Consider the following 72,089-nt stretch of genomic DNA (forward strand, 5'->3'; position numbering starts at 1 on the left):
AGCCCATTAAAGTGCCGCTCAGCGGTAAAATACCGCTCAGCGTTGAGTGCGTGACTTGTTTGCTCCCCTCAGCGGCCATTTTGCCCCTCAGCGGACCTCCCGCAAGCTCCTGAGTGCCGCTCAGCGGTAAACTGCCGCTGAGCGGTGACTTCGGCTTCTCCTTTTGCACTTTTTATTGTCTTTTCTGATTTCATCTCTCTCCTTCTTCACTTCTTTCACCAAATTCACCTTAAAACCTGCACAAAAACACTGAAATCAAGCATAAACCTGTTGAGCTCTCTTATTTCTAAAAATATGAAGAAAAGCATGATTTCAAGCTAGTTTCTAAATATAAAGGTTGCTTTTAGTATCAATTTTAAGCATGAAAATAACAGTTTTTCAACTGTTATCAATGACATAGGGAAATTGCTCCAGATATTCCACCCACTTGGCATGTCTTTTGTTTAGCTTTGCTTGCCCTTTTATGTACTTGAGAGATTCATGGTCAGTGTGGATGATGAATTCTCTAGTAACCAAGTAATGTTCCCAAGTTTTTAAAGCTCTAATGAGGGCATATAACTCTTTGTCATAGGTAGGATAGTTCAAGGTAGGTCCCCTAAGTTTTTCACTAAAGTAAGCTACGAGATGTCCTCCTTGTATTAAAACAGCTCCTATACCTATCCCAGATGCATCACATTCTAATTCAAAGGCTTTGGAAAAATCAGGTAAAATGAGAATGGGTGCATGAGTTAACTTATGTTTCAAAGTCTCAAAAGACAACTCTTGCTTATCACCCCAAAGAAAAGGAACATCTTTCTTGACTAACTCATTTAAAGGAGCAGCTATGGTGGAAAAGTCTTTCACAAATCTCCTATAAAAACTAGCTAGCCCATGAAAGCTTCTTACTTCTCCTATATTTTTAGGGGTTGGCCATTCTTGTATAGCTTTGATCTTCTCTGGATCAACATGCACACCTTCTTTTCCAACTTTGAAACCAAGAAAAATCACACTTTCTTGACAAAAAGTACATTTGTCAAAGTTGGCAAAGAGGTGATGTTCTCTAAGAAGAAGCAAGACTTCCTTGATATGTCTAAGATGGTCTTGAAGATTTTGACTATAGATTAAGATGTCATCAAAGTAGACCACTACAAATCTGCCTATGCATTCCCTAAGCACATGATTCATTAATCTCATGAATGTACTTGGAGCATTGGTCAAGCCAAAGGGCATGACTAACCATTCATACAAACCAAACTTGGTCTTGAAAGCAGTTTTCCATTCATCTCCTTCATGAATTCTTATTTGATGGTATCCACTTTTAAGATCAATTTTGGTGAAGAGATTTGCTCCATGTAATTCATCCAACATGTCACCTAGCATAGGAATGGGATGCCTATATTTGACAGTTATGTTGTTGATGGCCCTACAATCTGTACACATTCTCCAAGACCCATCCTTTTTAGGGACCAACAACACAGGCACAGCACAGGGACTTAAACTCTTTTGGATCCACCCTTTGTTCAACAAGTCATTAACTTGTTTCTCTATTTCTTTTGTTTCCATAGGGTTGGTTCTATAGGCTGGCCTATTGGGTAGGCTTGCCCCAGGTACCAAATCTATTTGATGTTCTATTCCCCTCAAAGGTGGTAATCCACTTGGTACCTCTTTGGGAAATATATCATCAAATTCGTTTAAAAGTTTTTGCAACCCCTTCGGTAGAGAACCAAGTCCATGAGTGATTGAAACAAATGCCTCTTTGCAATAAAGAAGGAAATGAGGTTGTCCAAGAAAAAGATTTTTGGAAATATTCAAGGTTTGAGGTTGGACAACTTCATGGGCTGAGGCATGGGTTACCAAATTCTTTCTTTCTTTCTTATTTTCTTTTTTCTTTTCTCCATCCAACTTCTTCTTAAGAATTATTTGGTCCTCTCTTACTTGTGAAGGTGTAAGAGGACACAAAATAATTTTCTTTCCCTTGTGTTGAATGGTGATTTTATTGGTGACTCCATCATGTAAAGCTTGTTTATCATATTGCCAAGGTCTTCCAAGTAATATGTGCCCAGCTTCCATTGGTACTATATCACAAACAATTTGATCTTCATATTTGCCAATGGAAATGGGTACACTTACTTGTTCTTTAACTACTATTCCATCATCCTCTTTGATCCATTGAAGTTTGTAAGGTTTAGGATGAGGAGTAGTGATTAAGCCAAGCTTCTCTACCATTCTAGAACTACAACAGTTGCAACAAGAGCCACTATCCACTATCATTGAACATGTCTTTTCTAAAACTTTGCATCTTGTGTGGAATAGGTTCTCTCTTTGTGACTGTTCTAATTCTACATGTTTACTTTCCAGGAGTCTCCTTACCATAAGTAAGTCACCATCACAAGGTAAAGCTTCTTCTTCTTTAGAAGTGGATGTTTCAGACTCACTATATGAAGAACCCTCACTTTCACTCTCATGCTCAAGGATGTAAGTTGACTTTCTATTGCGGCACTCAGATGCATAGTGCCCTTTTTCCCCACATCTAAAGCACTTAGTCTCCTTACTCTTATGATCTCTTGACGGTTCTTTGACTTTTTCTTTTCCTCTCTCTCTCTCTGTCTTCATATCTTGGCTTGGTTTGACTACCCTCCCTCTTATACTCTTTCTTATGGTAAGAACTATGAGGGTAATCTTTCTTGGTGGAGCTTTTCCTCTTTAGTTGTTGCTCTATCCTCACACAAAGTTGGACTAACTCATTGAGATCATTGTAGGGTATAAGTTCAACCCTATCTCTTATGTCATAGTTAAGTCCACTTTGAAACCTAGCTATTGTTATCCTAGGTTCTTCTCTTATCCCAGCTCTCAACATGAGTAACTCCATTTTTTGTCTATATTCCTCAACACTCATGTTCCTTTGTTGGAGTTTATGGAGTTTATCCATTATCTCCCTATCATAGTAGGCTGGTACATGCCTCCTCCTCAAGGCAGCTCTCATTTCATTCCAATACTTAATGGGAGGTAAGTGTCTTAGCCTATGGTCCTTGACTAAGGCTGTCCACCAAATTAAGGCATAACCTTGAAAGCTTAGAGAAGCCATGGTGACTCTCCTTTCATCATCTATTTGGTGGCACTCAAACAATTGCTCAACTTTCATTTCCCACTCTAGGTATTCTTCTACATCATCTTTTCCATGGAAGGAAGGAAGATCAATCTTAGGCTCTCTTGGGTAATGCTCTCTAACTCTATGTTGTCTTCTAGGAGGCATTTGGTAGTGGTCAACATTGTGATGACTACTATTTTGCTCAATTTCACTTGGAGAAGATGATGATTCTTCTCTTCTCCTATGGGAAGACCTCTCTTTCTTTTTATCTTGATTAATCAAAAGTTAACTAATCATATCTTTGAGCTCACTAATCTCTTTATCCCTTTGTTCAAATCTTTGCTCAAATTCTTCCCTTAAAGACATTTCACTATTGGGTTTCAAACTTCCTTGCACACTTGATTGACTCATTCTTGTCAAAGGAAAGTTTTTCAAAAGGTTTTCAAAATGTTTGACAAGTAATGAATGAAAAAGATTTTCACAAACTTTCTTTGTTTTTGGTGAAAAATTTCTAAGAGATTCTAGAAGTAAAAGATGTTTCTAAGTAGCTCCCAGGTAGAAGAGGTGAGTCACAAATGGACAAGCTTAGAAACCAAGTTCTTTCTTAGCCAGAGTTTCCTTAGAATGTTCTTTTACTTTAGTTTCTAAGTAGAAATTCTTCAAATTCTTTTTAAATGTTATGAACCTACAAACCAAAGAAAGGTTTACTATATGTTATGCTATCCTAAATACCACGGAGACCTAAAAACAAGAGGATTACTCAAGACATTTAAGGAAAGCAATAAAGATGCAAGAATGTAAATGCTAGACGGCCCTAAGTGAAAGTGCAAGTGACACTTGGAGCCCCTTGACACACTTTCACACTAAGAAAACGAAATTGGACTATTACAATGTTCAATTGTGAGCTTGGAATTGCTTCAAAAGCATTTTCCCAAGTCACTTGGCACAACAACAGAAATATAAAAAAAAACTACAAGGTTCCGTGATATGAGTACTCAAACAAGCTCAATTAAATGTGTAAAAATAGTGTGGACTTCAATCTTCAGCTACTGCCAAGTGTATCTCAAAACAGTATGCAAGTTGTTCAAATTCTGGTGGCAAATTATGCTACTGTAATGTATTCTGCAGCTGCTGGACAGCAGAGTTGCATCTACTCAAGAGCTCCTAATTGCTTTTCATTTCAGCTTTCCCCTCACTTCCTAGTATGCTACCATCATAAGTAAAGGTTTCTGCAACTGGATGCTTCAGAACAGCTATCACAGTACCTTAAATCCACTCAAACAAAGCAAGCTAGATTTACCATTCTGCACCAGTTTTCCACACCAATTTCCAGCAATAATTGACAATTTTGGAAGCCAAAAATGTGGTAAACAAATGAACTAGGTATGGAAAAAACAGCAAGTACACAAAAGGAACCTACCAAAGGTGCTAGAACAGATTAAGAAAGCAATTAAAAACGCAAACACAGTTTAGAATTGATTCCAAATGCAAACTGTTTGATAATTTTCAAAACTGTTTGATAAAATGCCCCAATGACATTCAGATTTTTGAATTTTGATTTTTCAGGGCCTGTAATCTGGATTGCACAGTTCAACAGCTTTTTATCACTTGATATTACTTCTTTGAGTCATCTATTTCATTTTTAATCGTGGAACCAGCTTTTTCACAATCCAGTAATGAATTTTTTGCATCAAAATTACCAAACAGCAACTGGAAAACAGAACTGCACCAGAAAAAATTAAACTGAATTTTGGTGGTTTGAGATCCAAAACTATATGGAAATGTTTCAATCTTTGTTTGGACAGTTTCAACAATTTTTAATGATGATTTTGAACATGTTCAGACCTTAAGACAAAATTATTGTTTCACTTCCATTTTCACTCAAAAATTGATGGTTTCAAATGCAAATTTGCATATAAATCATGTTTTGACCAAATGAACAGTACTAGCAACTTTGAACCATCAATTGAAACTTGCTCAAGCTATAAAACAACAAGGAAACAGCAAATTTTCAAAATTCCCTACTGTTGTACCACTTATGCAGTAAATGGCACCAAAATAACCAACCAAACTCAGTTTTATGGAATCAAAGTTTGAATCAGCAAGGAAAAGACTCTAGGAAATGTGAATACACAGATCTAAGCTGGAATTAAAGATGCTTAGCATGACCAAACTCAGATTAAACTATGCAATGAAAATTGGCACGGTGATAAACCAGATTTAAATCTGAAATAGCAAATGACTAGTGTCTATGCACAACCAAGCTATGCAAATTGCATTTCATTGCTTGTTATGGTTGGCTACACTCTTAGCATCATTCAACAACACTGAACAATGTTGTATCAAGCTTTAGAATCAACCAAAACCAGTTGAAAACAGATTTGATGATTTAGAACAGCAAACAAAATTCTGCATCAGATTTAAACAGAATTTTAAAACCAGTTTGGCTTATTGAATGCTTCAGCCTATATTACCAAGGCTAGATCAACTCATCACTGCCTCTAATGGTAACAAACAGCTTGTATAGCATTGGTAAGCACAGAACTCAACAGAAACAATTTCAAAACAGTGACAACTATAAAACAGCAACAGTAGTTTGCACAAGACTTTAGACAAAACAGAATTTAAAGTTCAAAGCTGGAATTGACTCAAACAAGAAATGATTCACCGTTTAAAATGAAAAATGGACATAAAACACTATAAGAACACAAAATTAAAGGCTGGAACAAAATTACAGAAGCAGAATTAAAAGAACAAAAACTGACACATAACTAAAACTGAAACAGAAACAGAAAATAGAAACAGAGATGGAATTCAGCAGAATTAAATTGCAGAATAAGAAGAAATGCTTAGCTCCTTGATGCGTGGAGAACCTGGCTCTGATACCACTGGATGGAGCCAAATTCCAGAGGAAACCAGTGGCCTAAAGCTCCCAGATCAGAGGTGGGGTAGATGTGTTGGTGTGCAGCGGAATTGATGAAGTAAATGGTGATGGAGATGTTTGAATGAAGCAAGGTAAAAGGAGTGAAGCCTCTCAGCTTAGAAAGCCTTCATATAATGGAAGGAAGCTTGAGAGAAAATGAAGAATTAGCAAGCAATTTTGACTCAAGAGCAGAATGCAAGACTGGAATATATTTCTCAGCATTTGGGCATAGCTCTAAAGTACCATACAAGGAAGAAACCATCCTATTTATAAGTGAAGATGGTTCTCTTTTCTGAATTGAACTCCCGCCTAATTTCAAATGGGAAGCCTAACAGCAACACCAAACCCTTCCAGCAAATCCCATGCCTTGCTCCAGGTCAGTTCCTCACGTGTTTGAAACACCTTCTCATCCAACGTTGGGCTATTTTGGGGTTTTGGCTGGGTGCATATGACTTTGGCAGCAAGCTTCTCCAACCAGGCCTTCCTTTCACGTGCCAAATGCCATGTTGGCAGCTGCTCCCTCCAATTTATTTAATCCTACAAAACAAAGTAAACATGCTTAATTAAGAGAAGAAGGTTTAAGATAATTCACCTTCCATAGAAGCAAAATATTAAGTGATCCTTCTTCCTCTTGAACTCTCTTAGCCATGGCTCTAGTAAGAGGTCCAATGTATGTCTTAGATGGTCTTTCATCAGGGAGAGAATCTGGAGACGGAGGGAGAGGGAGAGAAGCCGGAGACAGAGGGAGAGGGAGAGAAGCCGAAAAGATTCACTCTGTCAGAAAAAGAAAAATAATGTGGTATACACCATTAGCCACATCAGCTTTGTTTTTAACGCTATTAGTTTGGGATGATCAAAAATTAAGGTTTCCTTAAGGATAAGGACTAAAATGTACCTTACTTTGAAAGAGGGACTAAAACAAATTCGCTTGATAGTTTATGGACTAAAATCATATTTAACCTTTTAAAATATTACAATATATAAATACATAATAGAACTTAAAAACTAAAAAAATTAAAATTAAAATCAATATTAAAATAACAAGAAAAGAAAAAGATAAACACATGCACATCTCCTAATATGGTAAGGGTTTATGCGATTTTCGAATTTCAGTGACGTCTCAACCAATGTTTGAATGTCGACGAGACTTTAATTGTAATTTGAATTTCGATTAAGGCTTCTGAGTCTCGATTCACGCCATTAAAATATCAAACACATTCTTAGTCAAAGATTCTCTTAAGTGTGCACAAGTTTTGTAGATTTTCATAAAGTTATTAAAGTAATTTTGGTGTGTAAGATAACAACATGAAGACGTAGGAGGAAGAACTCTTAATGGAATAATGATATGATGACATATGTATTGATATTTATTTAACATAAATTGGAAAAGTAAAATAATAAATATTTTTATATTTTTAAAATAAAAATAAAAAATAGTATTAAATGAATGTAAAAAACTTGTATGTAAAAGATATAATTATTCTAATTAATGATTACATTATTGATATTTAAAAGAAACTCTATAAATAGCATGTTCCTTCTTCTCTTCATCAATCAATATTTTTTGAGTGTTTTCTACTTGTTTAGTTGTTTGTTTGTCTCTCCTTCTCTCTTCCCTCCCTTTCATGTCTCTCCTTCTCTCTCCCCTCCATCTTTTTCTCTCTCCATGTCTCCTTCTTAATTTTATTCTTATTATTTAGTTTCTATACTTTTTCATTTTTTATGTTTTTATTATTTTGTTTACTTTCATTCATTTTATTCTTTATGTTATTATTTGATTGTTTAAAAATAATATATTATTATTTTAATTCCTTAATTAATTTATTTGTTATTTAATTTGCCTCATTAGTCGATTTCTTTCACGTTTTTTCTATTTAAAACTATTTTTATGATATATTAGTCCACATCCAATTTAGTCATTTAAAGTTCTTGTTTTAATTCTTCTTTTATTTTTTATTTTGTATTATTTAAAATATTTAAAATATTATTCTGTATAATTCAATTTTTTTTGTGTAAAATGAAGATAAGAAGTAAATCATTTTTTAATTCAATAAGTTTAGAATAAAAGAAGTTATCTATATACTCTAAAACTATCTATACATATAATTTACATCTTTACATATAAACTTCGTATAAAGTATGAAAATAAAATTCATAAATAACTTCTATATATCCAAGTTTATTAAATTAAAACTTAATTGTTTTAATGTTCTCTCTTTTATATAAATTACTTGGATTATAACAAGTATTTATAAAAAAATTATAATTTATAGATAGTTAAGTCATAATAGAAAGAATTTAGATATCACAATTCAATTTACATCTATATACTCTAAACTATCGTATCAAGTAATAAAACTTGGTAAGACCAAGTATCGTTCTCCCAAAGGACTCACGGCCTAGTTAGCCATATGATTTGCTGATTATTTAAGACTTGTTAACAATTGATTGTAGGTTTAAATGCAAAAGACAGTAATTAAACATGTATGAATGAATTTGACCAATGGAAAAGATGAACACCTGTGTGCTGGAGGTGTATCATACATTCCAACGATCATCTCAGTAGTGGCCACCTGCCCTCTATGGATAGACTGTAACTGTGCACCTATAAGAGACATGTACATGTCCTTCATTTGGAAAGGTTCTGCTTCATGTGTTTCAGCAAATGCCTGACTCTGTGCTTGCCCTCTTTCTCCGTGAGTACGGCGTGGTGGAACTGGCTGAGCTGCCTCCTTACCTCCACAGTATTGTCTATAATAGGCCTCATCAATTGCTTTCCTTGGCCTTTCAAATGGTCGAGCAAAAGTATCCACCCCAGCTATCTTGCAAAGGTGTGTAATTAAAGAAGTATGTCCTAAGGGTGCTTTGCTGTTTGTTGTGTTAGCACTCATCCTTATCTCATCAGCTATTACCTGTCCAATATTGACATTCAAGTTCCTGATTGCACAGTAAAGGAGGAGTGCCCTGCTAAGAGTGATGTCTGACACATAAGAACATGGTTGAATGTTGGCATGAGAAAACGCCATCCAATACTTTGCAAGAGGAGTCAAGTCAGTCCTCCTAATGTTCACCATAGAGCTAGTTCTATTCCTCTGAAAATGTCCTCCAGGTACACATAAAACTCTCTCCACATCATCAAAATCAGCTCCTTCTTCCATACAGAGAGCAAACTGGCACTGCTCACCAGCCCACACAGTATCCAAGAAGTTGTTGATGGAATCAGGATCATACCTAATAGCATGGCCTCTGACATAGCCTAGGTAATTCTCAGCCGGATAATCACCAATCTTCCTTGCATTGGTGTAGAATTCTTTCACCACGGCTATATTGGCAGGTGTAGGGTACGTAGCTAGCTTCCCTCAACCATTCCCTAACAATTGCTCTCCAAATTGAGGAGCAAAGTTAGGTATCATTCCAACCTTTCTCTTCATAAGGAGTCTCCTATCTTGGACCACCTTAAAGTGCTTCTCATGTTTGCGAGATAGGAACCTACTAGAATGGGGTTGTTCTGGTTCCTTTTCTTTTCTTTTGGATGCCATGGTCTTCATTCTTTTGCCTGAAGAGGATGTCATTCCTACATCAAACACAGATACAAAACCACAATACATGTTGTTAAGCATTAGTAAAACACAGACAACACCTTATTTCGAAGCTAAACCACTACTAAGGGTCAAAATCACCCCTCAGCGCCACCAGTGCAGTAATCCAGAACGCAACTCAGCAAAAACAACATGTCTGTCAGAGTGTCGCTTAGCGGCAATTTACCCCTGAGCGGTGACTCTGCAGATTTTTGAAAAATTCATTTTTAACCTGTCCTAACTCCACCCACATGCAATTTTCAGTTTTCCAGATCAAAATCATCTAGTTCAATCGGTTCAAACATCAATTAAATCATCAAATCATGCATAAAAATCAAAACCCCTGAAAATTCATGCTTTAACAATCAAATTCAAACTCAAGAACCCTAGAATGAAAAATGATTAACTTACTTGGGTGGAGATGCTAGATGAATGGAGAATGTTTTCAAGCTATGATGCTCTCTTCCAACCCCAAACTTAGATGGAAAACTAGCGAGAAAGTGAGTGGAGAAGAGATTTTCTTAAAATGGATGAGGGAAAAATTGTAGAAAACCTTTGAAAAGGTAAGTAGGAGTGTATGTGCAGAGAAGAATCTGAAAAGAGAAGCCAAAGCGCAGCTTAGGGTATAAAAATACCCTAATGGGCTCGGGTTCTGCTAAGGGGCAACCTAAGCCCAGTTTGCGATACTACCACGCAACGGCACTTTCGGGAAGTGCTCTTCTTCTCCTTAACTTAACCGAAGTGCCTTCTACTCATGCCCCTCACTTGCTCCCTGCAATTAAATTCTCAGATCACTTATGCAAATCCCTATCATGCAACTAAAGCAGAACAAACAAAAATATAATCAATCAACTGAGTTGCCTCCCAAGTAGCGCTTGTTTAACGTCATGAGCCTGACCTAAAATCCTCCAACACCCTTCATTAGATGGGCAAATCTTTCTTACCAACACCCATCAGTAGCTAAATACAAACATAGTATCCTTCAGTAGATACTCTTCCGCCTAGCATCCTTCAATAGATGTTATACCCAAAAATTTTACAGAAATAATGTCCAACTGATTAAACAAAAATAAAATCAAAAGAAAAATTGTCCTCAAATCACTGAAATGCCTTCCAGCAAGCGCTCTTTTAACGTCATTAGCTTCACCCAATAAAGTTCAAGTTCCTTCTTCATGGTTGATGTTCATATCCCACCAACTCTTCAACTGCTTCTGGTACACTTTTTTGACTCTTCTAGAATATGGAGATTCTATCTCTATCATCTCATTTTCTTTGTAGCCTTTCACAACCCACAACTTGTTTTTGAATCTCACAAGTGTACCAAGTTGGAGTGGTTCTTTCATCCAGTCATCATGAACTTTTCTTCCTCTTCCAATCTTTTCTTCTTCTTGTACCTAAAACAACAAACAGTGTTTACCTTTAACCTTGGGCTTTTCATCTTCAAGGCTAGTCATGAGTACATCTTGAAATGCAGCTTTGTGACTAGCTTCTTCCTCTTGCATCTGCCTTTCTTCTTTGAAGACATCTACAACAACTCTTTCTTCTTGGTCTTGGAGCACCACTATACCTTCCTTCACATCAATGATGGCTTTGGCCGTTTTCATAAACGGTCTTCATGGAATAATGGGTATCTTTTCAGTCTCCATCTCCATCACCACAAAGTCTGCCAAGAACTGTAGTTTGCCTACACAAACTATAATATCCTCTGCTATTCCATAGGGTTTCTTCGAGGATCCATCTGCCATTACTAAATTAACCCTTATAGGCTTCACATCAACATCACAAATCTGCTCAAGTAAAGAATAAGGTATCAAGTTAAAACTTGATCCTAAATCAAGTAAAGCCTTTTTTATCCTTTTCTTCCCTATTGTGCATGGAATGGAAAAATCTCCTGGATCTTTTGCTTTTGGAGGGAATGACTCCTTTTTGATAGCTTTATACTTCTTTGTATCATCATCTCTACGTCTTTTCTTTATAGAGACTTCTTCCTCAGGTTTAGTATAAATTGCAATTTATTGTAATATCTCCTTCCAAGGTACATCATTGTCCACCATCTTGAATAATTCTGTAAAATCAAATTGTTTCTCTTGATTTAGTGGAAAAGGAAAACAATCTTTACTCTTTATCTCTCTTCTCTCTCCTTTCTCTTTTCTCTCTTCTTTTTCTTTTTCTCTCTTTTCTCTCTCTTCTTTTTCTGTCTCTCCTTTTTCTAACTCAACTTTCTCATCATTTGTACTCTCCAACACTTTACATTCTTCCCTGGGGTTAACCTCAGTAGTAGCCCCAAAATTTTTGTCAGGCCTTTTGTTCCAACTGCTTGGTAATCTGACCCATTTGAATCTCCAAATTCTTAATAGCAACTTCAGTGCTCGTTTGAGTAGATTCAGTTTTCTGTATGAACTGATGAAGATTTTCTTCCATCCTTATTGATCTTTCATTAAGTATAGAAATTTGTTGCCATAAGGTTGGTTGTTGTTGTTGCTTGTTAAATTGCCCAGTCTGTCCAGCTTGCCCACTTTGTCCTTGACCAATGCTTGGGTGTGGTTTCCACCCTTGATTGAAATTCCCCTGCCGGTATGATAATTGATTGGCCATGAAGTTAACATCCTCTAAGGCTTCTTCTGGAAAGGCGCATTGACCATTGATATGGTCACCCCCACATAATTCACACAATTGTGGTTGAAGCTGTGCAACAGTCTTTAACTCTTTTGGCAATTGTGCAAGCGTTTTTGTGAGAGTCTCCAATTGTTGAGTTAGTATCTTGTTCTGTGCTAGCAAGGCATCATTGGTTTGTAACTGTAGAACTCCTTTTTGTTGAATAGGTGATCCTCTTTCACTGTTTAGTTCATTGTCACTTGTAGCCATATTTTCAATGATTTCTGTCGCTTCCTCTGGAGTTTTCCATTTGATATTTCCTCCTGCTGAGGCGTCAAGCATCATCTTGGTTTGTGAACCAAGACCTCCAAGGAAGATCAGGACTACCTCCACTTCGTCAAATCTATGCGTGGGAGTCTTTCTTAATAAGCTTTTATATTTGTCCCGTGCATGACTGATAACAGTTGAAAAACTGTTATTTTCATGCTTAAAATTGACACAAAAAGCAACCTTTACACTTAGAAACTAGCTTGAAATCATGCTTTTATCCATATTTTCATAAATAAGAGAGCTGGACAGGTTTATGCTTGATTTCAGTGTTTTTGTGCAGGTTTTAAGGTGAATTTAGTGAAAGAAGTGAAGAAGGAGAGAGATGGAATCAGAAAAGTCAACCAGAAAGCAGAAAAGTCAACCAGAAAAGTCAACCAGTCAACCAAAAAGTCAACCAGTCAACCAGAATACAGAAAAAGTCAACCATACGAGTTTTGGGCCAGTTTTCTGCGATTTTATGATCTGTTTGGGCTTGGACCCGTTTTCTATTATTTTTATGTCCTATTTAAAAACCTAGATGTCTTAGGGTTTGGTATCTTTGGCAGAAACGAAGAAAACACTCTCTTTTTCACCCCTTGGGGGTAGATTGGGAGATGGTGACAGCTCTCCTCTTCTCTCTCTCGGGTTTTTCTATCTCTTTCATTCTTTCATTATTATTCATCTAGTTTCACCATGAATATGGTGAACTAAACCTTGTATGTTTGTTGGGGAATCAATGTAATCTTTTGAAGCTCTCATATATGGAATTTGTGCTTGCATCTTAATCTAAGATTTATGCTTTCTTTCATCATTAGTTAGGGTTTTTCCTCTTTGCTTAATGCTTGCTTTGTTTAACTCATTCAATGCGTGATTATTGATTTTGTCGATATGGGAACGTACGGGGAAGTCTAGATCCGGGGAATCTCTCCCAATATTATATTGGTTGTCGTTAAGCTCCTGCACTTGATGAACTAATGATTAGGAATGCTAGGAATTGTATGAACTCGTAATTAGGGAGAAGCCTTCTTGAAAGATACTTTAGAGAGTGGCATTAACAATGATGATTTGAATGTTGAATTCCTAAAATATATGAGAGTGGATAAGATGAAATTGACCCCCAACAACATATTCATATATGTATTTCATTGAAAGTGCTTGTCTTTTGCTTTTGCCATTGATCAAAACCTCATGCATACATGTTTATTTTCATCTTTTGCATATAAAAATCCAAATATTTCGTCCTTAAGTCTTAGCTAATCAACAAACCACACAACTAAACTAGGCCGTGAGTCCTTTGGGAAGAACGATACTTGGTCTTACCAAGTTTATTACTTGAACGATTCGGTCATACTTGCCGATTGTAAAACAAGTTTGTGACATCATATTTTGGTGATCATAAATTTGTCCATCAAGTTTTTGGCGCCGTTGCCGGGGACTCTGGTTTAACTGGTTAATTTGTGTGATTATTGATTATCTTTGACTTTAATTTTGAATTTCTGTTTTTATTTTCTGTTTTTATTTTCTGTTTTTATTTTTTCGGTTTTTATTTGATTTGGTTTTATTTTATTTGATTTTATTTGATTTTATTTTATTTGATTTTATTTTATTTGATTTGATTTTATTTTATTTTATCTTATTTGATTTGATTTGATTTTATTTTATTTGATTAGATTAGATTTTATTTCATTTGATTAGATTAGATTTTATTTGATTTGATTTTATTTGATTTGATTTGATTTGATTTGATTTGATTTTTTTTTATTTTTTTTATTTTATTTTATTTTCTGTTTTTATTTTATTTTATTTTATTTTATTTTATTTTATTTTCTGTTTTTATTTTTATCTTCTATCTTTCTATCGTTTATCCTCTTATCTCTTATTTTATATCTTCTCTATCTTTTTGTGCTAACAATTCTTTTTATTTTTATCTTCTATCTTTCTATCTTTTATCTTCTTATCTCTTATTTTATATCTTCTCTATCTTTTTGTGCTAACAATTATTTTTAGGGTTTTGTGCCTAATGCCTGCAGGATGCAATTCGGTCAAGAATTTAACTATATGGGCACTCAATTCTTCAAGGTTAACAAAGGAAAGCAAGATATCTCATCTTTCAGGCAAGGAATGGAGGAATCACTAGGTCATGCATGGGACAGATACAAAAGCCTATTAAGAAAGACTCCCACACATGGATTTGACGAGGTAGAAGTAGTCCTAATCTTCCTTGGAGGTCTTGGTTCACAAACCAAGATGATGCTTAACGCCTCAGCTGGAGGTAATATCAAATGGAAGACTCGAGAGGAAGCTACGAAAATAATTGAAAACATGGCTACTAATGATAATGAGCTGAACAGTGAAACAGGAGCTCCTATTCAACAAAAAGGAGTTCTACAGTTGCAATCCAATGATGCCTTGCTTGCACAGAACAAGATACTAACTCAACAATTGGAGAATCTCACAAAGATACTTGCACAACTGCCAAAAGAGTTAAAGATTGTTGCACAGGTTCAACCATAAATGTGTGAATTATGTGGTGGTTACCATTTAAATGGTCAATGCGCCTTTCCAGTGGAAGCGTTAGAGGATGTTAACTTCATGGCCAATCAATTTCCATACTGTCAGGGGAACTTCAATCAAGGGTGGAAACCACACCCAAGTATTGGTCAAGGACAAAGTGGGCAAGCTGGAGAATCAGGACCATTTCACAAGCAACAACAGCAACAACCAACCTTATGGCAACAAATGTCTACACTTAATGAAAGATCAACAAGGTTGGAAGAAACTCTTCAACAATTCATACAGAAAACTGAATCTTCTCAAAAGAGCACTCAAGCCGCTATTAAGAACTTGGAGATTCAAATGGGTCAGATTACCAAGCAATTGGAAGAAAGGCCTGACAAAAATTTTGGGGCTAATACTGAGGTTAACCCCAGGGAAGAGTGTGAAGTGCTAGTGAGTGTAAATGTTGAAAAAGTTGAGTTGGAAAAAGAAGAGAGAGAAGAGAGAAAAGAGAGAGAACAGAAAGAAGAAGAGAAAATTTGTGTGAAGATTGAGAAAGTGAGTAGAAAGAGAAAAGAAAAAAAGAAAGTGAGAGAAAAGAAAAAGAGGACGAGAGAAAAAAAGAAAGAATCATATGAAAAACTTTTTCCTCATCCAAAGAAGTATCATAGGAAGGAAAAGAAATTTAAGTGCTTTATGGAAATCTTCAAGAAATTGGAGATTAAAGTTCCTATGATTGAGACACTGCAACAGGTTCCTGGTTTGATCAAATTTCTGAAGAAGTTCAGTAGAAAGAAGAAAAAGAAGATGGAACATGAGCTTTATTGGGTCAAGCTAGTGACGTTAAAAGAGCGCTTGCTGGGAGGCAACCCAGTGATTTAAGAACTTTTAATTTTTGGTTTGGTGATGTAATTTTGAACCTTTGGATATTTTTGTTTTGGTTATAAGTTTGTTACAGGGTTTACATCTACTGATGGATGTTAGGCGGAAGAGTATCTACTGAAGGATACTATGTTTGTATACACCTACTGATGGGTGTTGGTAAGAAAGATTTGCATCTACTGAAGGGTGCTGGAGGATTTTGGGTCAGGCTCGTGACGTTAAACAAGCGCTACCTGGGAGGCAACCCAGTTGATTGATTTTATCTGTATTGTTTGTTTTGATTCTGCTTTAGTTGCATGATAGGGATTGAATGTTTGAGTGATTTGAGAAATTAATTGTAGGGAGCAAGTGAGGGGCATGAGTAGAAGGCACCTAGGGTAAGCTAGGAAGAAGAAAAGCACAACACGAAAGTGCCGCTGAGCGGCAAATTGCCGTTGAGCGGTGGTATCGTAAAAGGGGCTTAGGTTGCTGATGGCCAAATTTATGAACACCAAAATATGATGTCACAAACTTGGTTTTCAATCGGCAAGTATGACCGAATCGTTCAAGTAATAAACTTGGTAAGACCAAGTATCGTTCTTCTCAAAGGACTCACGGCCTAGTTTAGTTGTGTGGTTTAGTGATTAGCTAAGACTTAAAGACAAAATATTTGGATTTTTATATATGCAAAAGACGAAAATTAAATATGTATGCATGAAGTTTTTGATCAATGGCAAAAAGCAAAAGATAAACACTTTCAATGAAATATATGTATGAATATGTTGTTGGGGTCAATTTCATCTTATGTACTCTCATATATTTTAGGAATTCAACATTCAAATCATCATTGTTAATGCCATTCTCTAATGTACCTTCCAAGAAGGCTTCTCCCTAATCACGAGTTCATACAATTCCTAGCATTCCTAATGATCAGTTCATAAGTGCAGGAGCTTAACGACAACCAATATAAAATTGGGAGAAATTCCCCGGATCTAGACTTCCCCGTACGCGCCCGTATCGACAAAACCAATAATCATGCATCGAATGAGTTAAACAATGCAAGCATTAAGCAAAGAGGAAAAACCCTAACTAATGATGAAAGAAAGCATAAGTCTTAATTAAAAGATGTAAAAACAGATTCCATATATGAGAGCTTCAAAAGATTACATTGATTCCCCAACAAACATACCGAGTTTAGTTCACCATATTCATGGTGAACCTATATGAATTACAATGAAAGAATGAAAGATAAAACCCTAGAAAGGTGAAGAGGAAGCCTGAGCATCCAAGATCCTCCTTCAAAGGGGTGGAAGAGAGAGTGTTTGCCTCGTTTCTGCCAAAGATACCTAACCCTAGGAAACCCTAAAGCTTATATATCATTCGTAAATTACAAAAAATTTGGTTCAAGCCCATTAAAGTGCCGCTCAGCGATAAAATACCGCTCAGCGGTAAGTGCATGTCTTGATTTCTCCCCTCAGCGGCCATTTTGCCCCTCAGCGGATCTCCCGTAAGCTCCTTGAGTGCCGCTCAGCGGGAAACTGCCGCTGAGCGGTGACTTCGGCTTCTCCTTTTGCACTTTTTGATGTCTTTTCTGATTTCATCTCTCTCCTTCTTCACTTCTTTCACCAAATTCACCTTAAAACCTGCACAAAAACACTGAAATCAAGCATAAACCTGTCCAGCTCTCTTATTTCTGAAAATATGAAGAAAAGCATGATTTTAAGCTAGTTTCTAAGTATAAAGGTTGCTTTTAGTATCAATTTTAAGTATAAAAATAACAATTTTTCAACTGTTATCACAACCCCAAACTTAGAACTTTGCTTGTCCTCAAGCAAACAAGATGTAACTCCATCTCCAACCAATTCATATGATGGTTCACTCATTCCAAAAATCGTCTTTTCAAGATAAGTAAAAACATCAATCAAACTTATGATCAAGATTTCAATCAAGATGTGCACATGCTTTAGTGTTTCACAAAATCAGTTAATACCCAACAAATGCTCTTTTTCATGAATGACCAATCAATTAAGCATGGATGTTCATGTGCTAATGGAATATTTCCTCACTAGGTAAAGTATTTCACTCAACACACAAGTGTATAAAAGGTAATCACTCATTCACTCTACTATCACAATGTCACCTGAATCAACCTTGCCTTTCATTTTACCACAATCAAAAACATTCACAAGCATGCATCATCACAAGGACTTTTCAATGGCTTATAATGTGGCTGGGCTAACAAGGAAATTGGTTTTTCTGGATCACAAAATCCTTGAGTTAAGAGAATCATAACTACACAATCATCTTATTCATTCCCAACTTTCTTTTGCCTTTGCATTGAGCTTTGCTTCTTTTTTCTTTTCTTTTCTTTTTCTTTGCATATTCTTACTTTTTAGCTCTTAGCTCAATGCTTTTCATGTTTTCCCAACAACCCCAAACTTGAACATTTAACAATACCACACAAAATCTTCTACTTAACTCAAGGTACAGATTTTCAATCAAGGGTTTTCAGTGTATATTCAAGACTAAGGGTTCAAAGGATAAAACACAAAGTGTTCCCTTTTAGTGGGCTACTTTTACGAATTTGGCCAATAAAAAGGTTTCCAACAAATGGCCTTGATCATGTGATGCAAAACAAGCAATTGATTCAATCATAGAAAACCTGGGCAAAATCATTCATGCTTTCAAAGTAATAGCATTTAACAATAACAACTCTGGAGCTCAGAACCTCACATATAAGCTCATTCACATTTGACATACACATCCTGCTTAATCTCACAATCACAATCATGATACCCTGCATTTGTTCACAACGATTGTGAATCACCTGTATAAGCATTTTAATGTGCACATCATCTCAACATCAATCAATCATAAGCATCATTCAGCATTACTTATCACACAATCACAGTTAATAGCAAACCATCATAACAAACCAGGTATTCAATAGAGTACATCAAATCCTAATCTAAAAACAAAAACAAATAAGTTCAGAAAACTTAAACCACAAAAGCATAATCATATGATAGCATTCATCAGTAAATGCTATCTCAGCTCCTCATCAATCTGAGCTGTCCTCTGTATCTTCTTCCTCCTCATCTTCATCATCTTCAAATGCATCATCCTCATCAGCTTCATCTTCTTCCATATCTCTAGCTGAAGCTTCAGCTGCTCCAGCTCCTCCTCCATGCACTGGTTCCTCTGGCCAAGCTACCACATTATGGAATTCATCCATAGTCCACCTGTGGGCTGGAGGTGTATCATACATCCCCACAATCATCTCAGCAGTGGCCACCTGCCCTCTATGAAGGGACTGCAACTGAGCACCTATAAGAGACATATACATGTCCCTCATCTGGAATGGCTCTGCTTCATGTGTCTCAGCAGATGTCTGGCTCTGTGCTGGCCCTCTCTCTCTACGAGCACGGCGTGGTGGAACTGGCTGAGCTGCATCCTCACCTCCACAGTACTGTCTGTAATAGGCCTCATCAATAACTTTTCTTGGCCTCTCAAATGGTGGAACTGAAGTATCCACCCCAGCTAGCTTGCAAAGGTGAGTAATCAAAGAGGGATGTCCTAATGGTGCTTTGTTGTTTGAGGTGTTGGCGCACACACTAATTTCATCAGCTATCACCTGCCCAATATTAACATTTAAGCTTCTGATAGCACAGTAGATGAATAGTGCCCTGCTGAGAGTAGTATCTGACACATGTGAACATGGCTGAATGTTGGCATGAGAAAACGACATCCAATACTTTGCAAGAGGTGTCAAATCTGTCCTCCTAATGTTAACCACTGAGCTAGATCTATTCCTTTGGAAGTGTCCTCCAGGTATACACAATACTCTCTCCACATCCTCATAATCAGTACCTTCTTCCATGCAAAGAGCAAACTGGCACTGCTCACCAGCCCATACAGTGTCCAGGAAGTTATTAATAGAATCACGATCATACCTGATAGCATCGCCTCTGACATAGCCCAAATAATTCTCAGCTGGATAATCACTAATCTTCTTTGCATTGGCGTAAAATTCCTTTACCACAGCTATATTGGTAGGTGCAGGATAGGTGGCTAGCTTTCCCAGTCATTCCCTAACACTTGCTCTCAAAGTTGAGGAGCAAAGTTAGGTATCATTCCAACCTTTCTCTCCATCAAAAGTCTTCTGTCCTGAACCACCCTAAAGTGCTTCTCATGTTTCCTAGAGAGGAACCTGCTAGAATGGGGTTGCTCTGGTTCCTTGTCCTTTCTCTTGGTTGCCATGGTTTTCAATCTCTTTCCTGAAGAGGATGCCATTCCTACATTCAAAACATAAATACAACCACAGAACATGATGTTAAACATTAATAAAACACAGAACACAACTCCTTTCGAAGCTAAACCACCGCTGAGGGCCAGAATTCCCCCTCAGCGCCACCAGTGCCACATTCCAACACGCAAAAATTCAGAAAAACCCAATCTAGCAGAGTGCCGCTCAGCGGTAAACTGCCGCTCAGCGGTAACTCTGCAGATTTTTGAAAAACTCATTTTAAAACTCTCCTAACTCCACCCAAATGCAATTTTCAGTTTTCCAGTTCATAATCATGCAATTTAATCGGTTCAAACACCAAATATATTATCAAATCATGCAAAGAAATCAAAACCCCTAAATATTCATGCTTTGACAATCATATTCAAAATCAAAAACCCTAGAATGAACAAAATGCATTTTACTTACTTGGGTGGAGATACTAGATGCAATGAGAATGCTTCCAAGCTAGAATGCTCTCTTCCAACCCCAAACTTTGATGGCACACTAGTGAAAAAGTGAGTGAAGAGAAATTTTCTTAAGAGGGAAGAGTGAAAAGATGTGGAAAACCTTGGAGAAGGTATGTGGGAGTGTTTGTGCAGAGAAAAGTCTAAAAGTGTGAAAGAATGCGCAGCTTAGGGTTTAAAAATACCCTAATGGGCTCGGGTCCCGCTAAGGGGAACTAAAACCCATTCTGCGAGAGTACCGCTCAGCGGTAAATTACCGCTCAGCGGCACTTTCGTGATGTGCTCTTCTCCTTCTTTTCTTAACCTATGTGCCTCCCATATATGCCCCTCACTGGTTCCCTGCAATTCAATGTTTAAAATGCTTATGCAAACCCTAACTAAAATAAACAAATAGAAATATTCAATCAACTGGGTTGCCTCCCAGGTAGCGCTTGTTTAACGTCACGAGCCTGACCCAAAATCCACCAACACCCTTCAGTAGGTGTTAAATTTTCTTACCACCACCCATCAGCAGGTGTTGCAACCATAGTATCCTTCAGTAGATACTTAACCACCTAGCATCCTTTAGTAGATGCTATCTCCAACAAAATAATTACAAAAATAATGTTCACAATTTAAAAATTACAAAACCAATATCAAAAGTTTTTAAATTCACTGGGTTGCCTCCCAGCAAGCGCTCTTTTAACGTCATTAGCTTGACCCAGTAAAGCTCAAGTTCCTTCTTCTTTATAGTTGATGTTGTCATTCCACCAAATCCTCAGCTGTTTCCTTTGAACTGTTTTGGTCCTTCTAGAATATGGAGACTCTATCTCTATCATCTCCTTCTCTTTAAAGCCCTTCACAACCCACAACTTGTTCTTGATTCTTACAGGTGTGCCAAGTTGGAGTCTTCTTTTCTCCCAGTCACTAGGAATTTCTTCTCCTCTTCCAATCTCTTCTTCCTTGGGTACCTGAAACAACAAACAATGGTTACCTGAAACCTTAAGATTTTCATCTTTACGGCTAGTCATGGGTGCATCTCGAAATGCAGCTTTATAACTAGCTTCTTCCTCCTTTGCTTGCGTCTCATCTTTGAAGACATCTACCATCACTCTCTCCTCTCTGTCCTGGAGCACCCCTATACCTTCATTTACATCTATGATAGCCCTGGCCGTTTTCATAAACGGTCTTCCAAGTATGATAGGTATCATCTCGGTCTCCATCTTCATCACCACAAAGTCTGCCAAGAACTGAAGTTTGCCAACACAAACTATAATGTCCTCTACAATCCCACATGGCTCCTTTGAAGATCCATCGGCCATTACTATTTTAACCTTTGCAGGTTTCACTTTAACATTGCCAATTTGCTCCAGTAAAGAATAAGGTATCAAGTTAACACTTGAACCTAAATCAAGGAGAGCTTTCTTTACCGTTTTCTTCCCTATGGTACAAGGGATAGAAAAACTGTTTGGATCTAATGCTTTAGGAGGGAATGGCTCTTTTTTAACAGTTATACACTTCTTTGCTTCATCACTTCTACGTCTTTTCTTTGTAGAGATGTTCTCATCAGATTTTGTGTAAACTGTCATTTTCTGTAGAATATGCTCCCAAGGTGCATCATTATCCAACATATTGAATAATTCTGTGAAATCCATTTGTTTCTCTTGATTTATTGGAAAAGGAAAAGTATTTTCGCTCTCTATTTCTCTTCTTTCTTCTGTTTCTCCTTCTTCTAACTCAATTATCTCTTCATTCACACTCTTTACCACCTTGCACTCTTCTCTGGGGTTAACCTCAGTATTAGCCCCAAAATTTCTATTTGGTCTTTCTTCCAATTGCTTGGTAATCTGACCCATTTAAATCTCCAAATTCTTTATAGCAGCTTCAGTGCTCTTTTGAGAAGATTCAGTTTTCTGTATGAATTGCTGAAGAGTTTCTTCCAACCTTGTTGATCTTTCATTAAGCATAGATAACTGTTGCCAAAAGTTGGGTTGCTGCTGCTGCTTATTATATTGATTAGCTTGCCCAGTTTGTCCTTGGCCAATACTTGGGTGTGGTTTCCACCCTTGATTGTAATTCCCTTGACGATATGGAAATTGATTAGCCATGAAATTAACATCCTCCACGGCTTCCACTGGAAAAGCACATTGACCATTGATATGGTCACCTCCACATACTTCGCACAACTGGGTTTGTACCTGTGCAGCAATTTTCAACTCTTTAGGTAATTGTGCAAGAGTTTTAGTCAGAGTCTCCAACTGTTGAGTTAGAATTTTATTTTGAGCTAGCAAGGCATCATGCGTTTGTAATTGGAGAACCCCTTTTTGTTGCATAGGAGCTCCTCTCTCACTGTGCAGCTCATTATCACTAGTAGCCATGTTGTCAATGATTTCTATTGCTTCCTCTGGAGTTTTCCATTTAATATTGCCTCCTGCTGAGGCGTCCAACATCATCTTGGTTTGTGAACCAAGCCCTCCAAGGAAAGTTAAGACTACTTCCTGTTCTTCAAAGCCATGCGTGGGTGTTTTTCTTAGCAGACTTTTGTATCTATCCCATGCATGCCCCAGTGATTCTTCCATGCCCTGCTTAAATGAAGATATCTCTTGCTTTCCTTTTGTCACCTTTGATTGTGGAAAGTACTTGTTCAAAAACTTTGTTACCACTGCTTCCCACTCTGTGAAACTTCCTTCTGGGAAAGAATTCAACCAAAGCTTAGCATTGCCTCCCAATGAGAAAGGAAACAAACTAAGTTTGATCGCTTCATCTGGCACCCCATTAATCTTGACTGTATTCCAAATTTCATTGAATGTAGTAAGGTGCTCATATGGGCTTTCATGAGATAACCCATTAAATTGATTACTTTTCACCAGTTGGATCAGTGCTGGTTTGACCTCCATGTTAGCTGCATTGACTCTTGGTCTAGCTATGCTGTTAAAGTGCTGAGGTCCAGCTATATTAGTGTAATCAGCAAGAGTTCTTCTAACATTGTTATTCTCCATATTTTATGTGCTATTGTCAGAACCTTGTGGTGATGGTTGCAACAGAGTTTCCGGAGGAGGAAAAAGTTCTCTAGATGTTCTGATTCTTCTCCTCCGTCTACTGTCTTCTAATCCTTCAAGCAGAGGTTCTGTTGTTTTCTTGCTCCTAGTTCGAATTGCCTCCTGCATACACAAGAACACAAAACCCTAGAAAAGATTTGGTTAGCACAAAAAGATATAAGAGAAGATATAAGATTCAGAAAGTAAAAATAGAAAACAGAATAAAAACAGAAAACAGAAAAACAGAAAACAGAAAAATAAAATAAAATCAAATCAAATAAAATACAACATAAAAAATATAAACAGAAAAATAAAATAAAATAAAAAAAATTCGAAATTTAAAAATAAAATAAAAAAAATAAGTCAAAGATAATCAATAATCACACAAATTAACCAGTTAAACCAGAGTCCCCGGCAACGGCGCCAAAAACTTGATGGCCAAATTTATGAACACCAAAATATGATGTCACAAACTTGGTTTTCAATCGGCAAGTATGACCGAATCGTTCAAGTAATAAACTTGGTAAGACCAAGTATCGTTCTTCCCAAAGGACTCACGGCCTAGTTTAGTTGTGTGGTTTAGTGATTAGCTAAGACTTAAAGACAAAATATTTGGATTTTTATATATGCAAAAGACGAAAATTAAATATGTATGCATGAAGTTTTTGATCAATGGCAAAAAGCAAAAGATAAACACTTTCAATGAAATATATGTATGAATATGTTGTTGGGGGTCAATTTCATCTTATGCACTCTCATATATTTTAGGAATTCAACATTCAAATCATCATTGTTAATGCCACTCTCTAATGTACCTTTCAAGAAGGCTTCTCCCTAATCACGAGTTCATACAATTCCTAGCATTCCTAATGATCAGTTCATAAGTGCAGGAGCTTAACGACAACCAATATAAAATTGGGAGAAATTCCCCGGATCTAGACTTCCCCGTACGCGCCCGTATCGACAAAACCAATAATCATGCATCGAATGAGTTAAACAATGCAAGCATTAAGCAAAGAGGAAAAACCCTAACTAATGATGAAAGAAAGCATAAGTCTTAATTAAAAGATGTAAAAACAGATTCCATATATGAGAGCTTCAAAAGATTACATTGATTCCCCAACAAACATACCGAGTTTAGTTCACCATATTCATGGTGAACCTATATGAATTACAATGAAAGAATGAAAGATAAAACCCTAGAAAGGTGAAGAGGAAGCCTGAGCATCCAAGATCCTCCTTCAAAGGGGTGGAAGAGAGAGTGTTTGCGTCGTTTCTACCAAAGATACCTAACCCTAGGAAACCCTAAAGCTTATATATCATTCGTAAATTACAAAAAATTAGGTCCAAGCCCATTAAAGTGCCGCTCAGCGATAAAATACCGCTCAGCGGTAAGTGCGTGTCTTGTTTTCTCCCCTCAGCGGCCATTTTGCCCCTCAGCGGATCTCCCGTAAGCTCCTTGAGTGCCGCTCAGCGGTAAACTGCCGCTGAGCGGTGACTTCGGCTTCTCCTTTTGCACTTTTTGATGTCTTTTCTGATTTCATCTCTCTCCTTCTTCACTTCTTTCACCAAATTCACCTTAAAACCTGTACAAAAACACTGAAATCAAGCATAAACCTGTCCAGCTCTCTTATTTCTGAAAATATGAAGAAAAGCATGATTTCAAGCTAGTTTCTAAGTATAAAGGTTGCTTTTAGTATCAATTTTAAGTATAAAAATAACAATTTTTCAACTGTTATCAGTTGCCCCTTAGCGGAACCCGAGCCCATTAGGGTATTTTTATACCCTAAGTCACGCTTTGGCCTCTATTTTTGGATTCTTCACTTGCTCACTAGTTTTCCATCTAAGTTTGGGGTTGGGAGAGAGCATCATTGAAGGGGCTGATTTCTTCATTGTGGTTTACTAATGCTTAACAATGTATCTTTTGGTTTTGTGAATTATGTTTGATGCAGGGATGGCCTCCTCATCGGGCAAAAAGAATCAAGACTAGAAGATCCAAGAAGAGGAAGATACAGAGGACAACTCAGATTGATGAGGAGCTCAGATAGCATTTACGGATGAATGCTATCATATGCTTATGCTTTTGTTGGTTTAAGTTTTCTAAACTTATTTATTTTTTGTTTTAGATTAGGGTTTGATGTACTCTATTGGAAACATGGTTTGTTATGATGGTTTGCTATTAATTGTGATTGTTTGATAAGTAATGCTTGAATGATGCTTATTGATTGATTGATGTTGAGATGATGTGCACATTAAAATGCTTATACAGGTGATTTACAAGCTTTGTGAACAAATGCAGGATATCATGATTGTGATTGTGAAATTAAGCAGGATGTGTATGTCAAATGTGAATGAGCTTATATGTGAGGTTTTGAGCTCTAGAGTTTTTGGTATGATTGAATGCTATTACTTTGAAAGCATGAATGACTTTGCCCAGGTTTTCTATGATTGAATCAATTGCTTGTTTTGCATCATGTGATCAAGGCCGTTTGTTGGAACCCTTTTTTATTGGCCAAATTCATAAAGTTAGCCCACTAAAAGAGAACACTTTGTGTTCTATCCTTTGAACCCTTAGCCTTGAACATACACTGAAACCCTTGATTGAAAATATTTACCTTGAGTTAAGTAGAAGATCTTGTGTGGTATTGTTAAATGTTCAAGTTTGGGGTTGTTGGGAAAACATGAAAAAGGAAAAGCATTGAGCTAAGAACTAAAAAGTAAGAATATGCAAAGAAAAAAAAGAAAAAGAAAAGAAAAGAAAAAGAAGCAAAGCTCAATGCAAATGCAAACGCAAGTTGGGAAGAATAAGAAAAATTGTGTTGTTATGATTCTCTTAACTCAAGGATTTTGTGATCCAGAAAAACCAATTTTCTTGTTAGCCCAGCCACATTATAAGCCATTGAAAAGTCCTTGTGATGATGCATGCTTGTGAATGTTTTTTATTGTGGTAAAATGAAAGGCAAAGTTGATTCATGTGACATTGTGATAGTAGAGTGAATGAGTGATTACCTCTTATACACTTGTGTGTGAGTGAAACACTTTACCTAGTGAGGAAATATTCCATGAGCACATGAACATCCATGCTTAATTGATTGATCATTCATGAAATATAGCATTTGTTGGAATTTAAATGACTTTGTGAACACTAAAGCATGTGCACATCTTGATTGAACTCTTGGTCATAAGTTTGAGTGAAGTTGTTACTTATCTTGAAAAAGAGGATTTTTGAATGAGTGAACCATCATATGAATTGGTTGAAGATTGAGTTACATCTTGTTTGCTTAAGGACAAGCAAAGTTCTAAGTTTGGGGTTGTGATAACAGTTGAAAAACTGTTATTTTCATGCTTAAAATTGACACAAAAAGCAACCTTTACGCTTAGAAACTAGCTTGAAATCATGCTTTTATCCATATTTTCAGAAATAAGAGAGCTGGACAGGTTTATGCTTGATTTCAGTGTTTTTGTGCAGGTTTTAAGGTGAATTTAGTGAAAGAAGTGAAGAAGGAGAGAGATGGAATCAGAAAAGTCAACCAGAAACCAGAAAAGTCAACAGTCAACCAGTCAACCAGAATACAGAAAAAGTCAACCATACGAGTTTTGGGCCAGTTTTCTGCGATTTTATGATCTGTTTGCGCTTGGACCCGATTTCTATTATTTTTATGTCCTATTTAAAGACCTAGATGTCTTAGGGTTTGGTATCTTTGGCAGAAACGAAGAAAACACTCTCTTTTTCACCCCTTGGGGGTAGATTGGGAGATGGTGACAGCTCTCCTCTTCTCTCTCTCGGGTTTTTCTATCTCTTTCATTCTTTCATTATTATTCATCTAGTTTCACCATGAATATGGTGAACTAAACCTTGTATGTTTGTTGGGGAATCAATGTAATCTTTTGAAGCTCTCATATATGGAATTTGTGCTTGCATCTTAATCTAAGATTTATGCTTTCTTTCATCATTAGTTAGGGTTTTTCCTCTTTGCTTAATGCTTGCTTTGTTTAACTCATTCAATGCATGATTATTGATTTTGTCGATACGGGAACGTACGGGGAAGTCTAGATCCGGGGAATCCCTCCCAATATTATATTGGTTGTCGTTAAGCTCCTGCACTTGATGAACTAATTATTAGGAATGCTAGGAATTGTATGAACTCGTAATTAGGGAGAAGCCTTCTTGAAAGGTACTTTAGAGAGTGGCATTAACAATGATGATTTGAATGTTGAATTCCTAAAATATATGAGAGTGGATAAGATGAAATTGACACCCAACAACATATTCATATATATATTTCATTGAAAGTGCTTGTCTTTTGCTTTTGCCATTGATCAAAACCTCATGCATACATGTTTATTTTCTGTTTTGCATATTAAACTTCAATTATTTCGTTCTTAAGTCTTAGCTAATCAACAAACCACATAACTAAACTAGGCCGTGAGTCCTTTGGGAGAACGATACTTGGTCTTACCAAGTTTATTACTTGAACGATTCGGTCATACTTGCCGATTGTAAAACAAGTTTGTGACATCATATTTTGGTGATCATAAATTTGTCCATCAATGACCTAGTGATTCCTCCATACCTTGCCTGAATGATGAAATCTCTTGCCTTCCTTTATTTACCTTTGATTGTGGGAAGTATTTATTTAGGAACTTGGTCACCACTGCTTCCCACTTTGTAAAGCTTCCCTCTGGAAAAGAATTCAACCAAAGCTTAGCGTTGCCTCCTAATGAGAATGGAAACAGGCTAAGTTTGATTGCTTCGTCCGGCACCCCATTTATCTTTACTGTGTTGCAAATCTTGTTAAATGTTGTAAGGTGCTCATATGGGCTTTCGTGAGACAACCCATTAAATTGATTACTCTTCACCAATTGGATTAATGCTGGTTTCACCTCCATATTAGCTGCATTGACTCTTGGTCTTGCTATGCTATTTAAATGCTGAGGTCTAGCTATATTAGTATAATCTGCAAGAGTTCTTCTGGCATTATTATTCTCCATATTCTCCATATTTTGCAATAATCACACAAATAAACTAGTTAAACCACGAGTCCCCAGCAACGGCGCCAAAAACTTGATGACAAATTTATGAACACCGAAAAACGGCACCAAAAACTTGTTTAACAATCGGCAATTGTGACCAAATCGTATCAAGTAGTAAAACTCGGTAAGACCAAGTATCGTTCTCCCAAAGGACTCGCGGCCTAGTTAGCTATTTGATTTGTTGATTATTTAAGATTTGTTAACAATTGATTGTAGGTTTAAATGCAAAAGACACTAATTAAACATGTATGCATGAATTTGATCAATGGAAAAGAGGAATACAAACACTTTAATGAATTAGATGGATGAGTATGTTGTTGGGGTTATCAATTTCATCTTATCCACTCTCATATACTTTAGGAATTCATCATTCTTTTCATCAATTGCTAATGACACTCTCTAAATCACCTTGCAAGAAGGCCTATCCTTAATTACGAGTTCATACAATTCCTAGAATCCCTAATAATTAATTCTGAAGTGTAGAAGCTTAACGGTAACCAATCCTCATATTCCTATGTCTAGGCAATATGCTATTGGGAGAAATTCCCCGGATCTAGATTTCCCCGTACGTTCCCATATCGACAAAATCAATAATCATGGCATTGAATGAGTTAAACAAAGCAAGCTTTAAGCAAAGAGGAAAAACCCTAACTAATGATGAAAGAAAGCATGTATCTTAAAATAAGCATATATGAGAGTTTCACAAGACTACATTGATTCCCCAACAACAATACAAGGTTTAGTTTACCATATTCATGGTGAAACTAGATGAACAATAATGAAAGAATGAAAGATAGAACCCTAGAAAGATGAGGAGGTAGCCTGAGCATCCAAGATCTTCCTTCAAGGGGTGGAAAAGTGAGTATTTGCTTCGTCTCAGCCAAAGATACAAACCCTAGGACGTCCTAAAGCTTATATACTATTCTAAAATATACAGAAAATTAGGCCCAAGCCCAAAATAGTGTCGCTCAGCGGTAAACTACCGCTCAGCAGTAAGTGCGTGAAGTTGATTCTTCCCCTTAGCGTCATTTTCACCCCTCAGCGGAGCCAACGTGGGTTTCTGAGTGCCGCTCAGCGTAAACTGCCGCTGAGCGGTAGTTGTGACTTCTCCTTTTGCACTTTTTTATGTCTTTTCTGATTCCCTCTCTATCCTTCTTCACTTCTTTCACCAAATTCACCTTAAAACAGGCATAAAACACTGAAATCAAGCATAAACTTGTCCAGCTCTCTTATTTCACAAAATATGAACAAAAGTATGATTCCAAGCTAGTTTCTAAGTGTTAAAGGTTGCTTTTAGTATCAATTTTAAGCATGAAAATAACAGTTTTTCAGCTGTTATCACAACTGCAATCTTTATCTATTCCCTTGGAGCCGTGGGTTGACCTATCCTTGGATTTCATGACAGGTTTACCTCTCTTTCAAGGTAATACAATCATTTTAGTGGTGGTTGATCGCTTTTCCAAGGATACTCACTTCGGATTGTTACCCACTCAGTTCATGTCATTCAAGGTTGCACAACTCTTCTTAGACATGGTTTGTAAACAACATGGTTTTCCCCACAGTTTGGTTTCAGATCGCGATCTAATTTTCATTAGCAAATTCCGGAGAGAACTATTCTTGTTGTGCATCATTAAACTTCGGATGAGCACTTCCTTTCACCCGGAAACCGACGGACAGACGAAAGTTCTCAATAGGTCTTTAGAGCGGTACCTACGCTCCATGGTGCACAATAAACCAACTGATTGGGAAAAGTACTTGGGCGTCACAGAGTGGTGTTATAATACCACTGTTCATTCCGCTACTAGGATTTGTCCCTTTCAGATCACATATGGGAAGGAGCCTCCCTCCATTCTAAATTACTTGGCAGGTACTTCATCTGTTGAAGCAGTTGATTCTTTATTGACAACTCGCCAAGAAATGCTAGTTGCTCTTCGAAAGAAGCTTCAAAAGGTACAGGACTAGATGAAGACAATTGAAGATAGAAAGCGTCGTTTAGTGGAATACCAGGTTGATGATTGGGTGTATGTTCGCTTGCAACCCTATCGGCAAAATTCTGTGAGGGGTGTTGCTTATCAAAAACTAGGTAAGCGCTTCTATGGCCCTTTTCGCATTCTGGAGCGAATTGGACCTGTCGCATATCGACTAGAGCTGCCTTCATCTTCCAAAATTCATCTGATTTTTCATTGCTCTGTGCTCAAGGTTGATCATGGTCCCTTCCCTACTTAACAGGGTGAGTTGTCTGCAACCACGCAGGGTAATATTCCTATGATCACCCCTATGGTTATATTGGATTCCAAATAGGATAATTCCACATCCCCTCCTAATCAATTAGTTTTAGTGCAATGGTTGGGGTTGACTCCAGAGGACACCACTTGGGAAGATTGGAATGAGCTGCGCACAACCTATCACCTTGAGGACAAGGTGATTTTCCCAAGAAGCAATAATAATAGTATTTTAGGCCCAAATGAAGAATCCAGCATTCCCAACCAGGTTATTCCCAAACGATGATGACACAATTAACAGACATGAGTAATTCAAATGTTACATGAGTTTGGTCCGTTGGAGATTGTTGCATGGTTGAAGATTGGAGACACGGATATAGCTTGCCATATCTTCTTTCTTGGTTGTGGTAAGTGGTTATAGTAAATGAATTAAATTATTTTAGTTAGGTTGAATAGTCATTTGTGTTTGTTTTCCAGCAGTTTATGCGTCATTGAAATTATAAATTTTTTACTTCTCCTTTTCCTAACTAAAAGGTAACCATGAATATGAGAGCTTCATGTTTTATTTATTTGGTTTATTTGTTATTCATGACCTATAAACATCTAAGGGTGGAATTGTTACAACATACAAAAAATGGAGACAAAATTGTTATTAATGAACTACTTATTAATTAGATTTACTCGAATCATAAAAAACATACTGTGCGTTATTTTATTTATTGAGTCTTAAAGTTTTTAATAACTTTTAATAATGTATTTCTTATACTTTAAAAAATTGAAATCTAAGACTATTCCTGCAAAAATATTATTTTTTATTTCAGAAAATCTCATTGTTAACATAGAATACTCGTTCCCATTATTTGATACATATAAGATGGCGTAAAACGAAGTTATAGTTCTCTCACTTTCTGCTTTTAATTAATGTTGAGAAGAATAGAAAAGACAGAGAAAAAGATGTAAGGAAGAACATATGAGAGAGAAAAAAAATGTAGCCATGTCAGTGCGGAGTTAACGCTGTTGCTACCAACTTCACGGATAAGACTTTATTCATACAATTTTTACAACTTTGGAACTCAATGTATGCACTTTTAAAACCGGGAACTAAACTTAGAAAAACAACTTAACATAGGGACCAAGTAAGCTATTAAGCCTAAAATATTCAAGTCTCACTATTTTTAACTCACTACTACTTCTAAAATATCATTTTCTAAGTCTTCACATCTATAATAATTTAGATTAAATTAAATATTAAAAAAATCTTATTAAAACTAAAATTATACTCAACACATATATTTATTTTCAACAACATAAGTATATTTAGAGTAAAATGATAACACCATTTTATCTTCTAAAATACACTATTATCACTCTAGATCAACTAAAATCCAATGAAAAAAAGATACTTACAATAATCATTTAGTCAATTTTCTTTTTTGCAAGGAAAATTTATTAGGTTGTTAGACGATAAATTATAAATACACTGATATTAAAATAAAATAAAATACAAAAGTCGTTCTTTTTATTCACAACTATTATTACTCTACTTATTATTAATTTAAGGTAAATCTCTTTCGTAGTCTCTATATGCGTGGATTTTTCTCAAGTAGGTATCGGTTTCCCCACTTTAGTCCTTAAAAGTGAAAAATTGACTCAATTGGGTCCTTGTCGTTAAATTGACTTAATGAGGTCAAGTTTTTTATGACATGGAACGTTGACGTGGACAGTTTTTTAAACGTGACATTCACAAAGCTTTATATGTGGAATTTGATAACATTTAATATTTTAAAAATAGGGATTTCTGAAATGGAGACTGCGGGAGTGGTTTAACCTGCTTTTAATTATAACGGATTAGGATTAATACTTTCCTTTTTAATTACTTTTACTTATAAATCCTAGGTAATTTTAAAATTCCAATCGATTCAATTGAAGTGAACCCTAAATTAGTTTTCTAATACACTATTCACGCAACTCAGATTTTATTTTCCCCCAAATCTTTGATGGTTACGAGATGAAAATTTTGGGGTTCCGAGTTACGATTTAGGGTTTCCTTTTGCCTATGCTATTCACCATTGAGATTCTTGATGGTTACGAAATGAAAATTTTGGGGTTTATGGTTTCTAGAATTGCGAATTGGGAATTTAGGTTTTTTTGTTATCTTAAAATTGAGATTTTTGGTTTGGGAATTCTTTTTAGGAGCTCTGTTCTTGTTTCTCAAATTATGTTTGAGGGTTCAAATTCTGGTTTGGGAAATCTTGTTTCTTGATCTGGTTGCGTTTTCGTTTGGTATTTAGGATTGTTTGTGGTGGTTTCCACCTTTAAAGTGGCCTGCAATGGCGGATACTGATTCAGACTCGTTTTAGACTTGATGGTAGTGGCTTTGGGCTCCTTGCTTAGCTATGGAGAGGAGTCACGCTGGCCCAACGATATCACGGTTGGTTCAGATTGAATTTAGTTGGGCTTACATGTCTAGAGTTTGGTTTTTGTTTGAACTTTGTTGCAGAGGGAAAAATATTATTAAAAATAAGATAAATAGAATTTAAAAATAATATTTTAAGTGCAAATCAAATAATGATAATACAAGAAAATGTTAAATGTTGTCAAATTCCACGTATAAAGCTATGTGAATGTCACGTTTAAAAACTGCCCACATTAACGTCTCATGTCATAAAAAAACTTAATCTTATTAAGCCAATTTAACGGGACCTAATTAAGTCAATTTTTCATTTTCAAGAACTATAAAGTGAGAAAACCGATAATAAAGATTTAACTAGGAAAAAAACACATAATTAAATACTGCAGAAGTGATTTAACCTAACTTAATGTCGAGAGTCTTTTTTAAAGTTGGATCCTACCACAAAAAAAGTTCACAAACTGAAAACAAGAAGCAAAATATTTAACCTCTTCATACTTTACTTTCTGCACCCCATAACTTCTTTACATACCCCAATACTTTTAAAATGATAATTTTATGTTTTAAAAAAGTGACTTTACATGTTCCGAAAATATTTCGGAACAAGTGTTCCAAAATTTTCATTATAAGATTTCCCAAATGAAGTCTGAAATAGGATTTCCAAAATGCATGAGAAACATTTCAGAGAAAAATTTCTGCAATAGAATTTCTAGAACAATCTTTCTAATATATATATATATATATATATATATATATATATTTTTTTTTTTTCAAAATAATTTTTTCAGAACACTGTATATAAAATGCATTCCGAAGAGCTTTGAAGAACACATAAAATACGTTTCAATTAGATAGTTTTTTTTTTCTATTAGTGTGAGATACAATTAGTAATTGTAGGGTGCAGGAAGCAATAGTCACAACTTTTTTACTTGTCCAATTAGGTTTCATCTTTTGCTAATAGCACAGTAAATTCAATATATATTTACTTAATCATTCATTCCCCACTTGGATTGAAGCTAAAATATTTTTTTTTTATATTGAACTAGTCTCAAACTCACGTTATAATAAGATATCAAAGTATTAACTGGAATTACAAAAACAAAATGGAATGATTACTTGTATGTGATACAATATGAGGAAAATCTAAATTTTTTATTAATCCATATTAGCAATGCAAAGACAAAATGATAAGTCTATAATTATGGATTTCGAGTCAGTTTGAATGAAAGTACTACTTATAAAAGAAGTAAAATAAACAAATATTTTTAATATGTGGAAATTTAGTTAGTTTTAGAAAAATTAGATGAGAAAGACTTTTAGAAAAGTTAAAATGTATAAATTAATTTTAGTTCAGAGAAGTATAAGTTATTTTTACTTACTTTTCTACCTATAAAGTCTTGTTAAAAGTTTATATAAATTGTTGGGCCATTTTCTTCCTCCACACTTATTATTATTAAGTTATGTATATTAATAGAAAGAGACTAAAATAGCATTCTTCATTACATCATATCACCATTGTTATAATCGCTATCATCATCACCACTTTATTTAATTGCAGATGAAGAAGAGGAAATAACTCCTTCCAAAAAAAAAAAAAATTCAATCTAGAAAGAATATTTTGAAAGACTCATCCAGAATGTTTTATACCTATATTTCCGAAAACATGCCTGAAATTCTATAATGAAAATTTTGTTCCGAAAATTCTTTCAGAAGTCACTTTTAGAAAGGGTAAAATAGTTATTTTAAAAAGTGTGGAGTGTAGTTAGAAAATTGTTGGTAATAAACAATTGTTGGATATAAATAATCTAGCCCATTTGATATTGGACCACCAAATTACTAAATAAATTTCAACGAAACTGAAAAGGGTGTTGCTCCCTCCACCTCCATAGCTTTCTCCCTCCACCTCCCCAATTATCTTTAATTCCAATTATATCCTTAAAGTTAAAATTTTTTATTTTTATTATTTTATTATTTTAATATTTTAATATTTAAATATAAACTAATATAAATATACATTATTAAAATACATTAAAAAGATATTCAAAAATAATAAATCAAAATATTAAAATATCTAATAAAATAATAACAGAAACATAAAATTAAAACAAAGCTTAAACGGATGACATCCTTCAACGGATGTCAACATCCGTTTAAGGCGAAACGGATGTCGACATCCGTTTTGCCTTAAACGGATGTTGACATCCGTTGAAGGATGTCATCCGTTTAGGCTTCGTTTTCATTTTACGTTTTAGGGTTAAAGGATTATTGGAAAGATTATTGGAAGGATTATTGGAAGGGTTTAGGGTTTAGAGTTTAGGGTTTAGGATTATTGGAAGGATTATGACTACGTACCTGGAGAGGAACCACGACAAGCACATTACACCACAAACGCATTGCACCACGTACTGCACCGAAAGCAAGAGGAAGATTGCTTGATAATTCTTTTCACGATCACTAAGCTTTGCAGAAAAATATTTACTCATACAAGGAACTACGTAGGTTATCAGTGAAATATGTTATAAATGAGTAAAATTAAAAAACAATAATTCTAAAAATAAAATTTTACTGAGGGGCAAAATAGTAAAGGGGAGGTGGAGGGAGAAAGCTGTGGTGGTGGAGGGAGCAACACCCAACTGAAAAAACAAGACATGCTAGGTTAGACTGAAGTTACTTTGGGATGATATCTAAGCAATTAGACTTAGACTTTGAAGACAAAACTCTAAAAATGAATTTGGATGATATAAAAACACGATTAGTTACTTAATAAAGATATTTAATGATGAGGAGATGTTCTTACAAGTTTTAGTTTTGAATTCTTCAAAATTGAAGTTGTGTTCATTATGTAACAATTTTAAAAGACGGGAAACACATCCAATATAGGTCTAATAAAGTGTGCAAAACAAGTTTTAAAAATTTTCTCACCCATATTAACATTCAGATGAAACAATTGAAAACAAAATTATTACCTCTTCTCCCATGCACCTGAAACAATAATCAAGGTTTTATCCTTCATTCTTTCATTATTGTTCATCTAGGTTCACCATGAATATGGTGAACTAAACCTTGTATGTTTGTTGGGGAATCAATGTAATCTTTTGAAGCTCTCATATATGGAATTTGTGCTTGCATCTTAATCTAAGATTTATGCTTTCTTTCATCATTAGTTAGGGTTTTTCCTCTTTGCTTAATGCTTGCTTTGTTTAACTCATTCAATGCATGATTATTGATTTTGTCGATACGGGAACGTACGGGGAAGTCTAGATCCGGGGAATTTCTCCCAATAGTATATTGGTTGCCTTAAGCTCCTGTGCTAAAAAAAACTACTTATTAGGAATGCTAGGAATTGTATGAACTCGTAATTAGGGAGAAGCCTTCTTGAAAGGTAATTTAGAGAGTGGCATTAACAATGATGACTTGAATGTTGAATTCCTAAAATATATGAGAGTGGATAAGATGAAATTGACCCCCAACAACATATTCATCAATATATTTCATTGAAAGTGCTTGTCTTTTGTTTTAGCCATTGATCAACCTCATGCATACATGTTTATTTTCGTCTTTTGCATATTAAACTCCACTTATTTTGTTCTTAAGTCTTAGCTAATCAACAAATCACATAACTAAACTAGGCTGTGAGTCCTTTGGGAGAACGATACTTGGTCTTACCGAGTTTATTACTTGAAACGATTCGGTCATACTTGCCGATTGTTAAACAAGTTTGTGACATCATATTTTGGTGATCATAAATTTGTTCATCAAGTTTTTGGCGCCGTTGCCGGGGACTCGTGGTTTAACTAGTTAATTTGTGTGATTATTGATTATCTTTGACTTTAATTTTGAATTTCTGTTTTTATTTTTCTATTTTTATTTTTTCTGTTTTTATTTTATTTTATTTTATTTTATTTTATTTTATTTTATTTTATTAGATTTTATTTTATTTTATTTTATTTTATTTGATTAGATTTTATTTTATTTTATTTTATTTTGTTTTGTTTTCTGTTTTTATTTTTTTTCGTTTTCTGTTTTTATTTTTTTTTCTATTTTCTGTTTTCATTTTTCTATTGTATGTTTTTATCTTCTATCTTGCTATCTTTTATCTTCTTATCATTTATCCTTTGTATCTTCTCTATCTTTTTGTGCTAACAAATATTTTCTAGAGTTTTGTGCCTAATGCTTGCAGGATGCAATTCGGTCAAGAATTTGACTATATGGGCACTCAATTCTTCCAAGGTCAACAAAGAAAGCAAGAGATCTCATCTTTCAGGCAAGGCATGGAGGAATCACTAGGTCATGCATGGGACAGATATAAAAGCCTATTAAGAAAGACTCTCACGCATGGATTTGACGAAGTGGAAGTAGTCCTAATCTTCCTTGGAGGTCTTGGTTCACAAACCAAGATGATGCTTGACGCCTCAGCTGGAGGAAATATCAAATGGAAAACTTTAGAGGAAGCTACAAAAATCATTGAAAATATGGCTACAAGTGATAATGAACTAAACAGTGAAAGAGGAGCTCCTATTCAACAAAAAGGAGTTCTACAGTTACAAACCAATGATGCCTTGCTTGCACAGAACAAGATACTAACTCAACAATTGGAGAATCTCACAAAGATACTTACACAACTGCCAAACGAGTTAAAGACTGTTGCACAGGTTTAATTAACCACAGATGTGTGAATTATGTGGTGGTGACCATATAAATGGTCAATGCGCCTTTCCAGTGGAAGCGTTAGAGGATGTTAACTTCATGGCCAATCAATTTCCATACTGTCAGGGGAACTTCAATCAAGGGTGGAAACCACACCCAAGTATTGGTCAAGGACAAAGTGGGCAAGCTGGACAATCAGGGCCATTTCACAAACAACAACAGCAACAACCAACCTTATGGCAACAAATGTCTACACTTAATGAAAGATCAACAAGGTTGGAAGAAACTCTTCAGCAATTCATACAGAAAACTGAATCTTCTCAAAAGAGCACTGAAGCCGCTATTAAGAACTTGGAGATTCAAATGGGTCAGATTACCAAGCAATTGGAAGAAAGGCCTGACAAAAATTTTGGGGCTAATACTGAGGTTAACCCTAGGGAAGAGTGTGAAGTGCTAGTGAGTGTAAATGTTGAAAAAGTTGAGTTGGAAAAAGAAGAGAGAGAAAAGAGAAAAGAGAGAGAAGAGAAAGAAGAAGAGAAAATTTGTGTGAAGATTGAGAAAGTGAGTAGAAAAAGAAAAGAAAAAAAGAAAGTGAGAGAAAAGAAAAAGAGGACGAGAGAAAAAAAGAAAGAATCATATGAAAAACCTCTTCCTCATCCAAAGAAGTATCATAGGAAGGAAAAGAAATTTAAGTGCCTCATGGAAATCTTCAAGAAATTGGAGATTAAAGTTCCTATGATTAAGACATTGCAACAGGTTCCTGGTTTGATCAAATTTCTGAAGAAGTTCAGTAGAAAGAAGAAAAAGAAGATGGAACATGAGCTTTATTGGGTCAAGCTAGTGACGTTAAAAGAGCTCTTGCTGGGAGGCAACCCAGTGATTTAAGAACTTTTAATTTTTGGTTTGGTGATGTAATTTTGAACTTTTGGGTATTTTTGTTTTTGTTATAAGTTTGTTACAGGGTTTACATCTACTGATGGATGTTAGGCGGAAGAGTATCTACTGAAGGATACTATGTTTGTATACACCTACTGATGGGTGTTGGTAAGAAAGATTTGCATCTACTAAAGGGTGCTGGAGGATTTTGGGTCAGGCTCGTGACGTTAAACAAGCGCTACCTGGGAGGCAACCCAGTTGATTGATTTTATCTGTATTGTTTGTTTTGATTCTGCTTTAGTTGCATGATAGGGATTGAATGTTTGAGTGATTTGAGAAATTAATTGCAGGGAGCAAGTGAGAGGCATGAGTAGAAGGCACCTAGGGTAAGCTAGGAAGAAGAAAAGCACAACACGAAAGTGCCGCTGAGCGGTGGTATCGTAAAAGGGGCTTAGGTTGCCCCTTAGTGGAACCCGAGCCCATTAGGGTATTTTTATACCCTAAGTCACGCTTTGGCCTCTATTTTTAGATTCTTCTCTGCACACACACTCCTAAACATTTTTCCAAAGGTTCTGTACATTTTTCCTTTCATTCCTCTTTAGAAAATCTCCCTTCCACTTACTTTCTCACTAGTTTTCCATCTAAGTTTGGGGTTGGGAGAGAGCATCATTGATGGGGCTGAGTTTTTCAAAGCACTAGAGTAGGATTTGTTTTATCAATCACTTATGTTTTTAGAATAGGATTTGATGTACTCAATTGGAAATTTTGTTTGTTATGATGGCTTGCTTATGATTGTTGTTTGATAAGTAATGCCTGATGATGCTTTGATATTGATTGATGTTGAGAATGTGCATATTATATGCTTATACAGGTGGTTCACAAGCATTGTGAACAAATGCAAGATGTTGTGATTGTGATTATGATTCTAAGCAGGATGTTATATGTGGAATGTGAATGAGCTTATATGTGAGGTTTTGAGCTCCAGAGTTGTTATTGTTGAATACTATTATTGCGAAAGCATGAATGACTTTGCCCAGGTTTTCTATGATTGAATTACTTGCTTGTTTGCATCATATGATCAAGGCCATTTGTTGATAACCCTTCTATTAGCCAAATTCATAAATTGAGCCCACTAAAAGAGAACACTATGTGTTATATCCTTTGAACCTCTAGCCTTGAACATGATTTGAAAACCCTTGTTGAAAAGCTTTACCTTGAGTTAAGTAGAAAATATTTTGTGGTATTGACAAATGTTCAAGTTTGGGGTTGTTGGAAAATAGAAAGGGAAATTGAAAGCATTGAGCTAAGAGCTAATAATTAAGTATGTGAAAAGAAAAAGAAAAAGAGAAAGAAAAGAAAAGAAAAAGCAAAGCTCAATGCAAAAGAAAGTTGGGAATAAATAAGAATGATTGTGTTTATATGTTTCTCTTAACTCAAGGGTTTTGTGATCTAAAAAAACCAATTTTCTTGTTAGCCCAGCCACGTTATAAGCCATAGAAAAGTCCTTGTGATGATGCTTGCTGGTAAGTGTTTTTGATTGTGGTTAAATGAAAGGCAAAGTTGATTCATGTGATATTGTAATAGTAGAGTGAATGAGTGAATATCTCCTATACACTTGTTGATTTGAGTGAAACACTTTATCTAGTGAGGATAGATTCCATGAACACATAAGAACATCTTTGCTTAGTTAATTGATCATTCATGAAAATAGCATTTGTTGGATAGTATGTGTTTGAGTGATCACTAAAAGCATGTGCACATCTTGATTGAAGTCTTGATGATGAGCTAAATTGAGTATTTACTTGTCTTGAAAGAAGGATTTTTGAATGTGGTGAACCATTATATGGATTGATGGAAGATTGAGTTACATCTTGTTTGCTTGAGGACAAGCAAAGTTTTAAGTTTGGGGTTGTGATAACAGTTGAAAAACCGTTATTTTTATGCTTAAATTTGATACCAAAAGCAACCTTTAAGACTTAGAAACTAGCTTGAACTCATATTTTTGCTTTAGTTTTGAGAATAAGAGAGTTGAAAGTGAATTTAATGGTTTTGTGCAAGATTCCCTTGATTTTGTAGGCTAATTGAATGATTTGAAAGAAGAGTTGAAATACCGAATGATTGGAGTGCTGAAAAGTCAACCAGAAACCAGAAAAGTCAACCAGTCAACCAGAATGCTGAAAAACCAACCAGAACGCAGAAAAAGTCTGAACCGAGTGGCGCTGAGCGGAAAAATACCGCTGACCGACACTTTTCGGGTGCTGAAATCATCGTTGAGGGGCAAAACAGCAGCTGGGGGCAAAATGGATCATGCGCTAGTACCGCTCAGCGGTAAAATACCGCTGAGCACCATTCTAAGTGGGCTTGGACCGTTTTCTTTTGTTTTTATGGGCTTGGACTTGTTTTATGTTATTTTTATGCCCTATTTAAGGACTTGCACGTCCTAGGGTTTGTATCTTTGGTAGAAACGAAGCAAACACTCTCTCTTCCACCCTTTTGAAGGAGGATCTTGGATGCTCAGGCTACCTCTTCACCTTTCTAGGGTTTTATCCTTCATTCTTTCATTATTGTTCATCTAGGTTCACCATGAATATGGTGAACTAAACCTTGTATGTTTGTTGGGGAATCAATGTAATCTTTTGAAGCTCTCATATATGGAATTTGTGCTTGCATCTTAATCTAAGATTTATGCTTTCTTTCATCATTAGTTAGGGTTTTTCCTCTTTGCTTAATGCTTGCTTTGTTTAACTCATTCAATGCATGATTATTGATTTTGTCGATACGAGAACGTACGGGGAAGTCTAGATCCGGGGAATTTCTCCCAATAGTATATTGGTTGCCTTAAGCTCCTGTGCTAAAAAAACTAATTATTAGGAATGTTAGGAATTGTATGAACTCGTAATTAGGGAGAAGCCTTCTTGAAAGGTAATTTAGAGAGTGGCATTAACAATGATGACTTGAATGTTGAATTCCTAAAATATATGAGAGTGGATAAGATGAAATTGACCCCCAACAACATATTCATCAATATATTTCATTGAAAGTGCTTGTCTTTTGTTTTAGCCATTGATCAACCTCATGCATACATGTTTATTTTCGTCTTTTGCATATTAAACTCCACTTGTTTTGTTCTTAAGTCTTAGCTAATCAACAAATCACATAACTAAACTAGGCCGTGAGTCCTTTGGGAGAACGATACTTGGTCTTACCGAGTTTATTACTTGAAACGATTCGGTCATACTTGCCAATTGTTAAACAAGTTTGTGACATCATATTTTGGTGATCATAAATTTGTCCATCAGCTACAAAGGTGGAAGTGGTGTGGAAGCTATGGATATGGTGGTGAACCTCACGGTTTTGGAGGTGGTACTCACGGTTTTGGTGAGTATTTGTGGTTGAATGGAGGTGTTTGATGAATCTCTTAAGAGGTTGGGTCAACTTTAGAAAAGGGTGGCTAGAGGGACCTCATGGGATGTTCTAGCCTTGACTTAAGACAAGATATGGATGCACAATGGTTTTGGTAGCATAACATTATGATTTATCAAGTGATTTTATAAAGGGAGAGACACATCTATTTATAAAGGAAGGTGTATCCAAAGTAGACCAAAATCCTAAGAACTTTCCACGTTTAGAGTGTCATGTAGTAATCCATTTTAGAAAAAGTTTCTCTACTTAAAGAATAACACATGGTCACTACCTCTGTAAGAAAACTCTTCACTAAGAACTTGTCACATGGCCACCATGTCTCACAGTGGGACATTCTCCACCAAGATATGGTTACAATCCCTACACTACTTGCCCTTAATACAAGACCTTAAAGATATCGTATACTATTAGATCCTTAATACAGGGTCTATAAATACTTCATGATTGCCTAGAGAAAGAGCTTTGTTTCACCTTCCATAGATAACTCTAGCTCTTCTTGAATGTACTTCGGTCATGGCTAGGGTGTATGCCATCAACTCGAGTATACTCGAATCAACATTCAACTCTAACCAACTAGGCTCGACTTTCGGCACATGCCGACTTGACTTTGCTTTTTGACTTGGGTTGATTTAACTCGACTTTCAACCCTAATCATCCCGGTTCAAGCTTCAACACAGGCTAACTCGGCTCGACTTTCGACTTATCCTTCGGCTCAAGTTGACTCGGCTCGACCTTCGGTCTCAATTGACTCGACTTGACTTTGGATCTGACCCGACTCGGCATGACTTCAGCCCTAGCTGACTCATCTCGACCTTTAGTCCGACCAACTTGGCTCGATCTTCGATTTATGCCAAATTAGCTTGACCTTTAGCCTGATCAACCCATCTCAACTTTTGGTCCAAATAGACCGACTTGACATTCGACTCTAGTCAATTCATCTCAAACTTCAATCCGTATCGAATCAATTTGACTTTGGAAATGGAACGACTTAATTGGATTTTTAGTTTGAACTGACTTGATTTTCTCTTTAGCCCAAGTTTATTTGTCTAAGTCTTCGGTCTAAACTAACTCAACTCAATTTCCATAAATAAAGTGAAAATGAATGAAATTTGAACTTTTTTTATATATTTTAGAGTTTTTAAAATTATTCTATTTTATTCATTTGAAATACCATTCAAAATATTTTAAATTTGAATTTTTATTTTAATTACTTTATTTATTTAAACAAGTGATTCTAATTTGAAAAAAATTTAATTTTTCAAATAAATTAATTATGTTTCTAAATTATATCATCCAAACACAATATTTTATACTTTTTGTCTGACACATAGTTAATTGTCGTGGTACCACTTACTTAGCGATGACATGATTAATTTGATAACTAGAATGGATTAATGCTTCTTAAAGAAATTATAAGCTTAATTAAACAATCTTAAAAATAAAATAAAATTGAAATATTAAATAATTAGAATAAAAAATTACAAATTATTATTGATAGAAGGGTTAAATATGTTTTTAGTCCCTAAACTATTGGTCGTTTCTGGTTTTCGTCCCTCTTTCAAAGTAAGGTACAATTTGGTCCTCATTCTTTTCGAAACGTTCGTTTTAGTCCTCGGAATTTTGGTTTTAGTCCTCATTTGTTGCTAAATGAGGACCAAATTTTTAAACAGTGTTTAGTTTTCGAGGACCAAAACGAACGTTTCGAAAAGAATGAGGACCAAATTATACCTTACTTTGAAACAAGGATGAAAACCAGAAACGGCCAATAGTTTAAGGACTAAAAACATATTTAACCCTTGATAGAATACACATCAATCTATCTTTAACGAAAAATCTTGGGCATAAGGATCTTATTCCAGCTACTAACTATTTGAATATAAATGAAAAAAATGCATCATTTTAAGTAAAGTGAAGTAATGGAAGAATTAAATTATAGAAATTAATTAACAAATCAAATGATTAAATTTGAAAAAAAAATGATTAAGGAAAGATTTAAAATCATTCACTAAGTATAATTAAGTCTAAACAGTAAGATTTTATTCTAGATAAGATAATTACCTTTTATACAGGTGACACATACAAATAATCATAATAATGTGTTTGTTATGGCTATATGACAATAAACATTTTGTCGATAATGACTATTTTGTGCAACAATACTTTATTGTATTGCATAAATTAATTACTGATATGATTTTTTGATAAAACCAAAAAAAAAAAGTAAATGCCGGCCACTTTGTATCTTTCAATGCAACAATACTATACTATGAGAATTGAAAAGAAAGAACAAAATTAATAAAAAAATACCAAGAAAATGATAAAATGGCAGGTATAATGTTGAGTATTATATATTGTTTTCTACGTCCACCCTGAATTAAATGTTTCCTAGCTTATAAAATAATAATGATGATAAAAACAATTAACTTGAGAAAAAGATCTGAGCACCTAAGAAATGAAAAACTGATGATTAAGAAACAGCATGAGTTGATGAAGTCTGAAGCAGCTGAAGCTTTTCTAAACTACATTTATGTTGAATTCTTAAAGAGAACATCTCAGTACTCATTGAAATGGATTGCACCAACTTTCCACACAATGAAAGTTGTTGCAAACATGATTGAGCTGATTAAAACAAAAGAGAATACAATGAGAAAGAGATCAGAACCCCCAGGAAACTGAAAAGTGAAGCATCACTAGTACAGTAAAGAGAAACGACAGCGGTTATTTTCGCTGATAGGCACCGGTTCCTGAACCGAGGCATATTCGGGCGAGGTAAAAAGCAGTGGACTTTATGCCTCGGTTTTGAAACGGGACATATAATAATACGATTAGGCCTCGGTTCTGACAACCGAAATCGTTTCTCTTCCTGTACTGCCTCGGTTGGAGCCTGAACCGAGGCAGTAGGGTCCATTTTTTATTTTTTTTTTCTTCTTCTTTAGCCACTCGTATCATTTTGGTGCCTCTCTTTGCTCACTCAAGCTTCTCTCTTTGCTCACTCAAGCTTCTTGACAAAAATCATTTTGGTGCCCCATGGTGCAGATTTGTTTTACATTACACAAAATCTTTTGGTTTTGGCATTTGAAAAAAGGTTCACGGAAGTTCCAAACCCCATGGGAGACACACTCAGAGGACCCATCTTCACCTTCCCACTCACACCGTACCACACCACGCATGCCGCAAAAGGAAAATTCATTCCAGGGGCCAACATTGCAAACTGAGAGTGCCATTGATGAAGGATGAGTGAAAATATGAAACACTGATAGAAGAATCAGACAGACACTTGCTCAAGCTTCTTGACAAAAATCATTTTGGTGCCTCAAGCTTCTCAGATTCAATTCAACAAATCAATTTAACAGTCAAATTCAATTTAACAAAGGAACCAAACAAATCAAAACAAAATCAAATCTGGACAAAAAAGCTTCTGGATCCGCACAAGCTGGACAAAAAGAAATGAAATCTGGATCCGCATCCGCCTCCGCCATCACCGCTGCCTCTGTCGCTTCTCCTCCTCCTCCGCCACATCCTCTGCATTCGCCTCCGCGCCCTCCGCATTCGCCCCCGCGCCCTCCGCATCTGCCTCCGCCACAAGGCCCTCATCCTCGCGCCATTCTTCTCCGATATTCTCCTCCAGCCGCCGCATCTCATCGGAGATTGTCCACTCCTCTGTCGCGCGCTGCTCTTCCTCCGCCGCCGCCGACTGCGCGATGCCTCTCCTTCCTCTTCATCGGGTGCTCTTTACGGAAACGGTGGCAGATCTGGGGCTGGCAGTGGCGTGGTGTGGTTTAGTTGTGGGAGGTTCGTGGGGGTAAGGAAGAAGCGGCAATGGAATGGAGGGAGAGAAGAATCCAAGAGCGAGAGGAGGCGAGAGCCTGGGGAGGGAGGCGAGAGCGAGGGGAGGCGAGAGCGAGGGGAGGGGAGGCGAGGCGAGAGCCAGGGGAGGGAGGGAGGGAGGGAGAGCCAGGGGAGGCGAGAGTGCGGAGGGAGATTAGGTTAAGTTGGGGAAAATTTTGGGGAAAAAAAGAGAGGCTTATATGCCTCGGGTCTGAGCAGTAGAGGCTTATGCCTCGGTCCTTCCCACAAACCGGTGTCGTATAGTTCTTTCACCTCGGGTTCCTCTTAACCGCGTCAGAAACTGCGTCAGACACTAATATTTAGGCACCGGTTGTCTTTACAACCGAAGTAATATCTCTTTTTGACACCGGTCTCGTCTGAACCGAGGCCTATAATGTCTCATTAATTAGCAAACTGCCACCGTGTCTGAATAGACAGCGGTTTTGTATAAAAAGAGGTCTATTGTGCGAGTTTAAAAGTATATTTTGTACTAGTGCATGTTGATAAGCCTCATTTGCTATCATCAAACAGATTAGTTGGGGCCTCTGGAAGTCCAGATTTTCTCTTCCCTTTGTCACTTTGCTTTGAAACTTCCAACACTCTGCTGCTCATGTTCTCTTTATTTCTGTATGGCTGTGGTGCATTACTATCGTGTTAAACAAATAGTAGGTAGTTTAATCAAACCAAAAGATAATCTTCATCATAGATGGCAATATCAAAAAGGACACTACAAGATCTAACCTTCACTCGATCAGCATCAGACACAGGTCGAGCATAAACATCTCTATTCAGCAATTGGGTAACAAAATCTATAACTGGCAGTGGCTCAATAAAAGCAGTGGAGGACATATCTGCATATCCAAAGGAACTATTTAGATTATAAAATTTATTTGATATAACGGGTTTAATAAAAATGAATAAAGGATTAAAGAAAGATGGATCCAAATTTTGGTGTTACTTACCAATATTCAGTGACAACCCCATCTGAGTTGGACGAATACTCTGGTAGAAACCACGCCAGCTCTCCAATCCCTCACCTAAAGGTTGTCTTCTTCCAAGATCGGGTGAATAAAATGATCTTCCTATAGCGATTAACGAGCTTCTTCCACTTGCATTTGTACTGTTCGGGGCTCCTCCTGAACCCTCTCTCCCTCATCTTCGAACTCACCACTTCCCAGAGCGTCTTGTTCCGCTTGGACGCAGTGAAGTCCCTCTCCATCTCCGCCCGTATCGCTATGAACTCCCGCGTCTCCTGCTGACTCCACTGCGGCTGCGCGGGTCCCCTCTCCTCCCTCACCGCCGCTGACACCTCCCAGGATATCACCAACGACGTTGCGGGGTTCATCAGCGACGGCGTCACCATGCCAAGCCGCGCCGCCAACGCGTCCTCCCCTCCGCCACCAAACATTGACCTCTTCACCACCCCAATGTGGTTTCAATGTGAATTCGTGGGCTTTTGCACCAAAGTAGGCAAATATGCCTTCTTTATTACCAAAATAGGCAAAATTTGACCGAAAGTGAAGTCGTGGGGGGCCAAAACGACTTCAAAAGAAGAAGTCGTGCCCCCCCTGCACGACTTCACACTGTTCATAGGTACAGTGTTGAAGTCGTGCATCCCAAAAACGACTTCTGGATCCTGTAATCGATTACATTGATTTGGTAATCGATTACAGAGTGTTGAAACTTTCTGAAAGAATCGCGCGCCCGGGCGCGGACGATCTGTATGTGGACGAGCGTTCACTGAAAATGGACGAGCGTCCACTTCTCCTGCCGAGCGTCCAGTGAGCGCATCTCGACGAGCGTCCTCTTAGCTAGATGGACGAACGTCCTCTTAGCTTTCTGGACGAGCGTTCTCTCTGCCTGGCTGGACGAGCGTCCTCTTCTGCCTGGCTGGACGAGCGTCCTATTCTGCCTGGACGAGCGTCCGCTTCTGCCTGGACGAGCGTCTCTTCCGCCTTGCACCAAAAGTGGACGCTCGGCAGGAGAAGTGGACGCTCGTCCATTTGCATTGAACGCTCGTCCATTTTCAGTCTTGCAGGGGTCAGGATTTCAACATTGTATAATCGATTACCAAAAAATGGTAATCGATTACAGGACCCAGAAGTCGTTTTTGGGGTGCACGACTTCAACACTGTTGCTATGAACAGTGTGAAGTCGTGCAGGAGGGGCACGACTTCTTCATTTGAAGTCGTTTGGGCCCCTCACGACTTCCCCATTTTCGTAATATGGTTTGAATTTGCCCATTTTGGTAATATTAGAGGCATATTTGCCTACTTTGGTGCAAAAGCCGAATTCGTGATTAGGGTTTTGGAAATGCGAAAACTCAAAAAAACAGAAGTGGTGCACTGGAGCTGGTGAAAGCACGGGCGAGTGTTCCCGGAGTGTTTGGAGGGAGGAGTGCCGAGAAATTAGAGATGAGAGGGAACGAGAGAGAACGAGAGGGGAACGTGATAATAGGAGCGTTCACAGGTTTAGATTTAGAGACACAGGAACGAGACGAGAGGGAACGTTGAAATGAAACCGGGAAATGTGAAAAATGAAAAACGAGGAGATATTATAACTTATTTTTAAAATATTTTTATAATATGTTTTAAATTTATTTACAAATTTGTTATCACGTTTTATATTATAATTAATTTACAAAATTACGTTATAATATGTTTTATTTTCATTATCTATCAACAATCTATTATAACGGACGTTATAAAAAGGTATTTTTGGATTGAGTCATTTAAATCTATTTTTACATTTTTTTTTCTGACTTGCGGAAAAAGGTTGCATTATCAGATTAATGAAGTTTAGTGAATACATTTTTATTAAATAACGTGAAAGTGAGTGGCTCTGTCCCATAACTCATTAACTCCTTTACTATAACTTTTTATGATTACATAAGATTGTATGAATAAATATAACTACATATTTGCATTAATATTATATATTTATAACTTCGAATTTCCTTTTATATTTTTTATAACATGATTTCTTATTATTTTAATTCTTGTATTTGTAGTAAATTTTAATTTTTAGAACTACATTCGAGAATAAAAAGGTACTAAATTCGCCACGCCACCCTCGTGATCACCCTTAATGTTTTCGTGTTCCCATTGTACTTATATATTAAATTTCCTTTTCTTCCATTCTACATAAAGTAAGATAAGACTTTGTTATCATAATTTAGACATATGTTACTCCTCTTTTGTTTTGACTTCTTTTACTACATAAAATTTAATAATGACATATTAGTTTTTTATACATTACATTATCTTTTAATAGTCATCGATTAACAAGCTGAAATAATGTCTACTTAAAAAGTATGCTTTTTTTATTTAAATGATATAAGATACTTTTAAGATAAATAGTAGAATACATAATATGAAAAAATGACAATTGAAAATAAATAAATGTAATTAATCTATAAAAAAGCTTCAAAGTTAAAAAAAAAAAAGAGAGAGTCCATTGATAAAATTGTATTTATCAATAAAATAAAATAAAATTTACATATACAACATCATATTAACATACCGTTTTAATATGTATAGTCACAATTATGAACTAATTCACTTAATTCACCAAACATATAATATTACGGGAAAGTTATAATTGAAGAAACTAGATTAACCAAAAGTCTTCAATAGACTTTCATCTCCTTTTCACACACATAACTTAAATACTTTCTTTCTTCTATTCTGCCTAATATTAATTGGAAAATGATACTTGAACAACCATTTTTGACAACATTTAGACACGCGCACACGTGTCAAAATCTGAGTGGTCCAGTTGGAAAAATTAAATGAAAATGGACCACTCAGATTTTGACACGTGTGCGCGTGTCTAAATGTTGTCAAAAATGGTTGTTCAAGTGTCATTTTCCATATTAATTACAGAAAAATGTTAACAAGCCAATAGCATATATATTTTTTTCATATATTCTTTGACATCTTGTTATTACTATTATGTTGTAGTTGTAAGTAACCAAAAATCACTTCAAAAATATCCAAATGCTGTAAACTTAGTTACAATTTTGAAACGACAAAACTTACCGTGTAGTTGACATATCATAATATAATGAATAGCAAATCTCCTATAAAATAGGAGTAAGACTCAATTATAATATATTAATGAAATTATAATTTTCATTTTACAAACAAATTTTGTACAATTAAATTATACATAAATTCACTTACTAATTTTGAAAGATGACTCACAAGAAAAAATGAATACCAATGAGATAAGTCTAATCCACATAAGATATTAATCCAACCTCTAATTCAAAACGTATTTTATCAGTCTTTTTTTCTTTCAAAACATATTTTATCTTTTTTTCTTTCAAAACATATTTTATCAGTCTTTTTTTCTTATTTGATGTCAACTTTTTCATCTCTACTCAACCTAGAAATTAGACTCATTTGGGAATTTCTTATTTGATGTCAACTTTTTCATCTCTACTCAACCTAAAAATTAGACTCATTTGGACTTCCCAATGATACTTTTTTCTTTATCAAATCACAAGTACTCCTTTGTTTGTACTACCAATTCAAAACATATTTTATCAGTCTTTTTTTCTTATTTGATGTCAACTTTTTCATCTCTACTCAACCTAGAAATTAGACTCATTTGGACTTCCCAATGATACTTTTTTCTTTATCAAATCACAAGTACTCCTTTGTTTGTACTACCGTTCATCTTAATGAGATACATTTGCAACAATTGTCTTGTAGAAAAACTTTCGATACATAGATTCATTTGATCTGGTCACCGAAACAAACCTTCGACTTTGATACCACTTATGATTCTTTTGAGGAATGATTCATCATAGAAACAACACCAAGACATGAATCCAACACAAATAAAGGATAGACACACCTCGAACCTAAAACCTTAAAACAATAAATTTATGAATTTTCTTGTTCAAATGATATTCAACTTTCTCATCTCTACTTAATGTCAAAGTTAAACTCACTTGGATTTCCAACACTAAGATGGTATATAGTTATTTATAGTTTGTCCTACTACAATTCTTCGAAACTATTATGATACCGTTATTGGACTCTTGTAACCCATAAATATTTTATTTCACATTCAAGATGTTAATTCTCAACATGCAAAGGTGTGTTAAAGATCTCACATCAAATAAGAATAAATTTGAATTATAATATATAAGTGATGTAACTTTCACATTACAAATCAATTTTATGAGATTGAATTAGAAATACACCCACTTATTAAGACAATGAAATTAGTTTAGTTCTCTACATTTGATTAATTTAAAAAACAGAACATATTAGAATATGTGATTTTTAAAAACATGGCACATTCTGATGCAACTAAATAGCATGGAATAAAAGAGAACTGATATAACAGTTCCATTTCGTTCTGTCCATAGTACACATGCAAAGCTACCTAAGAATCCTTCAAAATTGAATCACTCGACCAATACAAGTAAGAATTTGTACACGTTTAAGTAATCTAAATATAAATATGCCAAAATCCTGAAATGATCTTTCAGTCTTGAAGTGATAATCAAGAATGTCAAGTTCATCTTTCAACAAAATGTAAAGGCAAAACTCCGCAACTAAATCTATACTAATGGTAGCAAATGAAATGAGCACTCACAAGTACAACATCAAACACAGCCTTGGCTGTGAGTAGAAGAATGATCTTCAAAGCATTGAGTGAGCAGAAAAGGAAGTTACTTGGCCTTCTTAACAAGATTAGAGGTTCGAAACACAGCATCATCTCTGATGAAACTCCACCAAATGTAGGTTAGAGGAATAGTAGTGGCGTGCCAAATAGCATGTGCATCAAAAAGTCCAAGATATGGAGGGAAATCATAGATTTCTAAAAGCATTGCAAGGCCACCAGAAAAAACAACAAACCATAGCTTCCAACGCGAAGGATGCTTACTAAAACCAGCCCAAACTGCCCACATGGAAAGTTGTCCCACAGCCATTACTATGCAAACTACCATATTCCATCCTACAGTTAGGTTGACAATGTTATCAAAATCAGCACAAGAGAAAACGAGAAATTACAGACACAATGAAGAAAAAATGCAAGTCAAAACTTATGTCTCTCTCATGTGCACATAAGACCTCTTGTATTGGAAAACTTGCAGTAAAATCATAACTTCAATTTTGTTAAAGATGGTAGTTGTTCAAGCCAAATTCAATCTTGGCACCCCCCTCAAAAGTCAGTCTCATATGCTTAAGTTCAAAGAATTGGTTGGAACTGGAATGAAAAATGATTAGCTAAGAATGCTGTCAAAAATCTTGTGATGGAAGCAGAAGGCACAAAGATGAATGACATCCATAATTAATAGACATCTCCAGATAAGTGATTTTGAGGAGATCAATAACAAATTGATCTTGCATTCAACTTCACACTGGACAATAACAATATCAAGATTACATGGCAGGACATACCGTAATCTAGTAAATAGAAGTTGATGTACATTACGTGGGTGGTCACAAAAGCAATTAATGGAGCAGCAACCATAACTCTGGTAGCCTCATCCCGAACACTGAAGGTTCGTAAGATGGCTAAAATGAGGGAGTATCCAAGTAGAACCACTGCAGATGAGTAGTCTAGTTTCTCAGTTAGATCAACATCTCTGCAGTACAAAACAACACAAACAATTTAAATTTAAGCTTAAAAGAGAGGAAAAGAAGAAAAGAAAACGGAACTTAGGATGAAAGGGAAATTTTAGGATACATAAATAGCTACATTCAACAATTAATGGACATGTTTTGTTTCTTTCTCAATGTTAAAGTGGGATTTTAAACCAAGACTGAGGAAATTTCTTGGAACATCAACATAATTAAGAACAACATAGTAACTTTAAACCGCTTATATGTAATCAAAAAATGAATTTTACGTGAGGCTTTTAATTTTTCAATGAAGAAAGCCTTCAAAGAATGAATCTTCCAAATGGGTAGTATTAATAGAAATATTCTTAAACCAAGAATAAAATTAAGGAACTGTTTCTGCATTAACATTTCATATGCATACATACACAGCGATTCAATTTGAGTCATATCTTTTGCCAGCTGATTCAGACTTCAACATAAGAGCTACGAAGTAGAACTTCACTAGAAAAAAAAATAATACAGACTGATTGACACCACCTAAAACTAATTACTATTTATGGTGAAATAGCAAGATAGCTTACAAATGGGTAGCATTACAAATTAAGAAACTTTTTTCTGCATTTACATTTCATTCGTATATATTTTGATTCAATCTTCACTAGCAAAAACCACAATATACAGGCTGATTAACACCACCTAAAATCAATCACTATTTATTTATGGTCAAATTAACCAAATGAGAATGACATTATTAAACACAGAGATATATAGATTCAGTTCAAAATAATTAAAATATCTGCATAACTTACCGACTGTGGAAAACTCCACTCCAGAACCAGGAGTTTAGTGATAAGAACCCATACACATGCCACAGACCAGCATACTCATAATACGCCTTCTTTCCATCTTTTAGAGGCAATTTATAGTATATAAGAATGAAAAAGGAGACCCAACCATGAAAATGCATTGCAAGATTTAGAGCAGAAAAAGCCACAGAAGCAGGCTCCTGGTTGAAAGGATACATGGCAGTTATCAAACAAAGGAATTTAAAATGATTGGATACCAACACAAATGAAAACATAAGTATGGCTTCTTTGCCAACATACCTGCATCCCATATAAACGCCTGAAAGGCCATTTGCCATGATATTTGACAGGGCCAAGGTTTTGTGACTCCCTCTCTTTCTCTCTATCAACCATGCAGTAGTACCGACAATCACATTGACAATCCCATTTTTTCCATTGTATATCGAGTGGTCCTTGCTGCATGTACCACGGACGATCAAAAAGTTCTCCATCTGAAGAAAATTTACAATTTGGAAAGCATCTTTGGCCAACACATCCAGTTTGCTGACATTGTGTTACACAAACCCTGATATCCAAACCAAACAAGAAACAAAAATAGGTTGGAGAAATCCAACAAAATTCTACTTAACTCATGGAGCAAATAGTAACTTCGAATATTTGGATACAATGAAAAACTGAAAAAGGAGCAAAAGGCAACAAGTGCTGAACCTGTAGCGGGGATCAGCATCACCAGCACTTGCATCAATCACCTCCACAGACCAAGAAAGCACCAAAAGAAAAGCACACACCCAGCCATCAAACATCTGGCTACATAGCATTTGAAACACAAAGGTCACACGTCTGCATCAGCAAAATTATCCAAATGCCACCAAAGTGGTGCATGCAAAATTCTATATTTCTGCCCAAATAATTCTCCTTCAAACATTGGCAAGCAAAAAAGGGAAAAAAAAAGTTAGTGGGGTGAGGAAAAAGCACGCATATTTACACAAATTTTAGTATATACAGAGACAACAGGATCTTCAATTCAAGACCCACATCTCAAATCTCGTCAAAAGGGAATCTTTACCATTGTGATAGATCGGAAGTTCAAAAGGTAGAGAGTATACATAGCATAAGCAGCCAAAATCGCATCTATGCAAAATTTGCAATAACAGTACACGAGGTAGCAAATTGAGCTCTGGTGAGAAATGAAAGAGGGTAAAAGAAAAAAAAAAAAAAAAACTATCTTGATACCGTTTTCGGCGAAGAGAGTCTTGAGATGATGCAAAAATTTGAAGTACTTTGAAGAATCAAAGAATGGTAGACAGAAGGAGTCTTTGCGTGTGAAAGATCGGGGTTGCAGTGAAGCTCATGCTAAGGGTGAGAGGAGACTAAATAAATTCCTTCTTTTGACAAAGAATTTTACTTTTTATATAAGTGATTTTTTAGTATAAGGACTTTACAAGTATGGCTATAAAAATTGAGGGATTAACTTCTTATAATCATACAAGTATTATTAATTATGGGAATAATAAAAATAAGATTAAGAATTTAGTTTAAAGTTATATCTATGACAAGAGTAATAGTAGGTAAAAGTTTTCCAAAACATATTCTCTTTATAATGTTTTACTTTATTTTGGGTAAAATTATATGTTTTTAAGTTCAAAGTATATATTTCCATTCTTTTAAGACTCAAATTTTACCTGATATTAACATAGACCAATAAAAGCATTTTATAAGACTCTGTCTTAAATTTATCTTGACACATATTCTTAATAAAAATACTTTTCAAAGTTTGATGACAACTTGAATAATTAAAAAGCTTTTGTTCAAAATTTTAAAGTTATAAAATTCTTCAAGAAATTATATATATTATGTATGTGTTTTTACATTTTTTACTGGATTTAATAAAGATAATTATTCCTATGAATTTTATCTTTTATATTAAAATATTCTAATATAGATATCAACGTATAAGAAAAAAACAATAAGTATATCTAAATAAAAGAACTCTTAAAGCTTCCTTAATTGCATAGAAAGGATTTGTCCCTGTAATATCCTTACAAAATTTTCTGCCTTACTCTAACATAAGAAAAAAAGTTTTTATAAAGAATTTAGTATTTCAAAATAATATATATATATATATATATATATATATATATATTTCTTATATAAGATAAATGATACATTATTTAACGACTTTCATTAACAATTTATAAATAATTTAATTTTAATAAATTAAAAAACATACAATAATCATATAAATTACACATTAATCTATTTAAAGAATATTTGACAAATGATATCGATTTCAAATTGACTTAGTGAATTTAAAAATAATAAGTCTTGATAAGTAAAAATTTAATTTTGGATTAAAGTTAATTAAGAAACAAGAAAATAAAAATTAGGAAATTCTTTATTTTAAAAGAAAATGATGATGAAAAAGAAAAAGAAAACAATTAAAAGGAAAGCCCAAATCCATTTTCATTCATTCCTCCACCTTTCTTTTTCTTGGACCAGCAACCCAATTCATTTTCACACTCTCATCACATATTTTTGGGTGTTGCTCCCTCCACCCCCACACATCTCTTCCTCCACCTCCCCAATTTTCTAAAATGCTAATTATATCCTTCTAAAATGACAATTATATCCTCAAAAGTTAAAATTTTTTATTTTTATTATTTTAATATTTTATTTTATTTAAAACTTCTGATTTACTTCCCTCTGCACCTCTTCCTCTCTTCCATTTCTGTTTACCTTTCTCTCTTCCGTCAAGCTTCTTCTTCACCGTTTATCATTTTCTCTTCCGTCAAGCCTCATCAACGTTTAAAAACTAATCATATATAACATTTAAAATTATAAATTTAAATATAAATTACTGTAAATAAAATACAAGTTAGTGTGACACAATTGGAGTTGCTGTCAACTAGAAAATGGGGTAAATAATTTTTGGAGTACAAGAAATAAGTACAAGTCTCAATCTTGCAGGTGTTTTCTTCCAAGCTTGCGAAAAAAAATTTGAAACAAACAAGAAATTGGCTTCACGAGGTTCCATAATGTTGGAGCTTAATTTATTTCATGGCCAAACTACGTAGGTAGACTAATTAGCGGGAAGAATAAAATTAATGAGCAGAGAAGCACATGGGTGAGGGGTTGTAATAAGAGGCCGTGGTCCCGTGACTAGTGTCTGGTGCACTCTTTCTATAATAAATTTACCTCCATTGAAATCCGTTAACGGATGTTGAGATCCGTTAACGGATGTGGAGATCCGTTTAAGGATTAATATTTTAAACTTGGTGTAGGGAACAATACTCCTGGACGGATGACATCCTTCAACGGATGTCAACATCCGTTTAAGGCAAAACGGATGTCGACATCCGTTTCGCCTTAAACGGATGTTGACATCCGTTGAAGGATGTCATCCGTCCAGAGGCAGTGTTCCTTTTACGTTTCGTTTTTATTTTACTACGTTTTACGGCTCATGCAAGGATTATAGGCTTAGATATTAAAAGGATTATTGGAAGTATGGGAAGGGTTTAAGGTTTAGGATTATTGGAAGGATTATGACTACGTACCTAGAGAGGAACTACGACAAGGACACTACACCACAAACGCACTGCACCACGTAGTGCACCGAGAACAAGAGGAAGATTGCTTGATAATTCTTTTCACGATTACCAAGCTTTGCAGAAAAATATTTTACTCATACAAGGAACTACGTAGGTTATCAGGTTATCAGTGAAATATGATATAAATGAATAAAATTAAAAAACAATAATTTTAAAAATAAAATTTTAATGAGGGGCAAAATAGTAAAGGAAAGGTGGAGGAAGGGGCAAAATAGTAAAGGGGAGGTGGAGGAAGAGATGTGTGGGGGTGGAGGGAGCAACACCCCATATTTTTCTTTTTATCCGTTTCTATAGTTGGGTGTTGCTCCCTACACCACCCCACTTTGCTCCCTGTACCACCACATTTTTCTAAAATTTCAAAATTATCCTTTATATTTTAAAATGTCCTACACCCCCACCTCTTTTCTTCAACGGATGTCAACATCTGTTGAAGAAAAAATTCTTCAACGGATGTGGCACATCCGTTGAGTTTTTTTTTTTTAATTTTTATTTTTTTAATTTATTGTATTTTAAATTAATATATAAATATTATTTAATTTTTTTTAAATTATTACTTAATTATTTATAAATTAATTTTATTTTATTTAACAAAATAATTATTATTAATTTTAATTTATGTATTATTATTTAAATAATAATTAAAAAATTTGTTATAAATATATTAAAACGGATGTGCCACATCCGTTAACGGAACGGATGTGGCGACATCCGTTGCATTTTTTTTTTATTTTTAGTTTTTTTTTAATTTTTTTATTTTAAATTAATGTATAAATATTATTTAATTATTTTAAAATTATTATTTAATTATTTATAAATTAATTTTATTTTATTTAATAAAATAATTATTATTAAATTTAATTTATGTATTATTATTTAAATAATAATTAAAAAATTTGTTATAAATATATTAAAACGGATGTGGCATCATCCGTTGCCTTTTTTTTTGTTTTTAATTTTGTATATTTTAAATTAATATATATTATTTAATTTTTTAAAAATTATTATTAATTATTTATAAATTAATTTTTTTTATTTAATAAAATAATTATTATTAATTTAATGTATATATTATTATTTAAATAATAAATAAAATACTTTTTAAAAATTTATTAAACGGATGTGGCACATCCGTTAACGGATGTCAACATCCGTTGAAGGTAAAACGGATGTTGACATCCGTTTTATAGAAGGGCAAATTAGGTATGAAGAGAATAGGGTTGGTTGTGCGAAAGAAAGATTCTTAATAGTTGAAGTTTAGGAGTTCATATTTGTCTTGAGAGTAATGGCTAGACCAATCTACACTATTGAGCATTAGAGCATTTTAGTACAGAGACAATGTTTTCATGTTAGTGAAGTTGAGGGGAGTAGTATTTTGTCAACATAAGTGGTGGTTCTAGAGTCTACGATGAAGATGGATTATTCCTTCTAGTTGATAACTTTAATTTTCGAGGTCGAAAATTTTTGATGTGTGGGAGAATGTAAGGGCCTGTAAATTTATAAAAAGGGCCATTGGGCCCTATGTGGGGCAGCTGGCCCATCTCTCTAAGTCAATCTGACTTTAGGAAAGAACTCAGCAGATTCTAATTTTCTAAGCTTCTCTCTCTAAAAAATTCAAGCCCTAACTTTCTCTGCCTTCTCTCTACCAAATCTTGAAATTTGATGGATGCATTGTCATTTAGGTGGTGATTCTGCATTCCCGGAGTCGAGAGCTTCGACTTGAACCGATCGGTTTCGCGTTCTATAGTGGGTAAGTGGTTTTGCCCTTTTCCTCCACTGTCCTTGAAATTAGGGCATGCGATTTTGCTCTTGCATGTCCCTTGTGTATTCTTCTTTTCATTCCTTACCCTATTCTAGCTCTAAGAGTTGTTGGCTGTCACCAATGCGGTGATCTGTAGGTCCTGTTTGGTTCTCCGCTATGTGGGGTCCTGTTTAAAGTATTCTAGCAAGCTGTACAACTCAACTTCCAAGTAAGGGGAGCTAGTTCTTCTTTTTCGATTTAGTTGTATGACGTGAATGCATGATGATTTTCAAATTGGTATGTTGTTGGAAGCATAATTTTGATTTTTGCTAACTTGAAATGCATGTATGGAAGTGTGAATGTTATGTGAATTTGGTGATTGATGGATATGAACTGTTTGGGATGATTTTGAGTGATGAATTATGTATGTTGGAACTGCTTTGGTGTGGAAAATTTGTTGTGGTGTTGATAGGAAGGAAAATCAAGTGTCTTAGGGTCACTTTTTGGTCATTTTAGAGGAAGTGAGGTAGTGATTTTGAGCAAATGAGGTTTGTCATGTTTTTGGACTGTGGGGACAGTTTCACCCACTGTATTGTGACTTGTTTGAGTCATTAAATTGGTCAAGATAGGTGCAAAGTGGTAAGATTGGGTTTTGGGTCCCTAAGTTGGGTAAATTGGTGTTTTAGAGTTAGAAAGGAAGTGTGGTGGTCAAATTTAGAGTTAGGCATTCTTGGTGATCCTAGTCAGTTTAGATAACTTAGGTAGGTCATGTGTGACTTAGTAGGCATGTTTAAATGGTTAAAAATCAACTCCAAGTTGTAGAATTGAATTTAAACCTCTAGGTTGATAAAATTGAAGTTGTAGAACCTAAATCAATGCATAAACACTTTATAATAATGTTAGAAAGGATTAGAATTGTTTAGGTAAGTTTATTTTAGCATGAAAGTTGACTTATGGGTTGTAGAAGTTCACCAAAAGGATTAGAATTGGTAAAAGGGGGTAGAATTGCTCAATTATGCAGAAAAATCTGCATAATTCTCGCTTAGGCGCCCCTAAAGGGCGCTTGGGCGAAATTTTCTGTTGTCGTGTTTGTTTTTGATGGTTTGTGGGGTTCCGGACGTCCGTTTTGGACGTTCTTTAGTTTGTTCTGGGGGTTTTTGACCCTTCCGGAGCCATTGGTGAGGGTCTCCAAGCTGTTTGAATTACTTAAGTATTGGTAATTAAAAGTCCTAAAGAATTTTGTGTTGATAAGTGATGGTTTTGTGAAAGTATGTAATGTATGAGTTGTTTTATGACATGGTTAATGTTGTATGAGGGTGTATGGGTTTGGTATGAGACAATATAGTAAGAATTCACTTGAATGACTATGAAATTTTATGTTGATTGAATCAAAGTGGTTTATGAGGTACATTATTGATCCAAGAGGAATATCATGTGATTTAAAGTGGTCGGATTGAATATGAAATTAAGATCTCTCGGTGGGATCAGTTAGTGTATTGAATGAATGTGAGAGGCTTCCATATGGGGGGTTATCCCTAACACTCCAACGGTCTTTCATTCTCACTTAGAGAGGATTGACGCGTGTGGTGGGAGTAGTGGGAGGTCCTAGGGTAGGCGCTATCACTGAAGGTCTTTCATTCACGCTAGCCTTGTGTATGGTCGGGTGGAACCCCTCGGCAATGGCTTTGCAAAGCAGTAGAGGCCATCACAAGTGCACAACCCGCCCCAGCTCTACATACATTCTATGTCCGGACGTGTCTAGAGTCTTAACATGATAGGATGCTTGTCTTGATGAGTTTTATGAAATAAATGCTTATGTTTATGGTGACTAAGGTGTTTATGTGTGTATGGATATTCTGGAAAATGCTAGATTGATTGAAAATGAATTGTATGATTGTTTTAGACCTAGCTCACCCTTGCATTTGTATGTGTTGCATGTGTTTGCTTTCCCCCTTGCGATGATCATCCAATCCTTTGGATGTGAGCAGTAGGTGATGATGTACCTTTGGAGCAAGCTTTGGAAGTTGAGGAAGACCCAACCCCTAGTGCTTAGGATTTCTACTAGCTCTTATGTTAAATAGCTCTTCATTTTGAAAGACTTCTAGACTTCATTTTATCATGATCTGTATTTTGGAAACACTCTTTAGGTCCCATTGAATCTTTATTCAATCATGTATTTTGGAGAATTATGAACTTGTACTTAAGTTTTAAAACTTCCCAGCCAGACTTGGCTAACTGTACTCCTTAATCCTATCTTTTGTGTACTCTTAACTGCTTTCTATTATTATAATCGATGCATTCTACATATATACATTGTTATATATTTTGGGATGTCACATTTATGCAGGGAGTGGTTGGTGGTGGTGGAGGGAGCAACTCCCTCTATAGTTTTGAGCCATTGGGCCCGACCCAATTTTCTTACACTTTCACTTCCATGCAGCAAATTCAAGGTTGTCATTAGCAATCCTCTTAGATCTATGCAACAAAGTTTTATTTGCGGAGTCAGCCATGTCAAAACCAGAACCAGTAACAGCCATAGCAGAAAAATCAACAATATTTCTACTTTTTTATTTTTTATATGTACACTTGGTTATGATAGTAATTGGGAAAAATTTGGAAGTAACAACTAAACTGCATTTCACCTTTATTATTATTATTATAAAATTATTTTTATCTCCCTACTGATATCTTAAGCTTTTTTTTCTTCATTTCAAAGCTTAAATAAAAACTGAAGTTAATCTATTATAGGTTCATCATGTTTAATTGTTTGATTTCTTTTTAATAAATATTGCATAATAAATTTGGTTATTTGAACCACATAAAAGGAAAATATTTAAAATTTATTTGGAAACATGTGTGAAAATTTATTTATGAAAAATTGCTAAAAAAATGTGGGAAATATTTATAAGTATGTCATTAAATAAAACTTTGATTACTAATACAAACATTTATTCTCAATAAGAAGTCAACGTTTAAGTAAAAGCCGATGTTAATTAATTATTTTATTCTAGAAGTAATGGTAGTTTAAAAATAATGAGATTGGATTATTTTAATATTAAATGGTTTATTTATAAATAGTTTTATTATAAACAAGTTTCATTATTTTAAAACCAATTATCTTTATCACTTTTCTAGAGTTCTCTACTTTCTCTCTAAGAGTTTTATACTCCTGAGTCATCTATTTGACGATCATGAGATACCTAATCAACCATGACAATGAAATCTATGTTTTTATCTAATCAATTTAGAGCAAGTAAGTTTCGACTCATTTTTTCTCTTTTGTTCTTAATTTGAAATTAGAAGAAGCGAGCCACCGTTGCATATGTAATCTTGCTTCTTCTACTCATTCTTGATTATTCTAGAGTTCTAAGAACTATGTCCACTTTGAAGTTGGTGAATTATAGGTATTTTTAGAATTCCTTGTGCGAGAAGCAAAAAGGGATGAGCTTAAAATGGTGATATGAGTGTACTTTTGGAGTTACTAAATTGTTATAAATCCTTAAGTGGAATTAATAGAAAAAGAAAGAAGAGGTTTTCAATCAAGAATGGAGGTTTAAGAAGTGATTTACTAAAATATTGGTTTAAATAGGAGAATTGTGAGTTAGGACGGTGTAATGAGTCATTCGTAACTTGTTTGTGACAAGAATAAGCTTATATCTAGTTTAGAATATAAGGTTGGTCTTAATAGTGTCATTTTAAAGTTATTTTAAGGTAGTTTAGGGGGGTTGGATACGGAAAAACTTAGAGGAGGTAAATATGATATAAAACAAAGTTTTTAAGTTTGTTTTGAGGTAATTTGGAACTGGTATGAACCTTTAAAACTGATAGAAAACTAATGTTAAGTCATTTTTGTAGTTGGGATATCAAATTAGACTTGTTTTGACTAGATTTAAGAGTTTTTTGGTACTTAAGGATTTCCATTTTGCTAAAACAAAAGCACATTCACAATAATCAATTACAAAATTTTGTTTTCCTCTTTTGTTTGTCTCTTATGTTTGCTTTGTTTGGATCTCTTTGCACTAGAAGCCATGGATGCCCCTACTGCTCCCGCAAGCCTCATATGCCATATCTAATAAAACCCAAAAAAATCATTCTTCTTTGCACACCACCACACATACTTGCCAGATAACCACGAACTAGATCCACCTGTCTCGTCGTAACTCCACCATAGATTGTGCGAACCATCATCAAATATGTAGATCGAAACAAGTCATCCACCACACCAACACCCCATGTGAAACCCTCCCCGCGAGCCCCGCTAGAACCCAACAATAGATCGAACCTCCACAAGATCTAACCGCCATCCACACATAATGTTAGAAACCTTCGGGCTCTACCTCATCGGAGCAAATCACTAATCCTACAACTCACTCTTTCGTGGAAAAACACAAAAAGCAACAACCAAACACATTTACATCACCAGAGTTATGTCAACTACCGTGCCATATCTACAACACAACTGCACCATCATCGTGCAAGCAATTACGAGATCCATCATGTACACTTTGTTGAAAATGAACAGTATCAATACTCTTTGTCGTGCAAGATTTGACTCTTACCATGCAATAACCAAATCTGTAAGCTATACCACTGATAATGGTTGAAAATACCGTTATTTGATACTTAATTTTGATACTAAAAACACCCTTTATGACTTAGAAACTAGCTTGAAATTATGCTTTTGCTTTAGTTATGAGAATAAGAGAGTTGAAGGTGAAATTATTGGTTTTACGCTTGGTTTTCCTTGTTTTAACAAGAATTAGGATGGTTTGGAAGAAGAGTTGAAGTATCAAGGAGCTGGAACTCAGGAAGAGCTGGAAAATCATCAGAGAGAAGGACCGTAGGTGGCGCCTAAGCGCCTTTTTGATGGCCCTCAGCGCTAAAGTCTCGCCTTGGTGCCTGAGCGCCCTTTTTGTGCCGCTGAGCGCCACTTAGTACCACAACTCACGTCTAGGCGCCCTTCCAGGGACGCTGAGTCATATGCTTTCGTAGTCACGCCTGGGTGCCCAAAATTGGGGCGCTGTGCGCTAGTGTCGTGGTGGACTTTTTCTGTGTTCTATTTAAGGATCACAAAATAAGAAACGTCTTTAGGAATACCAAACTGGAAATATAAATTGAAATTATGCATGAGATACAAGTATAAAACAGAAGAGTTCATGTGTATTACAGAAAATTGAGTTGGGTCATGTTAGCCAGAGACTCTGGGCATTCACCAACAAGAGTGCCATCATTGAGCCTCCTAAAACAATTTTGCGAAAATTTTAGCATTAAACATTAGAGCTTGATACTGAAGATGGATTCATCTCAAGATATCAAACCCAAGCTCATGTATGCTTAAAAGTATTGGAGGCTTCTCAGGTGTCCCAAAGATTGAGGAATCTCCCCTCTGAAGAAGTTGTTAACACCGTCAGCCGTGAAGAAGGAGGTGGCTCCGGTGAACGACTGATTTCATCTTGTGCAACTCGCAAGCTCCTCAAAAACTCTAATCGCAAGATCGACGAGCTCCTAATGCTACTTGGGTTTTTGGAATTATAAATTTGAAGCAGGGAAAAACAAGGGAACTGGGGATTGCAAAGTGAGGAAGGACTACGAGAATGGAGAAGTCGAGAGGTGAAGGCGGTGAAAATGGAAACGGTGAGACACAAAGGTTGGGAGATGGAAATGGAGAGACACGAAGGTTGTGCGAATCACAAGCTTCTCAAAAACACCATCAAAGAGCTCCTCAAAAAGTCAATTACAAGGTTGGTGAACTCTGGATTTTCAAAATTAGGGATTTGGAGGTGTCAATACCAAATTTCGTCCGGATTGACCTTTTGGACTTTACTGTAGTCTATTATACTATTTACTTATTTTATTTCTATTTCATATTTTCGTTTTTATCTTTTATTTATTTATTGTTATTTATTTATTTATTTCTTTTCTTATTATTATTATTATTATTTTTGTGTTATCATAGTTTTATTTACATATATTATCTTATTTTTCTCCATATACATGTATATATATTTTTCTTACATTTTTATTATTTTATTTTCTATTGTTATTTTATCTTATTTTTTTTTACTTATTTTGCTTAATATAATATGATAAGAAAAAAAAAAAGAATTAGGAAAAGGGGATGTTTTGTCTTTAGCAAAAGATACGAGAAAAGAGAGAATGTTTTGGGTTTGGGGGACAAGAAAAAGAGCAGGGTATGTGCTGGAGGGGGGAGGCAGAAACGGTTTTCTGCAGAGTGGCGGGGGTGGCAGAAGCGTTTTGGTTTTTACGTACGAAATCAGTACGGGATTCGGACACACAGAGAATTGGCACAAAAAAACACTCAGAGAAAGCAGAGAGACCTGAGGAGTGGACAACGAAAAGGAGGAGGATTTGGGGAATTGAAGAGGATATCACCCATGATTCGATCGTGAGAAAAAGGATATAGAAAGAGGAAGGGACCGAAGTGGGAAAGAGAGAACCCCTAAGGGAATTCTAGGTTAGAAAACAGCCGGGTGGGCCAAGCCCAAAAATAACGCACGTTAAGCCTTTTTAGAACGTTCGTCCCCTACCTCCTCAACGAACGTCTGTCCGTCCACTTCTTGGACGGACCATTTGGTGACCAACTCCCAACCGAACGCTCGCCAACAACGAACGCTCGTACACAGCGAACGCTCGTCATTCAACGACAACAACGAACGCTCGATCCAACGAGCGCTCGTCATTCAACTCCCGACCGAACGCTCGTCCCCAACGAGCACTCGTCATTCAGCCCTTTCCCAACGAACGTTCGTCCCCAACGAACGCTCGTCCCAGCGAGCGCTCGTCATTCAACGCCAACAACGAACGCTCGTCCCAGCGAGCGCTCGTCATTCAACTCCAAACCGAACGCTCGTCCCCAGCGAGCGCTCGTCATTCAACTCCAAACCGAACGCTCGTCCCCAACGAGCGCTCGTCATTCAACCCTTTCCCAACGAACGTTCGTCCCCAACGAACGCTCGTCCCAACGAGCGCTCGTCATTCAACTCCAAACCGAACGCTCGTCCCCAACGAGCGCTCGTCATTCAGCCCTTTCCCAACGTCCGCTCATGATCCCCCAACGCTCGTTATTTTTTATTTGTTTGTTTTCCTTATTTTATTTTATTCTATTTCATTTATTTTTGTCTATCTTATCTCATTCGTTTTATTTATTTCTTTTATTTTTATTTTGTTCTATCTACTTATTCTAGATATCTACCTATCCTAAAATATTTAATAATGCAATATTTACAATTTAAATAAAGGAATTTATCAAAATACGTTTTGAAGGTTTAGGCACATGTGTGATCGCACGCATCGTTCTTGTGCTAAAATCCTTTTCCCTTTCTTAATTAAAATTACAAAAAAATATGTTTTGAAGGTTTAGGCACATGTGTGATCGCACGCATCGTCCTTGTGCTGAAAACCTTTTATCTTTCATAATTAAAATTACAAAAAATATGTTTTGAAGGTTTAGGCACATGTGTGATCGCACGCATCGTCCTTGTGCTAAAAACCTTTTCGCTTTCTTAATTAAAATTACAAAAAATATGTTTTAAAGGTTTAGGCACATGTGTGATCGCACGCATCGTCCTTGTGCTAAAAACCTTTTCTTTTCCTTAAGTAAAATTAACCAAAAAAATATGTTTTAAAGGTTTATGCACATGTGTGATCGCACGCATCGTCCTTGTGCTAACAACCTTTTCTCTTTCTTAAACAAAATACAAAAAAAAAGGTATAAAATCTTCAAAAAAACCCGAAAACATCAACAATTTTAAACAACAAATAGTCTTGCTACCCAGAACTACGTGATCCTTGATTCTCCATCAAAAATGGAGATACGTAGGAGCAAGGCTAGCCCTTGTCAGGTTCACTTTCCCAAAAATCCAAATTTATCCATAATCATTTTCCAAACAAATTTCTCAAACAATTCCTCAAACAAAATTTTCAAGCAGTTTCTAAAAGAACTACGTAACCCTGATTTCTCATTTTGAATGAGAATACGTAGGAGCAAGGTCAATCCTTGTCGGGCCCAAAAAAACTAAAAAATATGTTTTGTTTATTTTAGAATTTTATTTTAGGGGATAGTTAAACATTTTGAAAATCACATCATATTCGTGCATTTAGTTAAAGGTACTGCCTTAGGGCAGGCGTTGTGGGGTGCTAACACCTTCCCCACGCGTAACCGACTCCCGAACCCAATCTTTGGTTTTCGTTGACCGTGCTTTATCGTTTTATGGTTTTTCCGTAGTTTTCCAGAATAAACTATGGTGGCGACTCCAAAATCTCTTTTCCAAAAACTGATTTCTTTTTGGATCGTCGTCCCGTCGCGATTCCGGTTGCGACAGATGGCGACTCCGCTGGGGACGGCGAGAGTCAGGCCATTTAATTAGATGCGCGAATTTGACATGATTTTTCTTTGTGTTTTTCTTCCCCCGTTTTTTTTTCTTTATTTGTGTTTGATAGTTTGAATAACTGCATGTGAATTGTTGAATATGGAACCCTAGGGTAGAAAACATGTTTATATCTGCCTGGGAATTTTTCTGGTTGTTTTGCAGGTGAGGGTTTGGGTATGCATTGCATTCTCCCTTCACACACACACTTTGTGCATATCATGAGTGGGGCCCTATACCCGGGTCTGAGCGTAACTTAGAATTAGAGGAGTTGTGTAGCGGTGTCATTCTGGGATGTACTTCCTGTCTGGCTATCGTGAGAACTCCAGCTAGAGTTTGTTCTCTTCACTTGTGTCTCCTCATCTAGTTGATTACTCGACTGTTGTGGAGATGCTATGAAGGGGGCCATAGCTCTAGTGACCATTGACCTCTAGGTTCAGGAGACCATCCTTGTGAAATTGCATGTACTTGACATCGAATCCAAGCCATTGAACCTTTATTAGGGCACAAAGGGAGAAACGTGTATTCTTGTAATCCTCACGCTGTTCGTTCTCTTTCGAAAATTATGTTATTGCATTTTCATACCATGCATGCATTTGATTCATCGTGTTGTTTTATTATCATGCATCATATTCATGCATCATTTAGTAACATGTTGGTTTTAGGGGAAATCACAGGTATACACTTGACTTCACACGAGATGGATGTTGACACCAGATCTGATGCTACACTGCATACCAACTCCGCCATTTTAAGAAAGAAGTCTAGCCTAAGGACACATGTTGGAAATTTGACCGGGTTGATAAATTTAGGCCGAAGACTCAAGACCATACAGAGAGAAGCCTTCGGGAGGAAATATGGGAATTTGTTGAGATTAATGGAGGTGAAAGTACAGTTGCCCGCTATTACAGCTCTAGCTCAGTATTATGATTCTTCCCTGAGATGTTTTACCTTCCAGGACTTCCAGCTGGCACCAACTGTAGAAGAATTTGAGCATATTCTGGGCTTGCCATTAGAGGGTACCAAGCCATATCAGCACTTGGAGCATCATGCCTCTGTTTCTACCCTTGCTGTTATAATGAAATTACAGCCCAATGAATTGGAGAACCGGTTGATAACGAGACATCAAATTCGGGGGCTGACACAAGGTTACCTTGAACAATATTTGCACGACCTGGGCGATAGGGAAGAATGGGAGACCTTCATGGATGTACTAGCCCTCACTGTGTTTGGCATTGTCCTGTTTCCCAAGCTGGAAGACTTTGTAGATTACACTGCTATTGATGTCTTCGTGGCAAAAAAGACGAGATCAGAAAACCCCGTAACAGCAGTCCTCGCAGATGTGTATGGAACTATGAGTTTTTGCCAGGAGAGAAAAGGGAAGAGGATTCTTTGTTGTTTGCCGGCATTATATGCGTGAATGACGGCACGAGTATTTAAGGGGGTAATCGATGTTAGAAGTTCACCTGAGAATCTGTCGCATCAAGGAGGTAATGGGTGGGCTCTTTTCTTTGCTGGTTTGAGAGAAGGAAACGTAAAATGGCGCCTTCCTTGGCTTGAGACTAAACCATCTATCCAACATTGCGGCAACTTCCCTAACATACCTCTCATAGGCGCTAGGTATTGTATTAACTACAACCCTGTTTTGGTCCAAAGACAGTTCGGATATCCTATGAAGGGAGCGCCTTCACCAGATTATCTCACAGCCTTCTTCATCTACTATGAGGACGGACATTGTACTGAAATGTTGAGGAGAGTCAGAAGTGCCTGGGAAAATGTGGTGCGAGCAGAGAAGGACCTGAGGAGTGGAGTGATGGATAGCAGGGTTAGTTATCATACCTGGATTCTGGAGAGGGTAAGAGAAGTCAAGTTGCCTTTTAAGCCCATCAATGATCAATCGGCAAGTGAAGAAACATCCCAAGCCCCAGAAAGCGAAGAGGTGAAACAGCTGAAGGCTGAGGTGGAAAAATTGAGGGTGAGGAATGCTAGGTTGGAAAATGAATTACAGAAGGCTCGCAATGATTTTGTGGACATGAGGAATGATAACGAAGAAAAGTCACGGGCTTATGAAAACATCGTCAAAAGCCAGAAGGCCGAGAGGGATTATACATTCCGAATAAAACAGGATCTCGCGGCCGCAAGTAAGGAGTTGTCCATGAGGGTGAATGAGAAGAATGTGGCTTTAGAAGAGGGCAGACAGTGGAAACAACTCTATGAAGAAGCCAAGAGGGATAAGAGGGAAGCCCTAAAAAGACTAAGGGAAGCGCAAGTCCAAGTACAAGAATCGGGGCATCAAATGAAGGAAATGGCTACTTCATTTGAAGCGGATTTGAATCAGGAGCGCTGGAAGCTGGCAGAGGCTGAAGGGGAATATCGAGCCATGTTAAAGCAGATGGAGGATTACATTGAGGAGCAGGAGGAGCGATGGAGGTCGATGGAATTTGAAGAAAGGCATCAGGCCTTGATAAAGCGAATGAAAGAGCACATCGCAGAGCAGGAAACGACTGTAAAGCATTGGAAAGAAAGCTTCTCTCAGCTGGCTGCTTTGGCAAATGGGGCAATTGAAGACATTCCCAGAATGGTGTCGAAAGCTGAAGCGAGTACCCACTTTTATAGCCCACCAGTAGAAATAGAGCTTTTTATTAATCACTGTAAACGGCTGATAGACGAGATGAAATCCCTCATCACTTGGGCTAGGAATTGATGTATTTAGAGATCTTTATGAAATGTATTGAACTTGTTTCCCTTTAAATGAAAGGCGTGGGATGTTGTTTAGCATCTGCTTATGTTAATTTCCATCAGTGATGTCATTACAATCTTGTGATTTCCCCCTATTACTAGCATGCATCATCTTTTCTTTTGTTCAGCATGTTTCATTTCCATCTAATTAATTAAAATAATAAAGCAGTACGCGTGAGAAAAAACGACGACCAAATTTCCACGACATCCCTACCGGACCCGGGCAAAATCAAAAGCCATGGCAAGCTGGGAGGAGTCACAAGAGTCTCTCAAAACGGATGTTGGCCAGTTGAAGGACCAGATCGGCCAGATCTTGGCGACGCTTGAATCCATGAAGACTGCTGGAGAGTCTTCATCTACGCATGTTGGGGGGAATGCTCACCCTTATCCTCCAATGTTCAACGCTGCGAGCCAATCAGTTCCTTTCCCACTGTATGGTTTACCTCCGGGTTACGCTCCTCCTGTAGGAGAGTACTCAGAAGCTGAGCACGCTTCATTCTCGTCTCCCGCGACTGTCAATGTACCACCAATCGGCACTCAGGGAACTGTCTTAGTGTCGGCTCCCATGGTGGGCACGGGAATGAATGAGACCAACACCACTGATGGAATTCGGGTGACCCCAGTACCGCCTGTGGTTGCTAGGGAGGATTTTTCAGCCAAAGCTGCACCACACGCCACGGTGGTTGGGGGATTCGGTAGCCTCGTTGGAGCTACGGGTAGGTTGGAAAGTCTGGAGGCGAGGTTGAGAGCTGTTGAGGGAGTTGAGCTACGGGTTTGGAGATGCGGCCCGATTGAGTTTGGTTCCGGGCTTGAAAATCCCGCCTAAGTTCAAGGCGCCGGAGTTTGAAAAATATAGGGGTAACACTTGCCCTAAAAGCCATGTGACCATGTACTGCAGAAAGATGGCTGCGTATGCTCATGATGAGCAGCTACTCATCCACGTTTTCCAGGAAAGTTTGGCTGGGGTGGCATTGAATTGGTACACCCACCTGGAGCCATACCGAATTCGTTGTTGGGCGGATCTAGCTGATGCCTTCGTAAAGCAATATGTATACAATACTCATGTTGCTCCGGACCGTCTGCAGCTGCAGAATATGACAAAAAAGGACAATGAAACTTTCAAAGAGTATGCCCAACGATGGAGAGAGTTGGCTGCGCAAGTTGAGCCGCCGTTGTTTGATAAGGAGATGGTGTCGATGTTCGTAAACACACTCCAGCCGCCGTTTTATGAGCATATGGTTGGAAATGTATCTGTCAATTTTGCTGACACCATCATCATTGGTGAGAGGATAGAAATTGGATTGAAAAACGGGAAGATAGCATATGGCCCACCTGCAGCCACAAACTACAAAAAGCCCAGTTTCAATCAGGGGAAGAAAAAAGAGGGGGAGGTACATGCTGCGTCGGTAATGCCTGCATGGAGAGGACGAGCTCCCAATCCTAATTATCGACCATACTTAAACCCACCTCCTTATGCTGCTAACACCACGTTTGTTCACCAAGCTAGGCCTCAACAACAACAAGCGTATTATCCACCGCAGCGTATCCCAACCGAAGCTGCAAGACCGGTCGCAAACATGGGCCCAAATCTGAATGTGGGTCACAACAACAACCCAAGGGGAAATCAATTTGTTAGGTTCACCCCAATCCCTATGACCTACACTGAATTGTTACCTAACCTAATCAAAAAGGGTCTGGTCGCCATTTGTCCGATGAAGCCTGTACAGCCGCCGTATCCTAGGGGTTATGACGCGAATGCCAGGTGTAGTTATCATGCAGGAGGCGTTGGCCACTCGACCGAAGGATGTATGGCCCTCAAATACAAAGTTCAGGCTCTGATAGATTCAGGTTGGTTAAAATTTCAAGAGGACCAGCCCAACGTCAATACTAATCCATTGTCCGGGCACGGGAGTTCCTCGACGAACGCCGTCGAGGTTGGAAACCGTGATCTGATAAGAGATGTGGGCGAAATCCGAAGTTCTAAGAGGTTTATCTTTGAAGCTTTGTTGAAGAAGGGCCTAGTGAAGGGCGATTATGATCAGGGTATAGCGTGCGCACTCCATCCGGAGGCCGGGCACTCTATTGAGGAATGTATGGAATTTGAGATTTTTCTACAAGACTTACTTGATAGAAATCTGATGCAAGTGTGCCGCAAGGTCAGAGAGGAGGAAGTATTTGCACAAATT

At 36.4% G+C, this 72,089-nt stretch overlaps 1 protein-coding gene and 1 pseudogene across 4 annotated transcripts; both read right to left on the reverse strand.

The window, feature by feature from the left end:
• Positions 1-44,314: 44,314 nt before the first annotated feature.
• LOC124841356 (uncharacterized) lies at positions 44,315-48,063 on the reverse strand (annotated as a pseudogene). Its single transcript, XR_015780956.1, has 3 exons — positions 47,001-48,063; positions 46,539-46,889; positions 44,315-44,902 (listed from the first exon to the last, which is right to left on the reverse strand). The product of XR_015780956.1 is annotated as an uncharacterized LOC124841356 (transcript).
• Positions 48,064-51,357: 3,294 nt separating this feature from the next.
• Positions 51,358-54,826, reverse strand: LOC124841357 (uncharacterized). 3 transcript variants are annotated; one of them, XM_047317612.2, is made up of 6 exons: positions 54,665-54,826; positions 54,140-54,238; positions 53,732-53,996; positions 53,435-53,631; positions 52,461-52,648; positions 51,358-52,014 (listed from the first exon to the last, which is right to left on the reverse strand). In XM_047317612.2, exons 2-6 carry the CDS (start codon positions 54,232-54,234, stop codon positions 51,728-51,730), a joined length of 1,032 nt encoding a protein of 343 aa, XP_047173568.1. In that variant the 5' UTR covers positions 54,235-54,238; positions 54,665-54,826; the 3' UTR covers positions 51,358-51,727. The 3 variants fall into 3 exon arrangements, with proteins under 3 accessions (XP_047173568.1, XP_047173571.1, XP_087949947.1); XM_047317615.2 differs by having other exon boundaries at positions 54,140-54,234; positions 54,665-54,820; XM_088093821.1 differs by having other exon boundaries at positions 54,140-54,346; positions 54,665-54,813.
• Between the last annotated feature and the right edge of the window lie 17,263 nt (positions 54,827-72,089).

Source organism: Vigna umbellata, chromosome 7, assembly GCF_029865625.1.
Source record: "Vigna umbellata cultivar VRB3 chromosome 7, Vumbellata_1.0, whole genome shotgun sequence".
NCBI classification, from domain to species: Eukaryota; Viridiplantae; Streptophyta; class Magnoliopsida; order Fabales; family Fabaceae; genus Vigna; species Vigna umbellata.

Coding starts and splice junctions, on each gene's coding strand:
- LOC124841357 (XM_088093821.1), bottom strand. CDS start 54,249: ATGCTATGTAGCCAGATGTTTGATGGCTGGGTGTGTGCTTTTCTTTTG. Junction 53,632..53,731: donor GGCGTTTATATGGGATGCAG/GTATGTTGGCAA, acceptor CCTTTCAACCAG/GAGCCTGCTTCTGTGGCTTT. Junction 52,649..53,434: donor AGTGGAGTTTTCCACAGTCG/GTAAGTTATGCA, acceptor TTTGTACTGCAG/AGATGTTGATCTAACTGAGA.